This window comes from Lutra lutra, chromosome 6, assembly GCF_902655055.1.
Source record: "Lutra lutra chromosome 6, mLutLut1.2, whole genome shotgun sequence".
Taxonomy (NCBI): Eukaryota; Metazoa; Chordata; class Mammalia; order Carnivora; family Mustelidae; genus Lutra; species Lutra lutra.
In genome coordinates, this window is record NC_062283.1 from 8921612 (window position 1) to 8993700 (window position 72089).

Below are 72089 nucleotides of genomic sequence, written 5' to 3' on the forward strand. Positions count from 1 at the left end.
GAGTTCTGGTTTTTCTTTTTCTGTTTCTTTTTTTCTTTCCTCTCTTGAGAGAGAGAAAAAGAGCATTTGTGCATGAGCGGTGGGGAGGAGGAGAGGGAGAGACTATCTCAGACAGACTCCCTGCTGAACATGGGGAGCCTGCTCGGGGCGCGATCTTACAACCCTGAGATTATGAACTGAGTCAAAACCAAGAGTCAGTTGCTTAACTGACTGAGCCACCCAGGTGCCCATAGTGTTCTGGTTTTTCAAGGTGAAAAAATTCTAGAGACCTGTTGCATATCAGTGTAAATATACTTAACACTACTAACCCATGCAGTTAAAAATTTAAGAAGGTAAATTTTATGTGCCCTTTTTTTTTTAAATGTCTTTATTCTACTTCCTTTCTTAGAGTGTATTTTATCTTTTCAAATAGGCTCCATACCCAACCTGGATCCTCTGTACCCAAACTCAGGATTCCCCCTGCTCTACCAATTGAGCCAGCCAGGTGCACCATGTGCCTTTTTTTTTTTTTTTTTTTTCTTTTTAATGACAAAGCAGGTCATGGCCTAGATTTGGCCCTAGGACTATAGTTTGCTGATTCTTGCAGAAGAGCAAGCATTTCTGAAACAGAAGGGAAAATGAAAAAGGAGTGCTTTCTCTGTTCCCCAGGGACCTTGAAACAAGGCATTGTCTTGTAAAATCCCTTAAGTTGTGTTAAGGTTAAAAATGGAGGGTTTGGCTAAATGTTTTGTGTTCAGGGAGGAATATTCTGGGGAGAAAGTCCTTTGGACCAGGGGGTTGGAGGAAGTAAGGACTTGCTGTTGAGAGTGGAGTAAATAGGGAGGAAACGATTAAATGTGGTTTATGTTTGCTGAGTCCTTGTAGTGTGGAGGCACCACGTGACTTGAAAGAATGGAAACAAATCAGTTTTAAAAAACATATGCAATGGGATTTTCCCTTTTGAGATGAGGTTGGTGATAGAGTCCCACATAGTCTAATAGAAATTTCTTCCAATTTTTCCTAATTAAAGTGACTATTTTTAAAAAATGGGCTCCATAAGAAATATGTTGATGTCTATAATTTTTTAAAAGATTTTATTTATTTATTTGACAGACAGAGACCACAACTAGGCAGAAAGGCAGGCAGAGAGAGAGGAGGAAGCAGGCTCCCTGCTGAGCAGAGAGCCTGATGCGGGGCTCCATCCCAGGACCCTGAGATCATGACCTGAGCTGAAGGAAGGTGCCTTCCCACTGAGCCATCCAGGTGCCCCGATGTCTATAGTTTTTTGTGGGGGGTATGGTTCAATCCCTTGTATGATTTATTTGCCTAAATTGGACTGTAAAATCTTTGGTGTGGAGATCAGGTCGTTTACTCACTCAGGAACAGAACTGTACAGATAGGGTGTTCTGTACCTCCTAGATACCACAAACATAGCACTGAACATAGGAATCCAAGGGAGGAATTGAAAGTATTGGATAAATAGTATTTAAAAGAGGCCTTAAAAGAAGTTGCTAATTTAAAAATGGGATTAAACTGGACTGTCAGAAATGCTGCTTTTGATTCTCATGGGACCTCAAATAATGTGAAACTGGTATATTTCTTGTTTCTACCTTTTCTGCAGTTACTTTTGATTGCCTTGGGGAAGTATTACTATATATATATATATATATATATATACATATATATATATATATATATCTACCTATCATATCTATATATATAGAATAGTACTTATTTGCCCAGTGGCAAAAATATTCCTATTAATTTATAACTTCTAACTGCAGATTTTTCCTGGCTGTCAGGTAAAATTTCTCTGAAAATTTAGGGAAGAAAAAGTTGTTACTTTGGTAATTTAAAACCCCAGCTTTCTCTCATTTTCCCCAAATGCAACACTTGATACCTCCTGGTCCACAGAGAGGGCTCTGTTATCCATCAGATTTCTCCTCTACATAGAAAGGACCCCTTTAGGATAAAAAAGACACAGGCTTTACCCCCATCAAAGTTCTGTAGTTGTGGGAAGCTCAGTATTTGTGCATATTAAAATGGTCTGTATTTTCATAAATGAATACATACAAATTGCACTGCCATAAAGCTTATTTGAAGGATCTTATGTCCCCCACAAATATTCCTTGAGAGTAAATTCTTGGAAGTGGAATTTTGGGAATCAAATCGTTCTATGCATATGGCTACTTCCTCAGCATGGTTGTACCAGTAGATTTTCAACATCAGTGTAGGGATGTGGCTGCTTGCCAGAAAATGTTCCCCCTGCTTCTACCATAACAACAACTAGTCTGGATTCAGACTAGTTAGTTTGGGAATAGTGGTATAGTTGCTGGTGAAGCCACACATTCGGTGTTTAATAAACACATGGAAACTTCCATGGCAGAAGCAGGAGACAGTTTATGAAATGGTACCCCAGTGGGCTTCAAAGTCTTCTTCCGCTTAACAGATTGGTGTACTGAATCAGAGAGGCGATTTATTAAATACGCCTTTTTATGATGGAAGCATCTTGGAGAGGTAGAGAGCGTAGCTTTAACAAAAACAATTCGATGAACACTGTTGTCTTCAAAAATACCGTAGAACTTATTTCACGACTAATGTAGACACCTAGTCAATATTTTTTTCTGCATTGCATTGCCTGGAACTATGCTAGGAGTTGGGGAGTAGAGGCAAGACTAGAATACTTACTTTGACTTAGGAGCTCACCGCCTCATGGAGTAAAGCATTTGAAGAGTGGTAGCGGATGACTTGGGGACCTGCCCACATAATCCTTGCCCCATGTGTTAGGCCCTTGCCTGCACTTAGAGCTGGTGGAATTGGGCTCTGTCCTCTTGTGAGAACAGAGAAAAGGGGAACATCAGGTGCCTTATTACCGCTTACCTCTCCGCCACGGCCAGCTATTGGAGTGAATGACCATAGTCACTTATCATTTGGCATTTTTCTCTGTTTAAAACGGGTACATATGGACATCTATGTCACTTTTAGTCCAAAATGTCAACTCTTTCTACAGATCTATGAAAAAACAGCACCAAAGAGCAGAATGAGTGTGATCACAAAATCGCTCATAAAAGCAAAGAATGAGGTCTTTAGCCAAAAGACCCATTTGCCTCTTGCTACTCACATCTTCTCTTTGAAAATCAGCGCCATATTTTTTAGGGGCTTTAATCCATGATTACTGATTTTGGAATGTCAATAAAAGCTAGATTTAAAGCAAAAGGACTAATTTCCCCAATCCCATAGTGATTTAGAAAATGTGGGCTTGAACGGAACACTTTCAGGTCGCTGTGGGTCTTTCAAGGGTTTCTTTTCCTTTGCATCTTTGCCCCGAACGCGTCTTGCCGGAATGGTGCACTAATTAGAATGTTTACAACACGGTGCTAAAGGGAAAAGGCACAACTCGAAATTACCATTACGCCTTGATAACATCTGTGTTAAAATATGTATGCCTGGGAGAAAAACTGGAAGGGAACAACCCTAAGGTAAAATTATTTATTATGTTAGAGGAAGGAAATTGATGCGATTTATTTTTCACCTTTAAAACATCTTTAATACTGCATCCAGACTGCCTCCACAACGTTGGAAGTTTCGTGATAATAATGTCAACCATCAGCACCTCTGGGAGAGGATCAAAGTTATCACCACGCCCTGCCAAGGGTGTGCCGGGACTTTGAGATTCCACTAGTCAGTGACATCATAAAGAAATATGTGGGCAGCTGACCTTGGTATCTGCCACGCCTGGTCACAGTCTTTTTCAAAAAGAAAGGCCATTTCAACACCAGAAAGCTATACTTCAGGAAGCTGCAGAGGCTTCGCTGGAGTGTGTGGTGACCGCAGAAAGTCACCACCGGCCAGGGCTGCCAGGTTTTACCAGTGCCTCCTGTAACCCACAGTCAGTTGCATACAAAACACTCATTTCCTCCGTTTTCTTTCCGAACAGGTGCTCTCTTCCGTTTTAAAAGTTAATGATCCACCCTATTTCTAGCTATAGAATGGAACCCAAACGTAGTACGAATCGGTTATGCTATGCTATTCCCCCATAACTGTTTATACACCATGGATAGACCTGTGACCTCCTGGGGCCGAGGGAAAGATTCCCAGATCTTTCTGGATTTCCAGATCTTTCTAGGGTGACCAATGACCATATGTCTTGGTTTGTCTGTGATGGTCTTAGGTTATGCTCGTTTTCATGGCGTGACTCTTAATGGTGCCTCCTTCCATTGTTAAAAACATGGTGGTTTAGGAAACGAATCATAACTTCATCCTTATTGTAAACCATACTTGGGAAAACATATTTCTTTTTTTCCCCTGTCCATTAAATATAAACAAAAATTGATGTAGCCTTGTTCATAGGCATCTTGAAATCTGAGGGATACCTGTCTTAGGGTGACTCAGACCCTGAGATTTGGGAAGTGAAGAACCTAAAAGAACCAGTATTTGATGACACAGTTGAGTTGTTGATTTTGTAAAGCTTGGATCCTACTCTACCCTGGACTTGTATGAATCAAGAAACAGTATTCTTGTGTATGACGGATTAACCTGTTCCTCTGTTACCTGTACACCAGACAAGACTAGGGATATAGATCCCAATGAGTAACTTCTGTTCTCTTTCTGTAACAAATCTCCACGTGACACCTGCATGTCAGACTCTGATACATTTTCTTCTCCATTATGAAGGCCCTTGTAAGAACTTAGCCAATTCTATTGAAAGCACTATATTTTTCCAAGCGAAGCAACGATTTCCTATCATTAAGGACAAATGGAAAACTCCTAGAGCACTATTTCTCAAACTTCAGTGTGCATAGGAATCATAGGAAGATCTTGTTAAAGGGCAGATGGTGCTCAGTAGGTCTGGGTGAGGTCTGAGAGTTTGCGTTTCTAACAAGCTTCCAGATAAAGTTAACGCTTGCCTGAGCCACAGACCACGCTAGGTCTAACAAGGTCTTAGAGGACTCACAATTTTAAAATATTAATATCATTTAATAATCTCTGTGGATTTTAGCTTCCTGTATTATGAATTATTTGGCCTCCTAGTTTCCTTTCAATTCACAAAGTCTGTTTAGCTATGTTTCTGAGAGATAATTTCCCAAGACAGTCCAAAATAGACAGATGTTGGATGACAGACCTGGAAGATATATTGGAGATATTATTAGATGGAATAAATATTCCTATTTGTTTAGGATATAAAGGAATATTGACTTTTTTTTTTCCTCCCAGAAAAAAAAAATTGAAAGGCTCTCCTTCTGACTTTTTGCTTGTTGGACAGTAGAGTTTGGTATAAACTAGTGGGCAGATTGCTGACTTCCATCCAGATTCTGGCTAACAGTGCAACGTGGTCCCATGATTTCACCTCTCCAAGGGTCTTTTTCTCACCTTTAACTTTGTTGTGGTCCGACCATGTCCATACTCCTTTTCAGAACCAACGCTCTGTAAACACAATAAGCAACATTCTGCCAGTGATTTCAAAAACCATTCAAGACTATGACCTTTGTGGCAAGACCAGCCATTTTTCCATGGAATGAATGATTCCTTCAGTTCCTCTGGCTTCAACACCCGCAGCCAAAGCCGGCGTGGATACACCTGATTCCCAGCGATCGGCTCGTGAAGCCAGGTTTCTCAGGTCATCAAGACCAGTGATCCCCACATTTCTGTATGCATCAGAAATGCCATGAGGCTTGTCAAAACAGACATCCCCTGGGCCCCACCCTTGGGTTGTCTGATTCAGTAAGTCTGCAGTGGGGCCTGAGAATTGGCATCTCTATGTCTTCAAGCGATGCTGGTGCTCCTGGTCCAGCGACTACCAAGCAAGTCTGTAAACCCCAGAGGTAAACCTCTAGTTCTTCCTGCTTGGTTGGATGATGCTACCCTTCAGAATTCCTCTATGACTGGAAGATCCCCCGCTGTCTCTCTTGGAGACTGTGTCATGGGTCAGTTGCTGTGTTTGTCCCTGCCTTGAATTCAGTGGACTTTGAAGTCATTTTTAAGGACATGATTTTTTTTTTTAAGATTTTACTTATTTATTTGAGAGAGAATGAGAGAGAGCACAAGAGGGGGGAGGGTCAGTGGGAGAAGCAGACTCCCTGCTGAGCAGTGAGCCCGCTGTGGGACTCGATCACAGGACTCCAGGATCATGACCTGAGCCGAAGGCAGACGCTTAACCAGCTGAGCCATCCAGGCATTCCTAAGGACATGATTTTTAAAAGCAGAAAGAAGGGCGCCTGGGTGGCTCAGTGAGTTAAAGCCTCTGCCTTTAGCTCAGGTCATGATCCCAGGGTCCTGGGATCGAGCCCCCATTGGGCTCTCTGCTCAGCAGGGAGCCTGCTTCCCCAACCCCCCCCGCCTGCCTCTCTGCCTACTTGTGATCTTTGTCTGTCAAATAAATAAATTAGATCTTTAAAAAAAAAAAACACAGAAGTATCAAGATGAGCATGAAAATTCCTTGTAATTCTCCTACAAGGGCTGAGAAAATATTACATGTTGATGTGTTTTCTCTCAGTTTTTCTTTTTTTGGAATTATGCTGTTTATATCATTTGGATCCCTGGTTCTTTTTCTTTCTTCTTTCTTTCTTCTTCACACTATAGCACAATCTAATTTATTTGAAATCATGATATTAAATGGCTTCATAATACTTCGGCATAATTATTAGTACAGTTTAACTACATGCCCTCTGATGGACTATTCCATTTCCGATTTTTCATAATTTTAAATGCCAAATGACATACAGCTTTACCCATAACTCTGATTACTTTCTCAAGATATATTCCTGAAAGTGAAGTTACTGGCCTAAATTATGAGCATTTTAAAAATTTGTAACTCCTGCTGAATGGCTTTCCAGACGGGCTTCACCGACATATCCTTCCCTGCGCAATCCCGAAGAAATCTTTCATTTCTTACCCCAGTGAGTTTTCTCTTAAAAATCTATGCTAGTGTCATAGTGAAATTCTGCATGTCATTATGGTTTTAAATTTATATGTCCTTGGTTATCCCCAAAATGTAAACCTTTTTGTTTTGTTCTTGGGCATTTCTTTTTTTATTACTGGGATTGTCAGTTTCTATATATCTGTTTTTTAAAAAAGATTTCATTCTGTTTATCTTTTCAGGCTATATATGCCTTCTGAGGAAAAAATAGAATTAACATTAAACAAAAAGAGAAAAAACACTCCTAATCCAACAATACAAAATTATCCACTCTTACCATGCTGCCAGACATTTCTCTTTGCATATGTGTATACATTTGTCTGCATTCATTCATATATTTTGCTTACAAACATAAGCAACATTTTTAGAAAGTTGTTGCCAAAGTGGCGTTACACTGTACATACAGTTTATATTCTATCTAAATGTTAAAAATACATTATAAACATATTTTAATTTTTTAAAAGATTTTATGTATTTATCACAGAAAGAGCATGAATGCATGGGGGGGGTGCAGACTTCTCACTGAACAGGGAGCGCTTTAGGACCATGGGATCATGATTTGAGCCAAAGGCAGATGCTTAACCTACTGAACCACCCAGATACCCTAAACATATTTAATTTTTTTTTTCTTGTTGGAGTTCTTTTTTTAAAAATTAACATATAATGTATTATTTGTTTCAGGGGAACAGGTCTGTGATTCATCAGTCTTCTACAATTCACAGCCCTCACCATAGCACATGCCCCCCTATAACTAATACATCATTTCAATATAGTAGAATTTAATGTTGTATATGCATCCTATATCAAGCCCATTCTCTGTTAAATCATCGTTTGTCATGAGAACATATTATTGATGATCAGGATAAAGTTCTAGAAATAGAATTTCTACATATCCACACACACATATTTTTCTCTTGATTATAAGTAAAATTTTCTAAAAATGTTACCGAAAAGTTATGCTACTGTATATTACTAATATTAAGTTCCTAAAAACGTTATATTCAGCATACTGCTGTGTGGTTTACTTTTTATCTTTCCACTTGTCATCATATATTGGACAATTTTCCCATCGATGTACTCAGTTGTATCTCCATTTAAGAGTGCCTGCCTACTATTCCTTCTTATGGATGAACTATAGTTTAATTTAACATTTCCTTTACTGATAGTTGTTGAGACTGTCTGTCATTATATCTTCTCCCTTATGTATCTATGCACATTTGTGAGTATTTCTTGTAGAGAGACAGAGGTGGGAACCGTCAGTCATTTTAAATACTAAAATATTCCAAATTGTCCTTCAGAAAGTTTTACAAGTATATTCCCATTAATAGTGTGTTAGAATGCCCATTTTCATATGACAGATGGACACTTAACAAAAAAAGCTCTGCCTATATGTTGTTTAGTGATTTGAATCCAACTTAGGAAATTTGAACCAGCCTAGATTCCCTTTACCAACACAAAAAAGAAGAAAGGAAAATAAGGAAATAGGAAAGAACATAAAAGGAAGAAAAAGGAAAACTTCACCATTTTGTTATTTAATAATTACAACTTTAATGTTTCTGCAGTTTTGATTAGTAGTAAAAATGATTATGTTTCATTTTATATGTAACTTCTATGCAGAAAAATACTGTGCAAATGATACTGCATATTTTATTCCATTACACATTCATTAGAGTAGATATTTACTTATAAATTATTTCTGAAAGAGCTGATTGGGACAAACTCTGAGGTGAGCCTTTTGCTCCATCGTTCATGACAGCAATGCATTCACAGTAAATAGGAACCAAGAGATGGTCTGAAGCTTCCGGGAAAGACGGTAACAAGAGGAAAAAGGCAGTGATGAAAGAGCATGGGGAAAAAAAGTCTTTTAAAAACTGATGACATTGAAGTGATTCAGTGCAGGAGGAGAGGGTGTTAGATTAGATTATTTTGTTTGCTTCCTGTTGCTGATCCATTCTTTTAGCCAATCATATCCTGACATAGCAAGAACCATGAGTCAACGTATATACTGTGGAGGTGTAAAGGCATTAGATGACCCGCCCCAGAGTGGTCCAGGTCTAAACAAGGGAAAGACACCCGAGTGATAAAATGCTGCTTTGGGTTCAGATCAGCTGTGAGGAGGCATAGCTAACAAAAAGGATTCCGTCATTCAGTGCCAACTGGTCCTGTTGTTTTGTTGTCTACGTATTTCAAGGAATGAAAAAATGCATTATGTATTCATGGCTTTCAGAGTCCTTAAGGGCCATAATAGTGTCATATAATTAAGCATAAGTGCTGGTTTAAAAGAAGACTAAAATGACATCTGGCTAATAGTCACAGTTGACTTTGGCCTTCCAAGGTTTGGGGGAGAGTGTGTGATCCCTGTTGTATGAGATAAATTCATGCTGCGAACATGGACTTCAGATGGAAGTTATCTCATGTGTTCTTTTGTTCCCATCCCGTTAACATTTAGGAAGAATTGGGTCACATGTTCATTTGGAAAATAAGAAAAAACGGTAAATTTGTTAAATGAGACTAAGCCATCTGAATCGTGAGTTCTCTAGTATTTTCCCTTTGATGTTTCTGTGTTCAGGGTTTGAAGTCTAGTCTCCATTTGCAGGGGTTCTTTATTTTGGGAGGTATTTCTATTGTTTGCCATTCTTTGAAATTTCAAAAGGCCAATTGCAAATTTTAATTTATCAGATGAAATAATGTGGAAACATTTGACAAAAATCAGTGGATCTGATGACCTTTGATGAAGCCTGCAGCTATGAGATAATACAGAAAAATATATCTCTGGGAAAAAATCCGGTGGATGAGTTCAGAAATAGCGCTCAATATTCGAAGATATATTTTTTCTTTTTTAATGGATGTCAATGATTTAAAGAAGTCTTGTTTGCAAAAACAGATTCTTTTCACAGTAAAATGATAAATTAAAGACTTCAGAAATTCATCATCATCATTAAAAGACTTTCAGAAATGAAAATTCAGACCATTTTCTCTGGAACCAACAAACAGAAATAGTCTATTTTCTTTCATTAAAATTGATTTGATTTTAATTTTGACAGTCACTGGAAGTTAATCTGTCATCTTTACTTTTGACAGTGAAGCAAGAAAACAGGTTCTGTGAATAGAATTTTTCTATGATTTGGGCGGCTGTCATTACTAGAAGGATTTCTGCGAATAATAGATGCCGAACTTGGCTTGGCTCCTCATTTCCAGCCCTCTTTGCTTCTTTTGTATCAAATTGCTAATAACTAGCTTCATCTTTTGCCACCAAAACAGAATGGCTCTTTTTCGTTTGCCCACAGAGCTGTACTGCGCAATGTTGGGCAATGAGTTATCGCAAGATGATAATCCACTTCTCCGGGAACAGGTCTGTGAATCCGTAGGCACTTCCACAAATAACAGACTATAGGCTTTTGAGCAGACACTTTTATACCCCTTTTGAAAGCTGTTTATTAAATCTTGGGAGAAACTGGCTGACAGAGAGAAAGCTACACCAAATAGGCCTCGTTCCCTGACAGTGGAAATGTTTTCTCCTGCCTCAGAGGGAGTGGTCCATGAGAAACTTGATAACTCGCATGCATTTTGGACAGCCCATCCAGGCCTCTATGGTTCATTCCCCAGCCTTCTCTCATATTAAGGATTTACAGAGCAACGGTCAAAGATTTGAAAAACAGAACTGATTAATGATAGATACTTTGCATTCTAGTTTTATGTCCCCATAAGGAAATCATTTACAAAAACATGCTGGAGAATCATTTTTCAAGTTTCCTTTGTCACTTGGGATGTCTCTGCATATACTTGTATCAGTCAGGGATCCAGAACCTCTGTGAGTTACGGGATAAGGGATTCTTTACAGGAATTAGGACTTCCACAGTGTGGTGTGGGGGGGAGCTGGGGGAGGTGTCAGTAGTGGGGGTCCAGCGGGGAGTCAGAGGCAACAGTGAGTCAGAAGCCAGGCACAGTGGATGGCGAAGGGGAAGTCGCCTCTGTGGGCTTGCTGCCCCACATGTGGTCGGCCTTGGGCTCCTGTTGGCCACTGGTAGGGCCAGCCTTTAGAGAGTTGCTAGAAGCAACATGGAGGAGAACGAGGCTAGCCCAGTGCCTGCTGGCATCTCTGCATCTTCCATCCCCCCTTCTAGTCAAGGCTACCTTCATGCAGAGAGTGCTTCCAGATCTCATGAGCATCCCTCCCTGGGCTTTCTAGGAAGTAAAGTTCCAGCTTATCTAAGTTGACTCATTGCAAACTCGTGGGTATTTAACAGAGAGAATAGAGACATTCTATAGGAAAGTGATAATCTCTATCCTGTATCATCACCCCCTGCAATAAAAAAAGAAAAATCTTGTAAAGATTCATCTTAGAAAGAGATATGGTAAGCTTTTAGAATATTTTTAACAGCTTGTAAAGAATACCTGAACTGAAACGTTATAGCTTCCAATCTTTATACTGTGTTTCCTCATTGACAGATGGCACTCTGAATATCAAAACTATAATGGAATAAATACTTCAAGGTCACATTTTCATGAGGGTGATTCTGAGTAGATTGTTTTCCGTGCTCTAAGACATCTCTTCTTCTCATGGCCTCCTATATATAGAAACAGGATTTCTTTTTTTTTTTTTTAAAGATTTTATTTATTTATTTGACAGAGAGAAATCACAAGTAGGCAGAGAGGCAGGCAGAGAGAGAGAGGAGGAAGCAGGCTTCCCGCTGAGCAGAAAGCCCGATGTGGGGCTCGAACCCAGGACCTGGGATCATGACCTGAGCCGAAGGCAGCGGCTTAACCCACTGAGCCACCCAGGCGCCCCAGAAACAGGATTTCTCAAGGGTGTACATGTCTCTTTCATATACCACTGTTTTACAGAACCACCAGTTTCTAAAAGATGGGGAAAGATGTTTTCTCTGAGTTCTAGTTCATTAAGGAAAAAAAGATACACTGGTTGAATGTGTTTCCCATCAAGACTAGACTACAAAATAAATATATTTTCAATGTAATTATGCAAGCAACTGAAAATTCCCATATTAAGCGAGGTCAGTTTTTGCTCATGTATCATCATAAATATTGAGCACTATTTCTGAGCACGGTCTACTGCATTTATTTAGTATCTCTCTATATCCCCATTAGAGGAGAGTGGTGGTCCTAGGTACAGCATGGTGATTGACAAATGCATTTTTCTGGCTCAGCCATTCTGAGAGCATTTTGCACCCCAGAGACAAAATTATTGTGTATCTAAGCTCTCTGTAATGCTTTGCGGCTAGAGTAGCTTTTTCTGGGCTCCCTACTAATTATAACAGAGGAAAGGCATTCCTTATTTTACAAAAGCACTGAGACAGATTTCTCTCATTCAGCTCACTAGCGTGAAGTTGCAGTGATGTCTGAACTCACCATGCATGACCTTGAAGCTTTTGGAGTGAGGTTCATCAGCTATGGTGGTGATAACCGTTGAGCCTCTTCTTGCCTACTCAAATGTGCTGATGGTACCTTGGATAGTGAGGAAAGTATCCTGGTGCAGCCCATCCTCCTTGGGAGACTCCTGTATCCTGGGGCAGCAGAGCCCTGACTTGGTCCACCAGAGCTGGGTGCAGAAGTCTGATGCATGACTCACAGACTGCCCCCACTAAGGGGGGGGGGATTCCTAGAAACACCTTAGGAGATATCCATAAAGCATTCCTCTTCCTTAAGGAAAGAAAAGCTCAGAGGCACTGAGATTTGCTGTAGATTTACTTGTGGGTTGGTGAAGATTGAGATATTTGGTTCCATGTCTAGTCTTCTGCCTCTTGTTTCTGGAGCCACGAGTTTATCTCCCCTTCAACATGTGCCATCCCTATCCTATGTTGCCTTAGTAGAGCAGAGTGTCCTTCTACCTGTGCTTACAAGAGTGGGAAAACATGGATAGGTTGCCAAGGTGGGCAGCCTCCCTTGTGTGAAGGTATCTTTGATCAAGTTCGAAAGCATTCCCTTTTTAGGCTGTGTATGTGTGAGTTGTTCCTAATGTGATGCAAGTTGTGCCCCTCCCTGCAAGCAGAAGCTGGGCAACTCTTAGCCTTCCTTATCGATTCTGGCGAGTTACTTCTGGTCGTCTCAGAGGTAGTGAGTAGCCCCAAAGTCAGGGTCATCACTACTCCCAGGAGGCTTTGGGGGACTTCATGTGGACAAGAATATTGGCTGCCCACATTGATACTGGAGAACCCCCTGGATTTCACTGCACCCCCTCCCTTGCCCCTGAAGTTAGAAACGACACATCTAAACATCCTGAAAGTCTCATTTTCCCCATGAAATCTTTCACTATGAAAAATCCTCAATTCCAGGGCCTCTAATCACTTAATGAACCCTCTTATCTTTTTTTGCTGTTCCTCCTTCTGAATTCCTTATGGAGCAAGCCAACTTAAAGTGCCCATTGATGGAATGTTTGAATGGAAACAGATGCAGACTCGGTGTTGCACGCCAACACAGAAAAGCAGCATCCACACTTCTTAGGATTCAACTTGGAAATTTTGGTTAATTAATTTTAGCCTAAGTAACATCGACAATGTGGAAAAGTCATGATGGGGTTTATCAGAAGAGATGCATAGGCTACTCCTTAGGAAAATTCCTTAAAATTTTCTTTTTTCTCTTAAGTATTTTAATTCTCAGAGTAACCTTTCCTATCTTTACACTAGGATGCAAGTAGAAGAGAACTATGACAGATTAAAGCCAAAGTACTTATCCGAAACAGACGTTTTTGAATCTTTATAAGACTACATGTAATTCCCACGGGAGTTAATTTTTTTCATAGTTTTGTATAAAATCAGAGAAAAGCATGGTTTGAAAGTGAGGGTGCTCCAAAAGTCTGGAAAGCTGTACCTGGATTTATGACATTGGGATAGTTCTTCTAAAATTTGTTTTATTTATTTTTTTAAATTTATTTTAAAGATTATTTATTTATTTATTTATTTGACAAGAGATCACAAGCAGGCAGAAAGGCAGGCAGAGAGAGAGAGAGAGAGAGAGATGAGGAAGCAGGCTCCCTGCTGAGCAGGGAGCCCGACGCGGGGCTCGATCCCAGGACCCCGAGATCACGACCTGAGCCAAAGGCAGAGGCCTCAACCCACTGAGCCACCCAGGAGCCCCTAAAATTTGTTTTAAATGAAAGGTCATTTTAATGTTATTTTATGTTATTTAATGTTATTGTAAAGGATTTAATAGTAGGAGTTCTTGTGTTGAGTCATTAAATATTACCAAATATCTGTACAGAGTGGTTGTATTTCTGTATAATAGATCTGTGTAAAGCAGGGAACTCTGTGAGAGAGAGAGAGAGAGAGAGGGAGGGAGGGAGGGAGGGAGGATGGGTGCAGGCTGGGTAAGAGCGGCCAAGGGAAAAAACATTGGTTAAAAGGTTAGAGCAGGTCTCTGTTGTCACACAAATATCACTTCACTGCTCTTCCTTCTTCCGGACCCCACGGCTCAAGATGTAGTGCTGTTACTGGCATATTTCTTGGTGTGACCTGAATTTTAGTCAGACTGTCTGGATGTCATGTTCCCGTGCATGTGACATTCTCTTTCACCCTTATTCTGACTTTTTCCCCCTCTCTCTGTTTCTCTCTTTCTCTGTGTCTCTCTCATGTGTGTGTCTCTGTCTGTCTCTCTCTCTCTCACACCCACACACCCACACACACACATACACACACAGCCTCAGTTGTGCACGTATAATCACTCTGCCCTTGGCCTGAACAATGCAAGCAGGAGAAGCTAAAAAAGATGCTTTCCTGAGAATTATAAATTTGTAATCATGGTGGGTGTGGTTTCTATTTTCTGTCTTGGTGAGGGAAGAGGGGACGATGCTAGACAGATCTGAGAAAATTCAAGACAGGTTTTATCCAATTACAACCCATGAAAAGAAAACAAGGTGCCAGTGTGTTTACTAAGAAAATGGTGATCAGAGGTCAATCCTCATGGTGAAGTTGGAAATCAGCCTGAGTCTTGGGTAGAGGGTGAGAGGCACATAGGGCAGATGCCTGATAAGAGAGGGAAGTCCAGAGTAAGAAGGCCTCAAAGGATAATGGAAGGTAACTTTGTTGATCTTTCAGGGAAAGACTCATATATCCCACCAATTACAAATAATCGTGCTAAAAAAAAAAGTATCAAGGATGACAGTTATTCCCCAGATAACCTGCTTTTGGAGACGGAGGCTCTCAAAATATCAAAGGACTTCATTTCCATAAGAGTTACTACACTTTATTTTTAAATATTTATATCATATGATAAGGCTCAGTTTTTTTCCATGAACAAATACATGTTTTCAAAAGTGCTCAGAAGTGATTTCCAAAATCTGTGATAGATGTTTCATTTCAAATAAAAAAGGGGGGTTTCTGGAAATTTAAAAAAAAAAAAAAGAAAAGAAAAATATACTAGTGATAATAGCACACATTCACACACATTCTAATTACCAAATTATCCTCTTCATTGCCACTGAATAGAGAGACGGGAACTTATTTTTGCCATATATATTGGTTTCAAATAGAAAAAAAATGAGACAGTATTGCTCAGTATGGGCTAATGGGCTTTTAAAACCCATAATCTATGAATACCCAGAAGAGGAACTTTGACCTCTGTCGAGAAGGATTTGCAGCTGGCAACATTGTGATCGATAATATTATATTGTTTAAGTATAGTGATTATACAGGTAAATGGTGGTCCACAGCAATGCGGCTGTCTCAATGGCAATTCAGGCTCCGTTCCATTTTCTAGACACTCTTCCGGACCCTACCCGCTCCCCCAGTATTCATCTCTCCAGGCAGGATGCCCCACAGTTCCTCCTGGGACTGGACATTGGCAGATAGTGACCAAGGACCGAGGAGAGGCTGGGATTTAGGACTGGACAAGTGCGAGGTCAGGAGAAATGGTGAGTAAAGGACGAAGCTAATAAAGCAGCAGTGACAACAGGTGACAGTGACAAGCGCTCAGCTGTGCCTGTGTGGTGAACAGAAGGTATCTGGCACGGTTCTTTGAACGACCTCCCTGCTTTAATCTCCCTAATGGAATTTCCACATGCCTACTGTGCCGCTTTCTCCCTGAATTCCTGCTGTTGGACTATTCTTGTTTGCATTCCCTTCTCCTCCCGTTTCCTTACTGCCAGGTGATGATTTTCATTACCTTCTCCGATCTGCTCCTAACCCACCCCAAGGATCCCATTCCCCACCCGAGAACATCTCACGTGGTACTTGAAGCATCCCTCTGGTGCATATTTGTCTCATTTTCCTGTGCTAGGCTGGCTGAGAAGTCTGTACTTAAAAAATATTACGATCAGGCTAAGAGGTGAATCAGCTCTCAAGAAGACAATTAGATGAGTATCAAGGAGACAGAAAGGGGCCAAGTCAAGGCAATTAGAGAACACCCCTGCACAAGTCAGGAGTTAGGTAATCTACACACTCTGAGGTCAGGAGCATGATAGGACACTATAACCATTCTCCAGCATTTACTAAACATTTGCAATGTTCCAGGCACCTTGATTATCAAGTCTGATCAGTTAATGATTGTTTATGTGCTTTTTGCAAGGACAGGAATTAATTCAGGACATTAACCGAAAGCCCAAGTATGTGGACAGGTAGCATAAGCATGCCTGTGTGAAGAAGAACCGCTAATTAAACTAAGGGAACAGTCCAGAAGTAGCCTTAGGATTGCGGTTCCTCACTTCTGACCAACAAAGCAAGCTTGGCTTCATTGAACACAGCGTGGATGGACCCAGGGCTCTGTACCTTTAAGAGGTACATGCCCAGTGATTCTGACGTGCAGCCAAATTTTGAATTACCGATTCAGCAAACCATATTGATTCATGCAACAGACATTTGTTAAACATTTGCTACAAGTTTACGTGCAAGGATAAATTAGAAAGGAATCCTATTCCCAATGCAGTTTATAGTCTAATAATACACAAATGTCTTTAAAGTAAGCTGAAATTTAAACGGCATAAAACAGATATAGATAGAATTGAGGAAAAAAAGAAGAATTTACTGATGAAGTTTCTGGAAAAGCTTTAGTGGAAAAAAGGGCATTTGAGCTGGAGTTTGAAAAATGGCTCACGGTGAAGTCACTTTTTTTTTTTAATATTTATTTATTTGACAGAGAGAGATCACAAGTGGACAGAGATGCAGGCAGAGAGAGAGAGAGAGGGAAGCAGGCTCCCTGCTGAGCAGAGAGCCCGATGCGGGGCTCGATTCCAGGACCCTGAGATCATGACCTGAGCCAAAGGCAGAGGCTTAACCCACTGAGCCACCCAGGTGCCCCGAAATCACTTTTAATACAAAGACAATCCGCGTGTACTTTTGAAAGATTATATAATACACACATTCACAGAGACACACCAAACAGTTCCCTACAGATAACCCAACTCTTAATATAAATATGACTATGGATGTAAACATAGGTATAATTATAAAGCAGATACATACATAATTAGATATGTTTAGTTCTATAAAAATGGAACCAATTTGTATAGGATAGTTTGTGACTTCATTTTTTTTCTAGCAAACGTACCTGCATGTCTGTCATGATCTAGAGCATCATTTTTTGTTGCCTGAATACTATTGTCTCTATAGATGTGGTTATGATTTATTCAGCTAATCCTATAATGTTGGGAATTTGGGGTTGTCTTTTTTTTTCCTGTTCTAAACATGGTGAAAAGAAAATCCTTATAAATGAATTCATTTCTTTAATGATGAATGTCTAGAAGTGGAATTTTTAAGTCAATGCATTTGCATATTTTTAACAAACCCATAGGAGGCTGAGATGTATCCCAGTGGGGGAATAATGTAAACCATAGCCAAGGCCTAGGAAAGTCTGGGCCACTGGGGATAGAGGGTAATGGGTATTGTGTCTTGTCTGGGCCACTGGGGATAGAGGGTAATGGGTATTGTGTCTTGCCTGAAGAACAGGGTTCAAGGGGATGTCTTGGTCCATTCAGGCTGCTGTAGTAAGAATACCATAAACCAAGTGGTTGACAAAAACCAGACCTTTCTTTCTCACAGTTCTGGAGGCTGGGAGGTCCACGATCGAGGCATCCACCAGCAGATTCAGCAGCTGGTGAGATGCCCTTCCTGGGTTCAGAGCTGGCAGCTCCTGGTGTCCTCCCCAGGCAGAAAGGATGAGGACACTCTCTGGGGTCTCTTTCATGGGGCGCTAATCCCTTTCATGTTGGCTCCACCCTCGTGACCTAATCACCCCCAAAGGCCCCACCTCTAAATATCATCGCCTTGAGGGTTAGGATTTTAACACATACACTTGGAGGGGGTAGGGGTGGTGGGACGCAAACATTTAGACTGAAGCAGGGGAGTAACAAAAGGGACAGCAATGTGGCTGAAATGTTAGGATAGGACCAGAATTTGCAGTCTTCAGTGGCTGATCAAGGAACGTAGGCCTCTCGGTGTTCAGTGGCTTTTAACCTCAGACTATGGATAGTCTGTGCAAGTTTCCTTCCGTCAGAACGGCTTAGGATCTGGGATCATTCCAGAGTTTTTGACACCACTGCTTCAATGCTTGATATTGCTGAGAAGTCTCAGAAGTGCTTTGGGTAAACAATAAAACTACCCTGTTTTCAGAAACCATCGTTGCTTGACTGAGTGCCTCAACCAGTGGCTGCTCTCAGCCTGAGGGTGAGGAGCCCCGTGTCCAGGAGGTCCCCAGAAGTGGCTTTCCACATCCAGCCCAGCCCACACCGCAGCTGACAGCGATTTAAGTCCATGGAACAAAGGAACTCCCCATCATGTTTTTCTCCTCCTAGGCCTCCAAAGAGCCTTCTGAAGCAGAGCACCAGAAAGCTGCTTAAACCGTTAACAGGAGGGAGACGGAAGGTCCGTAGGGACAGTCAGAGCCGGCTGTTTTCATCTGGGAAGAAGTTTCATTATCCTTCTTTCCGTTTCCTCTTGCACTGGGAAGCCATTCTTATGCTAGCATTCCTCCTGACATTTTTACGATGTTGTTTATTTCAATACATGGTTCATTGTGTTGGAAGAGCCCTCCAAAAAAATTCCTCCAGATGCCACCTCAGCTTAGCCCACGAGATGTTTCATGACGCCCTCTCTGGTTACTTCTCACTGCTCGGCTTCGCTTTTCCGCTGGGTGAGGTTATCAGGCTCTGGGAGGGCTCCTGAGGACCCTGGCGCTGACGTCTCTTCTTTGGACGGTTAAGCAATCAATACGCATTGATTATCTCTACATAGAGATTTGTACTGTACCCACCCAACACACACTCCAGAGGGGAAGAATAGGGCGTTTCCCTCTCAACTGAAAAAAAAAAAAAGGCTGTTAAGTTCGATTAAGTAATAACTACCAGCCCCAGAAGCAGGCCAAAGGCATCTCTTCCTCTCTCAGTGCTTTTCCTTTCCGGCAGCAGATGGGCTTCTGGGCAGCTCCGAGTCCCGTGTTTGATTGACTCGCTCCCTAGCTGATGTTCACACTGCTGTAGTCATCTTGCTTCGATGACTGTGACATGCCACCCGGATGCAGCAAGGCTGACAGGGAATGTGAGGGGGACCAGACAGATGACAACGTCTGCAAGCTTCAGAGCCAATGCAGGACTATCTGTCACCTGACGACGGGCCACAGCCTGTCATTTATTTACTTACAGCTTTAATGTGGGTAAAATGAGCAGGAGAAGGGGGGGAGAGGGAGGACAAGTGACAAGAGGCAAAGAGAAAGTGAGTGGTTACAGGAAAGAAAAATCTGACAGACCCTTTTCGGCATCAAAATATCAACAAGAGCCATTTCGTACATCTCCATGGGCATGCCAGCCCCAGCAGCCAATTATTAGCGGTATTCTGGGCAAGAAATCAGATTTGCAAAGCAGGAACTTCGGCCATGTAGTCTGCAACGGTGGCGGGGTGGGGGTGGTCGAAAAGCCACATTGCCTCTTGATTATATTAAGAGCTTTGAATTTCTCGCACATTTAATTTCTGCAATATTCAGTGATTCATAAGCACGTTTTCCTCTTAGTTTTTTTTTTTTAATCTGTACACATTTTGCAAAATAACTTTTATGTGCTATGGATATCACCATCCGAGTGTCCTGTTTGCTTTAAAAGTGCTGCTAAAACAAAACCTTTGAAAGCCACTGACCTGATTGTTTCCAGCGATGTCATCCTGGTTACAGGAAAGGAATGCCTGAAAGGAGGGGGAAAACAAAAATAGATATTTTAAGTCAATTCTGCAGGAACAAAACGGTTCATATTCAAAGAAAATATTATGCACCAAAACATTGGTCTTCTCCTGTATCTAAATGAATAAAATATTCCCAAGTGAAACAAATCTGATGAACAAAGAATTTGATGAGCTAAACATACATCAATGTATGTATCTATACAAATGCGTAAATGTTTTATACACAGACAGAGCTGAGCCATCGTAACCTAGAGTTTGGACATTCCTTCTTATTTTATAATATCAGCTCTTATGTTGTCACATGGCCCTTGGTGGGGGAAGGAGGTCCCAGGATCTTCCCACACACTGATGACCTTGGTGGGAAGTGTGTGGGGAAAGTGTGACCAGAAGTGCACCTTCACGTGCCCAAAGACCATAAAGCATTCACAGATCATCGCTAACAGTGGAATTGATGAGGCCCAGGTGTGGGGTCCAGCATGATGTCAATAAAATCCACCATGCAAAAATATCAAGGAACCAACATATTTCCTAGGAAACATCGCCTCTGGGGAATTGTAACTGTAACCCGGGGTGGTCAGCGTCCAACTCTCCGAGACTGAGTGTTCTCGATGAGGCTCTGGCTCTTTGTGTGTTTTTCCAAATGCCTCTTTTGACATGTCTAGATTTGCCGTGCATTCTCTGTATACTAAAGAAACCATCCCCCTTTCTGGCTCTCAGATTTGCAAGACCCAGGCAACGACTCAGCAGGCAGCTTGGGATAAGAAAGTTCTCATCTTTGCTCCGTGAAGGCTAAAACCTCTAAGGAAGTTAGGCCTATATGTGTGAATTTTCCAGAGGGTGGAATCCTGCATTTTTATAGTATGGATCTGCTTTGGGCGAGGGACTAGTTCCAGCTGATGCTGAGAAGGTTGTTGGAGAAGATCAGACACCGTTCACCCTGTGGCTTCAGTAGCCTAAAGGTCTCCCCTACTCCTAGACAGGTATGTGCCTTGCTGCTTCAGGCTCCAAGTGGCCATCAACAAAGAGGAGGCTTTGCCACGGCTCCCTATGGGGGCCCTTAATTGAACTTAGAAATACAAGGTGCACTTGACCTGTCGGTTCTCCTAATCTGTTGCGGGAAGAAAGGAGATACGAACCCCGATGATCCAAGGGTCCTCTGAAATCCAAGGCTCTCCACCAGCAACTTTCTGCGTAGTGTCCTCGACTCCTGGTGTGAATAATTCTTGCAAATGAGCCAAATAGTGAAGTAGATGGAGTGACTTGAACTCTGAGCTACTTGGATGCCTCATTTCTTTTTTTTTTTTTTTTTTCTGAAGACTTTCAGGAGGAGGGAAGAGAATTTTGTCCCCTTCTATGTATTTGGCAGCGTGTCTCTACTGCTCAAAAGGGCCAAATTACCTGTCCTTATTTTCTTGCCTTGGCAGCAGAAACGTGATGAATCCTATAACCTTGCTCACGAGTTAGCTGGATACTGTTTGCCTTGGATTTACTCGGACCCAGGTGGTGCCCTGAGGGTCCAGGCCTTTATGGGGAACACCTGTGTCCATCTCTTTTGCCTGCATTATTGCTGGGTATGACATACGTGAGGTGGGGCCTGAAGTTATATTTGCAAGATCAGCAAGGTGAAGAGTGTTAAACGTTAGGATTTTATTACCGCTCAACTTTATTGTTCTTCTCAAGAGCCCCTCATGGTTCTTTAGGCTTTTTATATCTCCGGTTAGATGTTGTTAATAATGGTGACATGGGAGGAATCAGAACCAGAAAGGAGAGGGGCAGAGGATGCCCAGAGCTGACCCTACCTAAGAAATTTCCATCCCAACTCCTCTGTATATCAGTACATTTTTCTAATTAGCAAATATTTCAGTCCCTATGATTGTACACTATAGTATAACCTATCATCATTTTAATAAGAGTTATATAAAAAAATTATTTATTGTTCGTTCTTCCATTAAGTGCATGGACCTCTTGTGCATGGAGATCTCTCTAAACTCCTGGAACCAGAGCCCTGATCTCAGTCCCTTTAATTTGTAGATTTTTTTTTTTCTTAATTCACATCCTCTCTCCTTTTATAAACCGAAACAGCTCTTTCCCATTTCCTGTGTTTCATACTCTTTTTGCAGCAAAGGTGAAAAGTAAAAGCAATTATCCTCCATTGGGACCTCTTCCGCTGAGACCATGAACTATATCCAAACCTTCACTGTATAATTTTTGTCATTACCATTTTTATTCTTGACCCAGATGGGATGTTAGTTCCTCCCAGCATCAGTCTATTTTCATGAAAGGCTCTTAACACAAAATTATTTCAAATGTAATAATAGATGGGATGCTAGACTGCGTCATATACTTGTAAGTGAAGACTGCTTTCCCATAAAACCTGGGAGCAGGGCTGATGTTTTAGATACTTATCCTAGGGGCACCTGGGTGGCTCAGTTGGTTAAGCCACTGCCTTTAGCTCATGATCTCGTGGGTCCTGGTATCAAACCCCACATTGGGCTCTCTGCTCAGCGGGGAGCCTGCTCCCCCCGCTCTCTCTGCCTACTTGTGATCTCTGTCTGTCAAATAAATAAATAAAATCTTTAAAAAAAAAAAAGATATTTATCCTAGTTAACAGCCAAGCTCTGATCAGGGAGCAGAGGTTGGCTGTAAACAGCTGCTAAACCCTGAACAAGGCCGTCCCCTGAAGTTCCCCCTTGTAGGGGAGCATCTCAAGGTGGGAAGGCAGGAGAGCTGGTCTCCCTGGGACAGAAGAACAGAGCCCGGGAAGGCACATTGCCCTCTGTATTAGTTTCCCAGGGTTGCTATAGCAAATAAGCACAGATGAAATGGTTTAAAACAACAGAAATGTATTCTCTCACTGTAATGGAGGTTAGAAGTCCAAAATCAAGGTGTCATGGGGCCATGCTCCCTCAGAAGCCTCTAGGGAAGAATCCCTCCTTGGTGTCTTCCAGGTTCTAGTGGCTCCTGCCATCCCTGACTTGTGGCCACACCACTCTCACCACCATCTTCACCCTCTCATGGGTCTGTCTCCTGTGTGTCCCTGCATCTTCTCCTCTTCTTAGAAAGACACCAGTCATTGGTTTGGTGGCCCACCCAACAGCCGAGATGGTGATTTCATCTCAAGATCCTTAATCTGCAGGGGTCCAAACAAGGTCACATTCTGAGCTCCTGAGTGGGTCTGACTCAACCCACCACACTGTCCCTCACGTTCACTGTTTCTCCGAGCGGTGTCAATGGCAGGAGATTCTCCAATGACTGGTGCAAATCTTTGCCCTGATTTTCCCCCTGAGCAAAGTGGGGGGAAGAAGTGTTCGTGTTTTAGTTTCGTATTGAGTCATCTACCAACTTAGTTATTTTTCCATCTAATAAAGGTGAATGCAGAGTTTTAAAACACCTTCCATGCTGCTCAGAATTTGAAATGATAATTCTCTGATAAACGCTCAGAACTGTTTTCCTTTTTATCTTTCTCACTGGATCCTCTTAGTGGCCGGGTGAGGGAGCTGGAGTGGACCTGAGTCCCGGCCTCAGTCAGCCGAGGCCCAGAGGGGCTGATTTTTGCCCATTTTGCCTCCGCTAGCGACTGACCGAGTGGGACTGGAGCGTCTCTCTCTAGCTGAGATTTTTCTCAAGAAACTACCTGATTTTCACTTTCTCTTGTCACAGTCCTCAGGGAAACCCCTTACTCCGTTTCCATTCCGTAGACAGATTTTCACTTGACTTTGAGATTTAGGGATGCGGTAGATTCGCCGCGATGGCTTTGCCGTCAGCCTGAACTGCGTAGTCATCCAGATGTTGCCAGTGTGGTCATGTTGGATGTGTTCTGTAACTTCTCTGGGCCTCATCTCTCTCATCTCAATGGGTGGCATAATAATGACCTTGTAGGGAGATTACAAGGAAAATTAATTTAACACATTTAAAGCATCCACCAACGTACATCCAAAACAGATATCTATTTTCTGTAGCCTAGAAGAAAGAGAAGATGGTATGAGGAACCCATGTGTGTTGGGTCCACAGAACCAGCTGGATGATCTTGGGCAAACATCAGGCATTAGTTCTCCGTTTCATCATGTATGAAATGATGGGAATCTCTACGTACGTTCAGTTCTATGATTTATGGCAGAAGACTGGGAGAAAAATCGCAAACTAAGGAGTCTCCAGTTTCCCAAGTTAACTGAGAATGACTCCCACTTCCCGTGAGGAACATTTATGAAATTTCTGAAGGCAGCAGGAGGAACAGTGAATCTCTATACGAGGTCTAGAGAATGCTTGGTTTACTTCCACGTGTCAGATAAATAAGTGACAGATGAAGCGTGTCTTGGACAATTGACCCTTGACCAGCTTTGGGGTTAGAAGCACTGACCTCCCCCGCCCCCATGCAGTTGAAGATCCACTTGTAATTTTTGACTCCTGCAAAACTTAACTGAATAGTCTACTGTTGCCTGGAAGGCTTACCAAGAACATAAAGAGTCAATGACCCACGTTATCTGATATGTTATAGGTATTACATGCTGTATCCTTACAATAAAGCAAGCTAGAAATAAGGAAATGTTATTCAGAAATTCATAAGGACAAGAAAATACATTGACAGTGCTGTACCATAAAAAATCCACTTATAAATGGACCCTCACAGTTCATTCAAGGGCTGACTGTATATTTAAGATTGAATGGGGGCTATCCTTTTTTTAAAAAATCTACATTGACTGGGACGCCTGGGTGGCTCAGTTGGTTGGACGACTGCTTTCGACTCGGGTCATGATCCCAGAGTCCCGGGATTGAGTCCCGCATCGGGCTCCCAGCTCCACGGGGAGTCTGCTTCTCCCTCTGACCTTCTCCTTGCTCATGCTCTCTCTCACTGCTTCTCTCTAAAAAACAAAACAAAACAAAACAAAAACTTTAAAAATCTACATTGACTTTCCATTCTCTCGAAAGATATTTGCACAAGACTGCCATTCCTCAGGGCACTTTGAAGGCAACACAGGAATTAAAAATTTCAGTGTTTCCAAAGGAACTTAGAGTCACAGGATCAAGACAGGGTCAGAATAAATAAAAATAGCTTTCTGGGTTTTCATTTACTAAAAATGTATGTCTCGGTTTGAAGTATTTTCTTCCATTGCCGTTCCACACAGGCAGAACACAGTTTGAAACTTTTTAACTGGCAGTTTCCACAACTTCAAAGTGTTGCTCCTTCCTTAAGCCTCCAGAGGAAGCAAAGAAGGCAGAGGCAGATAGAGACAATAGGCCCTCCTTGTTCAGATGAACACGTTACGTTCTTTTGTCCGAAAATGTAGACACTTGTGAGAAAAACAAAATCTACGTGGGCTAGCCCTGTCTGCCACTGCAGTCTTTCATGTAGATGGTGGATGACAATCTTCTAGCACTTTTGGGGAAAAAAACCTGAACCCTTAAAGCAACATTTACAAGGAGCGATTCCAAGTGCCAATCCCACTGTCATCTCTTTATGTTCTCTTCTGAGTCTCAATGATTCTGGGCCAGTTTCTAGGCTTCTTTCTTTCTTGGACACACTTTGTCTTATGTTTGGCATCTTTTCCTCTAAAATTTCAAACCAGAGAGATCTTGAGACTTTCCTGAAATTTGTTCGATCAAAAATTAGAGCAAAGTATATCATCCTTTTATCAGGAAAGCACTGTTGCTCTTTACCCAACCTAGAATAGACAGGAAGCAAAGCATGTGCATGCCTTAGTAGCTTACTTCAGTGTAAGCATTCTTACTGTCTTGTTAATTCCATCCAGTTAAACCAGCATCTGCTAATGGTGTTCCATGTCCCTGCTCTGGGCTAGTGGAAGAGCAAGGAATAGACACAGTCTCTACCTTCAGCCAGGTTACTGTCTATGGGCAGTGTCTGAGACAAAGTATCTACTGAGAGGCCAGAGGCTTTTTTTTTTTTTTAAGATTTTATTTATTTATTAGTCAGAGAGAGAGAGGGAGAGAGAGCACACAGACAGACAGAGTGGCAGGCAGAGGCAGAGAGAGAAGCAGGCTCCCTGCTGAGCAAGGAGCCCGATTCGGGACTCAATCCCAGGGCGTTGGGATCATGACCTCAGGCGAAGGCAGCCGCTTAATCAACTGAGCCATCCAGGCATCCCTAGACCAGAGGCTTTTGTTCCAACTCGGAGTTTTATCCCAGATTGATAAAAGACAGGATGATAAAACTCCATTCTCTTTCTTTTCCTTGTTCACAAAATAAGTCAACATTATTAGGCTAGGAAATGATTTCTGCTTGATTCTCCTATATTGGTTGAGTGATAAAGTCTAATGTTGGTGTCTTCACGGTCTAGTTTGATTTTTCTGGGATGGTGACATTCAGTATCCCTTAGGGGAAATGGGAATAGGAAAAGGCTGATGAAAACAAGGCCAAAGAATGAGAATGAAAATCTGAGCACCATGCTCTACTTTTCTGTACTTTTCTAGTACAGGGAGTAGAAATAATGAACCAAGGCAGCAGGTGCCCCCAGTGTGTCCAGGCAGGCTCCTTGAAAACTGCGTTTGCAGGGTCAATCAAGAAAACCTCTTCTCAGCCTCCCCATCTTCACTGTGATTAGAATCAGTAAGTGGGCGAAATGTTGCTAACCAGGCTTCGACCTAGAAACAAATGTCCTTTTACAAACTCCTCCACCATTAAATTATATGTTCACCAAGTGGAAATGGCATTTTAGAGGCAGGCAGTGAGGAGAGAGACATCGTACAAAGATGGCATCTCCGGGACTGTATTCCTGCAAGACATACTGTAACTTCACAGTTGTTCACAGGGTGTTTCAAAAATCCTTGGTTTACTTTTAGGGTTTTGTTACTTTGGAAGTTTAAATGTACCACCTCACAGTAATCTTTTGAAATATTAATTATTTACATTCCTTTTATAATTATTCAATATTGTGAATCTTGAATCATTTTTAACTTTTTTTTTAAAGATTTTATTTATTTATTTGAGAGAGAGGCAGTGAGAGAGAGCATGAGCGAGGAGAAGGTCAGAGGGAGAAGCAGAGTCCCCGTGGAGCTGGGAGCCCGATGCGGGTCCGGGATCAAGACCTGAGCCGAAAGCAGTCGTCCAACCAACTGAGCCACCCAGGAGTCCCCATTTTTAACTTTTTAATCAGTGTGTACCATCTTCCACAAAAGAGACTGGAAAAATTAAAATTAAAAAAAAATCTCAAAATTCACAGTAAAATTCAAAAAATTCAAAATTCAGGGTGCCTGGGTGGCTCAGTGGGTTAAGCCACTGCCTTCGGCTCAGGTCATGATCTCAGGGTCCTGAGATCGAGTCCCGCATCGGGTTCTCTGCTCAGCAGGGATCCTGCTTCCCTCTCTCTCTCTCTCTGCCTGCCTCTCCATCTACTTGTGATCTCTCTTTGTCAAATAAATAAATAAAATCTTTAAAAAAAAAATTCAAAATTCACATAAAACAAAGGTAACCATAACAATTATGAACAGTGTACTCTGTAAGTTTGTAGCACTTTTGCTTCTACAGTTGTTAAAGCCTAAAAGTGCACCAAGAGGGGCACCTGGGTTAGGCCTCTGCCTTCGGCTCGGGTCATGGTCTCTGGGTCCTGGGATCGGGCCCCCGCATCGGGCTCTCTGCTCAGCGGGAGCCTGCTTCCCCCTCTCTCTCTGCCTGCCTCTCTGCCTGCTTGTGATCTCTGTCAAATAAATAAATAAAATCTTTAAAAAATAAATAAATAAAAGTGCATCAAGAATTCTGGGATAGCCTGTGATAGGTGGTGGATTATTTTTTAATTCAAATAGTTTCACCAGTTTTTTAAAAATTGGAATAAAAATTAAAAGAAGAAAACATACCATCTCAACACAATGATTACAACTTTTGAGTTTAAAAACTGAATAAAACTGGCATCAAAAGACTTCTAGGGGCACCTGGGTGGCTTAGTTGGTTGGGCTTCTGTCTTCCGCTCAGATCATGATCCCAGGGTCGTGGGGTCAAGTCCTATGTTGGGCTCTCTGCTCTATGAGGGGTCTGCTTCTCCCTCTCGCATTGTGCTCTCTCTCTCTCTCTCTCAGATAATTAAAATCTTTTAAAAAAAGACTTCTATGTCTGCTCATAAAAATCAGTCGACTCGTTCACATAAAGAAGTCTGCATAGCCAGCGATACATTTTAAAACTCAGAGCGAGACCACAGAACTTTGCCAGTTTGGGAGGTCAGCAGGAGCTCCTCTTGGAGACGGGGGGTGAGGGATGTGGGGGTACGCATGTGGGGGGACCAGCAGGGATGCATTGCTTTGTGAAGCCGCCCTAAGCAGCCACACTCCAGAGTTGTCCTGATGTAGCTTCTACCCAGAATACAATGAAGACTTGGTCACTGCTAAGTTTTCATTTTGGACAAAACAGATGCAAAATATTAGATGATACGAGCAAGTCTTCTCTTTCGCTCTAGAAATGAAAGAGTTACATTCTCCTGTTCTGTCTGACATTCGGTTCAGAGTGCAGTGAACGGTTCAGGAAAGAAGCATTTGGTTAAGAAGCGGCACTGTGTATCTCGTTAGAATAGACTAAAGCGTGTTCCTCCTCTGTTTGCTTGGAGAACACATATTTTCCCTGAAGGTAAGTCTGTGTGGCCAGATGTGCAGGGCGGGCACGTGAAGCGGGACTTCGTGCCTGGCTCTGTCCGTCAGAAGCCCTGCTCTCTGCGGAAGCCTGGCGGTATGGCGGGTCGGTCACTCCTCAGCCAGTCCTTGTGTCCTGTCCTCCCTTCATCCTACATGGGACTTATTATTCATTTCCTCCCATGCTCCTTACCCACCTAGTGGTAATTCACAGACTCACTGCAAACACCCTGCTGCCTTGCCCCACTCTGAATCTTGGTTCAATCAGGTGTCAGATGTACTTTGCCAACACAACCCTGATTAGGCCGTGCAATGATTTTGTAACATGTAGTGCCCTTGGTTCATTTAGGGTTGTGCGCTGTGATCAAGCTGGCCGTCAGAGTGTAACTGTCCTTGACACAACTGATGGAAACTGATCCAAACCATGAGACACCACTTACAGAACTAATTATGCTGCCCTTTGAATTGGACTTCACCCCCATGGTTTACAGTGGAATGGTGGTCCCTTTTGATGATCAATGGATAGAAGGCTTAGTATGACTTGTTATGAAAGTAATTACTTGAGGTGACAGCAACTCTGATTTTGGCTCCATGGAAGGGTGTCTTTTCCAAAAATTCAAGTCATTCAACTTTGGAAGGAGCTGCCTGGTTGGTGGTGAGCACCCCGTCGCTGGGAGGGTTCAAGCAGAGATGAGATGGCCATGTGCCAAGAACTCTCTGGAGTGTCTTCCCAATCTGAAGTTCTATGTCCGTACCAAGTTTCAGACTTGTAAGGTTGTAGTGATTCCCATTATGGAAGCTCCCCGTTCATTTCCAGCTTTTCTCATTTTAGTCAACTCTCTGGCTTTCCACAATTTACTTGGGCATTTGCCCAAGCAACAGCATTCTTGGTGTTGTTTTGCCCTTTTCCTTTGATAGCAATAGTGACTGAGAAATAGGGGGCGGCTCGACGTAGGGGAAGTGGTGAGGTGCGAAGGCACAGCCCTCACCCACATGGCCCCCAGTCGGCACGGCGGGTGGTCTCACACCAGCTAGATCCCTAAATCCGAAATCTCGGGCCGCTTATCTACCAAATGCAAAGCATACTCAGTACCTACCTCATAGGGCTGCTGAAAAGGCTAACTGAGAAAACAACTAGAAAGGGTTTAGTGCAAAGGCATGGGCCTTCTTGGGAAAACAATTATGAATATTCAGTATTTGTCAACTGGTGGTTTTGAATACTCACCTGGGTTGTCTGTTCTCGGTTAGTCAGCAAATCCATCGCTCGCCTGCCATGGATGGATGGTGGATTTGATTTTGAGAGTTTTGTTAATTATTAGCATTTTTTTAGAAAAAGATGAATAGGTATAATCATCATTGTGATTTACATCTTTTATCTATCTATTTCTATAATTCTATTAATGAAGTTATTTTTAAGAATGGCTTTAAAGAGGGGCACGTGGGTGACTCATGTGGTTAAGCATCTACTTTGAGGTCACGTCATGTTCCTGGGGTCCTGAGACTGGGCTCCGGGAATCAGACCCACCCCGCATCGGACTCCCTGCTCAACAGGGAACCTGCTTCTCCTTCTCCCTCTCCGCCTTCTTGTGCTCTCTCCCTCTCTCTCTCTGTCAAATAAATAAACAAAATCTTTAAAAAAAAAAAAAAAGAAAGGCTTTAAATAAAGTTTTAATTTACCACCTTTTTTTTAAGAGGAGCATAGTTTAAAGTTCCTTAAAAAGCTCGTCATTTCAGTGTGCCTCCCCTAAATTCCAATTCCGATTTGAAAGGCCTGTGTTTACCTCCACTACCCCCATTGCCATTGTCATCAGGAAGCTTGTTCTATACTTATCTGTCCGAGAATGTTTGGGCTTCAACATTTTTCAGATTTTTGTTTTGTTTACAGAGCGCTGATTCACACAAAAGGGGTAGCTCCCGTCTACCCTATGAATTATGCTTGCATGTGCGGCTTTCCTTTCCCATTGAGACAGAAACGATCCCAGGGCGCGAAAAGCAAAGATAAGCTGAGAATAGAGTTGCGATCTTAGTTTGTGCAGGTGCTGTTTTGTTAATGTCCTGGTGCCTGGGCATTGTATTTTCTGCACACACAGTAATAGTCATTTTTTTTTTTTTTTTAAGAACATGCATTACAATGTTCAGCTCATTACAAGTCATGACAAAGCCTTCCTGGAACCAGAGAGGACTCATGCTCTTTATAGACTCAGAAGCCGTTCCTGCTGTAACTCAAAAGAATTTCAGCTCGGGAAATATCAACTGGCAATTCGCTTTGCGGGCTGTCTGCGGACCAGCTACTTTTTGCCTTACGTTTCTTCCATGCTGTCCTGAGCCAGTCTCACGCTTTGAGGGCAGTCTTGTCAAGTGTGTTTTAAGATGAAAAAAATCACACCAGGCCCCAACTGGATCTTTATGTCACGCAACTACCCCCTTTTCCTCTCACCCTCTTTTCCTCCATTCAGAGCTAAAACAAACCACTTCATAAGAACCTCATAAATTTTTCCCTCTGTGCACTTTAGTTAAAAGACCCTCCTGCGCTGTGCCTTCCGCTCTGTGGGGACACCATGTCACAATCCGCTTGCTGGAAGATCAGAGCAGAGCATTCTCGGCTCACAGATGGCCTGATGTGTCCCAGTAATGCATTGAGCGGGCCTTCTGAATGCACTCCCTTTCAAAAGGCTGAGGGGAAAGGGGCATTTTATCACAATACATAATACATTCAAATTTTGATACCATTTGTAGAATCAAAAATAATTATACCTTCCACAGATAAATGGCTTGGGAGCTGTCTCGGGGACCACTGCCGTATTAGAAACTGTTAAGCTCTTTTCGGCAGGGAGTAATTCATTCTCTTCTCTTCCAATCAGAAAATTTCTAACTTGGTTTATAAATGGCAAATGTGAGTTCTTGGTTTTTTAAAATATAAGCTGTGGAGCAGGTTGTGTTGTCATAGCCTCCAACAGAAGAGGCAAGATAGTGTTTGCATTGTGTGAAATCAGAAAACGTATTAAATTTCGTATGCGCGGTTCTATTCTTGGCTGTTCTGTCTGCTTCCTTTTGGGGAGCCCAGTCTTGTCCTCAGCTAAGCTGTTTGGTACCTGTTAACTTTGAGCAACAGCTTAGTTTCTTCTCAGGATCATACATCAATAACAATTCACATCCTTATCCTTTACCAAATAATCTTTGCTGAGAATCCACTAAATGGTGTAGTAGGTATCCAAAGGCGGGAGAAATTGCAAGAAATCACCTGAGTTTAGCGGCGGCCCCAATTGGTGTAGAGTAGGAATCTGACGTTCATCCAAGAATACATATTCACAGAAGTGCTATATTTTCTCTCCTTTAACACCGACAATTTATGCAATGCCCCATTACTTCATGGAACCAGAAGACAGAAAAAGAAACATTGCTGATTTAAATTATGAATTCCTTTTGCCAGAAAGAAACATCCGGATTTCAGAGAGATCCTAAGTGTCAGACTACCCTATTAATACAAACATGTCTCTCATTCACAGAATATATAATTTGCACACTTGTTTTTCATAAATAGAACAAATATTGTGGAGAAGGGGCACATATCCTCTCCTAAGGGGAAATCGAGAAGCAGCCACCAGAAAGGGAAATGGAAGATAAGAGTGCACCAAGGATAAAGACATTCTTTGGCTAGAGACTGTCCTAGAATTAGAGACCTATTACTTATGCCCATGCAAGGCACAAGTTTCCAATACCCTTGTCCGGTTACAGACCTTTCTTTCTCCGCAGCTTGTGATTTGGTGGGGTGGGGGACACCACCTAAATGATAGCAATTGTGCACAGCTCCTAAGCATTGTAGGTTGACATCAGGGCTGCGCTGTTGGTGGCACTCCCCTCCCCCACTCCTGCCCCGACCATGCTCCCCAGGGCTGATAGGTGTCCCCTTAAACACCTAGGAGAGGAGTGCCCCTGGGAGCTGCCTCTTCTGCCCGCTCAGGTCTTGACTTGATTGTCTCTAGCAAACCAGAGCCCACCCCTAGGGCTGCAGGAAGCCATGCTAGCTTCTTCTCAGAGAACGGCTAGGATCCTTGGCCTAAGAACGACAGAAAGTTGTTAGAAATAAACAGATCATGAAATAAACGGGAGAATCTCAGATCCAGTGTTATGGCTTTCGTTTCAAAGTGTATACCAGCGTAGGGCAAAGTCTGTCACCGTACAAGAAGGACATTGTCCTCTCTTGCCCCTGGTACTTCCCCTGCAGACCATGTGTTGTCTGTAGGTATGATCTTTGCAGAGCTCTGGTACTTGTCTTTCAGGTTCTATTGGACTGCTAACTCGCTTTAACATTTTTCTCTCCTTATATACCTGATGACTTTCTCCAGCCTTGAGATCCCGTCTCCGATGAAAAGGGAAGGACGTGGTACGTGTGTGTCAACACAAGCCTCAGAAATCACTAGCATTCAGTGAACACCTTGCTTTTGTTACTCAATATTTTTCATTCTATTCAAAATACCACAAAATTAAGATAATAGATTCACAAAACGGATTCAGAGATATTAATTACTTCTTAGCTTGTTTCCAGACTTATTACAATTCATTACTTTCTCCTGATGTGGTTAATGTTGTCATACTTCGGAGCTGGTATGCTGTGCCATTATCAATTTTTATAAAGCTCCACTTACATGATTGTATCACTTTGATTTTTAAAATGTCTTCATTTATTTCCTGGAAGTTATTGAGCTGACATAAAAAAAAAAAAAAGCCATCCTCTAATGGGAGTGAACTTTCATAAGCTATTTCCATCAAATCCCATCCTGAGATGCTGCATTTGGCCCCGTGTCAGGCACTAGATTTCTTTGTTGGCGTCGTCTTTCTTACTCAGAGTGTTTACAGGTAATCCCCGTGCCAGGTAACAGTCTGGTAAATTATAGTGAGTGTATTATGGATCCTAATCTATGATGTATATTGTGGATTGCTTTTACAAATGGTGTCCAACCGAAATTCAGGTACAAAGAAGCAAGTATTTGAAAGCGAAGTCTATCAATCACAAGGCAAAAAGAAGACACGGACGGTGTTCCTGTTACACTCTGAGGCCATTGCTGCATCACTGCTACCAAAAGACCCCTTTGGCAGAGGACTTTAATCTATCGGGTGGGACTTCCACACCATTGTCGGCTCCCTCCTTCTTCCGCGAGCTGCTCGTCTCTTTGCCTCTCAGATTCGCAGGCATCTGCGTTCTTTTACAAGCAGAGTGGAAGTCTGCAAACTTTCTTTAACAGACTCCCTTACCAAGCAGCTTCCTTCTGTTCTAGCAGGAGGCCCTAGCAGGAGATTGGAAGGTGGGAATAAGAGAGAACACATTTTCTTTCCTTTTTTCTTTTTCTTCCTTCCTTCCTTCTTCCTCCCTCTCCCCCTCCTCTCTTTCTTTTCTTTCTTTTTTTATTTTTTTAAAGATTTTATTTGTTTATTGGACAGGCAGAGAGACAGGAGGAAGGAGGCTCCGTGCTGATGCGGGGCTCGATCCCAGGATACAGCAGCCTGAGAATGAGCTCACGCGCTTTGCAGAGCAGTGGCAGCGGGAGACTACCCGGCATGCTCCCTAACAGAATCTGTGGGCTCCCGAGATCGGTACTGTTTCTTTTACTCCTCCCGCCAATGTGATGTTGTCTTGCAGCTACTGATGAGCTGCTCCTGCATTACTCCTGTAGCCTTTCCAAGACTGAGTAACCAATTCCCCATCCTCTTAGCTCCATTGGAGATTCTTATAGGTGTTTCTGGTTTCCTGACTGAGCCCTGACCAGTGCATTTTGTTAAACCATACAGAATCTTAGAAGACAGAAGGGAAATACCTGAATGGGGACCCGTGAGACCGTGATTGCTCATACGGATCTCAGTGAGCAAGGATTAGTAAACTTCCATTGGCAAAACATTGTACTAAGTTCTAACGAAGAACAGAGAGCGTAAAGATTGTATATTCAAGCTACAGAGGCTGCTGACTTACAATGCAGGAATTTTGTTCAGACTCTAATTATTTATCTTTACTCTGTCTTTACCAATTTGATGGTAAAAATAAACACCGCTGGCACCGTCAACACCTCTCCCTGATTTATCCCACACTCTGGGTTCCTGCTGGACCCTCCCCATTCCCCACCATCTTACTCCATCAAACACATTAGAAGTTGGACTGCGGTGATGACATGAAGCCCCTTCCTCCCTCCCCTCTTAAACACCATAGCTGCAAATTCTGGAAATCTATCTCTTTTGCTCATCTCTACTTTGTTAGAAACCCAAATAGATAAAGCCTCCATCACACCAATATGTTGCAGAAATTTAGTAGCTTATCTATTTCAAGTATGACTTTTTATTGCCACTCTTCCCTTGGGTTGAAGGTGGTGGTTATATGAGTCACAGGCCCACAATGTACTCAAAGCACCCTCCTTGTAGACTGGCTCTCTGCTCAAAGGTCTCAAGGTGTTCTCCCTCAAGATGCCTTCTTACCAAAGGGTCTTCTCAGATCTTCGCCTCCCCCTCCCACATCCTCACTGAACCGGATGTGCCAATATCCTATGGTGAGTTCAACCTACACCCAAGCTGGAGCCTTAGCTACATACAGTATTGTCAGTTCAACAAAGAGTTCAAGTTTCCATGGCATTCTCTGCCTATGTTGGACGCCATTGTTTGAGGTTTGCACCAATTGTTTTCTCTGTGCCTGAATTTCCTTCCCATGTTTAAAGAGAACAAAGACAGGGGAACGAGAAGGCATGTATGTGGAATGGTGCCAGTCCACTCCTGATAGCAGTTCATTTCAAAGTGCTTTCTGTAAATACGTGCTATATAAATGCTTAATTAATGATAATAAAATTCCTTTTGTGGTTTTGCTTCAATAACATGGAGTCTCAAAGCCCTGTGGTCCCATTTTCTAGTCTGTTTCTTCGAAGTCACCTAATATCATAGTTGCATGGGATTTAAGCCCCTTTAGTGTTAATTTAGGGAAACAATTACTTCAACTAACCTTGCAAGCTTCTAGCTCTTTTAATTTGCAAACCAAGGTTAAAGACATTCTTATTGAAAGTCACCTCGAGTAATGCTTGAAAGTAAAACACCCTGAGCTTTTTTTTTTTGCTAAGGTTGCACAGTACTAAGTAAAGTTTAACTATGGAAAGATTAATATTAAGTAACAAACAGGTACTGTCTATGGGTTACTAACTATTCTCTCCTGTGCTGATTATTCAGGAATCATCCTTTATTGTTAACTAAAGTGTGCCTGTGTGTGTGTGGGGGGGTGTTCATGTACTTTGGCACACACACACACACACACACGAGTTGTGGGTTAAAGTTGCATTTTTTATGCCATTCACTTTTGTGCATGCCGGTAGAGACTTCTAAGAGATCGCATTGCCGGGATCTGAGAAAGTGGAAAAGAAGCTCATTTTTCAACCATTTTATTGTTGCTCTTGATTCTGCAAAGGCAGACAAATAGTAGCAGAGTGCTCTAGGGCAAGACTCACTGCAATACCTTTCCCTTCTATTAGAAGTCCATCTCAGAGTTAATCATTTCCTCCAAGGAGGCGATGCTGTGATAAAGATAATTAAATTGAAATTTAATATAGTGGGGCATTGCACTATAGCTTTGTATCAGTTGAGGGCTCTGAGAGAAACCAGCACTGTGAGGGTGGATTGTATGGTATGTAATTAACAATTATGTTTGTCAGGTTTATGAAACAGAAAATTAATAACACGGAGACACTGTGAAACAGTGAACAAAGCTGATATTCTGAATTAAGGGGACTGGGCTGTCATTTGCCCCTAGAGCAGTGGGTGTCTTTCTCTTTGGGAAATAGAACATTGGATTGTGTTGATTTATTCACATTTGTAACTCCTCTCTCTCTCAGCCTTGGGGGTTTTTTGGTTTTTGTTTTTGTTTTTTTTTCTCCAAAGAGCAGTGATTTTCAGTCTTGGCTGTGTATCACTTGGGGAGGGGAAGGGTGAGAATCCTCGTGCCCAGGTACACCCCAGACAAATCAAAGCAAAACCTCTGGGGGTTGGACCCAGACACCCTTATTTTGAAAAGTTCTTCAGGGGATCCCCAAGTGTTTGAAGACCACATTAGTCAATGTTTAATATGACTGGCTTCCCTAGAGGAAAGTGTTGGGTTTAAAAAAAAAAAGGGGGTGGGGGTTAGAGAAGAACAGGAATTAATAACTGCTTAATAATGAAGTATTTGCAGACTATCTTCACCTTGACAAAAACTTACAGAATCTGTCCACCAATAACAGGCATTATTATGGCCCTTGCTAATGTTTGGGCACCTGTGATTCCCGGGAAAGCAGCTCTGAGAAATCTGGGCCCCTCCCTATCATTCTCCCCCTGGCCTTTCAGAAGCCATGAATGTTTTAAGGTTTCTGAATGAAGCCACAGAATCCCCCCAATTCCTGTGGCCAAATGCTGGCTCCATCCTTGTCTTTCAAGTCTCTAGTAAGCTCCGTGGCAGAAAGAGAGGAAAAGAAGTTCAGAGGAAGTGTTGATACCCTAACCGGGAAACTGAAACAAGGAGGCTTGGCAAATCTCCATTCTAACCATGCCTTAGGGCATAGAGGCAGGACCCGAAGATCTCTGTGGAAAGTGAGTGCTTCTGACGCCAAATTAGGCAGTTCTTATCCTGAGAAATAGGGTGAGAAGCTCATCACACACACACACACACACACACACACAACACACATGTAACACACAACACACATGTAACACACAAGCACAGAATACCCCTGATAAGTAGTTTTTCTTCATTGTTCTCCCTCTCTGTTTTAGAGGTTGCCATCTAGACTGGATTAGGAGTGAGTTTATTATTCATTTATGTGCCTAAATTCTCTGTGGGAAGATACGTATATTGATGCCGCTCTTCATGATTCTGGTATGCTTTTATTGAGAATGTCTGAACTGGACAACAGTAAACCATCTAAATATGCTTTCAGAGAGTAATTACTGAGTAATTGAATTTTGCCTGTTTTCTGGGACTGGAGCGATAGCCTGTACTTAAGAAGATGGAAGAAATTGTTGTGGAGAGAGCCTGCATCCCGGGATTTGTATCCTGAAAACTATTTTCTTCTTCTTCTTTTCCTGTTTCAATTTCAATTATGACATTAAGTATTGGAGTTGAAGACTAACTACATAACTACATAAAACTACATAAACTATATAAAACTTGTCTTGCTCCAGCATAATGAGACGTGGAGAAAACAATGTATTTACTTCTCACCATAGTCAGCATGATTCTAAATATTTCTTTTTTACCTTGTAACGCAGAACTTTGATAACAATTGTACTCACTCAGATCAGTTTTTCCGACTGTGTATTTTTCTACGTAGATTATTGAGATTTTTCTGTTGTTAACTCAAAGGAATGAAAAGAAGTAATTATGCATGTGACTGAGAACAAAAGACTTAAGCCTATTAAAATGTTAAAGTCTTGAAATTGAAAGTGGGTTAATCACATTTATCAATCCAACTCATTTTTTAAAAATTTATTTATTTTTTTAATCCAACTCATTTTTAATTTGTTTTCTCTTTTATTAAATACTACTGCTTATGCTGCTGGACTATGGGTGTATCCAAGTAACCAAATAACTAACAACTTTCAGTTTTAGTTCTTTCAGCTCTTCTTGGTGGCCCCTAGGATAACTCCTCAGACATGACGAGTAGCTGTCTAGAGATTTCAGCTTTATCAGGCTGGATTTGATGTCCCCGAGCTGTCCTAGTCTCATAGATCCTACACCTAAAACCTCACACTGGCAAACTGACCCTAACTTTCCTACCATCAGAATATTTTCTAAGCTTCTAAGGAATGGAGACTATTTTTAGCAAGTAGCTTACATATATTAATGATGATTTTAAGAACACTAAAAAACACATTTCTGAAATTAGAATTATAAATGCTCCTATTTTTACCCAATGCAAAGCATGTTTTGTAATGTGTAATTCTCAACTGACCATGTTGACCAAGGTCAAAGTGAAACTTCTATGGACAATCCCTGGGTGAAGTGAAATTCATGCAAGAGATGTAATTTATAGATGGTCCCTGACTTAGGATGGTTCAACTAATGGTTCTATGATGGTATGAAAATGATAAACACTCAGTAGAAACTGGACTTTGAATTTTAAATATTGATCTTTTCTGGGGCTAGAGATACACAGTGTGATCCTCTCCCTTGGTTCAGGGCAGCAGCCGCCACAGCAGCCTCAGCCAGGCAATCAGGAGGCTCGACACCGATGCCCTTAGAACCCATTCTGTACCCACACAGCCATTCTGTTTTTTTACTTTCAGTACAATAGTCCATGAATTACATTAAGATATTCAACATTTTGTTATCACATAAGCTTTGTGTTCAATGATTTTGCCCAACTGTAGGGTAATATAAGTGTTCTGAGCATGTTAAGGTAAATGAAGCTAAACTATGATGTTTGGTAGATTAGATTGATAAGTGCATCAACTTACTATATTTTCAACTTACAATGGGTTGTCAGGATGAAACCCCATCATAAGTCAAGGAAGATCTATATTTAGGGGATACGTTTTTGGGAGTTCTTCCTAATATAATGATAAGCTTGCACTTTTTGTAATGTTAGTAAATCAAAACAAGATCTCTTTATATACAGAAAAGCATTTTCCAACCATCAGCACTGTGTAAAAACAAACAAACCTAACTTGGGGCTTTCGCTTGTGCATGTGATGTTGGTCGAGCTGGTTTTTGTTTAGTTTTATTTTGTTTTCATAATTGCCCCATGCTCAGGATAAGCAGGTGGCAAAGTCCAGGACTAAGCAACCATAGCTTTCTTGGTTGGGAGGATGATCAACAGGGATAAATGGTTGGCAAGGAATTTTCTCCCTCTTGCATGAAAAGTGCTCTTAGCTCCAGGACTGCACAGAAAGCCCTTGCTTTACCATTAATGTTGATTGCTTGGTGGGTAGCACATCTCTTTTATAGAAAATTTCAGTTGACTTGTAAACCCTCAGAATCCAAGAATATCTGGGGATGGAAAGGGATATTCCAAGACTGGTGATTGGTTCTTTTGCTTGGGAAGTTGAGGGTCATAAGTGGAGCATTGGTGAGGGCTGGGTAAGCAGATGCTATCTATCTCTTTCCTGTTTCCCTGGGCCCACTAGTAGAGCTGCTTTAAGGTCCACCCAAAGAGTCCCCAGTAAAAAAGACCATGAGCAACCCTTGACCACCACGATAGCTGAGCACAGCCAAGGAGATGTTTCAGCACCCAGACATATGTATCTGTACCACCCTCATAGTCTGCAGTTACTCATTACTGACCAGGGGACCATGGTGTCCTAAAGTTAATATACCAAGTGCCCAGAGCATATGGCAATCATCACAAAATATGTGCTTCTGGTAGGAAATGGGGATTGGGGGCTGAGAGGAGGGGAGCTACTGGTAGGTGTACTCCTACAGAGGCCCTGAAAACTTTTTGAAAATGTGTATTTTATACTCATGTCTATTTGCTGGATATGCCTCTTGTTGACATACAATCTGTCATAGAATGACAACTCCAGCTAATGTAGGCATGGTTTGCAAATTGGAGCTTCATTTTTACTAAAATGATTGATACAGAAGAAGTTCACTTGGGTTTGAAATCCAAAAACATTATCTCAAGAAATTTCAATATAATTGATAATTTAAGAAAAGCAGATCCTATCAAAGGATCCTTAGGATGTGCGGGTGATCTGGCTGCGACATCCGTCATGCCATTGACCCCATTGATAGCCGGGATTGATTTGGCTGATCTGGCTGGCTAAGCAGGTGTCCCCTTCCTCCCTTCCTTATCGCTCTGTGTGCATCCCTCCTGAAGTTGCACGCTTGGTCGAAGAGCTCGACCTTCCCAGATAGAGGAGGACACTTCTCAGGTCAAGCGTGTATATAGAGCAGCTGTGCTCCCTTGCTAGAACCTCCAGGCAAGCTCTCAAGGTCCATTCGTAGGAGCGTGTAGGGTAGTGAAGCTTCCAAGACTCCAGATGCATCCAAATGATGTGCTGCATGTGGCAGTCTGCCTTTCTTTACAAAATAAAAATTTTTTTAGAATGAGTAAAAGGATCCTTAGATCCTTGAAGAAAGTCAACTGCAGTAATTGACTGAAAGATTTTAAAGACATTTAAGGGGCACCTGGGTGGCATGGTCAGTTAAAGTGTCGAACTCTTGGGTTTGGCTCAGGTTGTGATCTCAGGGTCTTAATCTTAGGTCATGATCTCCAGTAGCGAGATCAGCAGCGTTGGGATCCGTGCTCTGCAGTGGGGAGTCTGCTTAAGACTTTCAATCCTTCTCCCTCTGTCCCTTCCCCTCTGCACTCTCTTTCTCTAGAAAAATAAATAAATCATTTAAATAAATGAAAATCATTGATTTAATCATTAATCATTTATTTAAATGATTTTCATTTATTTAAATGATTCATTTAAATCATCTATTTTCTCTAGAAAAATAAATAAATCATTTAAATAAATCATTTTAAAAACTCATTATGTACTCATATACATGTATATCATAGATCAAATACCAAGAATTTGAAGAAACATTACTGCAAAGCTTTGGCTAGGGAGCCCGTGTGGCTCTCTCAAGTTTACAGCCTGGTATGAAGAAAAGACATATTCACAGAAGCAAGCTCCAATTTCTCTTTAAATATTTTGATATAACTGTCTTGGAAGTTTGATTTAGAAGGGATATCTTTCCTAATACTTTCCATTTTATTTCTCCTACCATAATTTTATCATGTAAGTAAAATAAAAGAATATTGGTGACCCATCCCCAAATAGATATTCTCAAACTCTTTCTGGTTTACCATGGTGCATTTAAAAAATATTCTCATTTTCAGTGTAATTCATGAAAAAAAAAAGGTTGGGAAAATCTTGTTATGTTGAATACCTGTTTCTGTGCTTAAAGGATGAATTGAAATTCCATCTATCTATCTATTATTATCATCTCTCTATCTAGATGATAGGAGTAAAATATCTCTCCCCTGCAAACCGTGTTTCTTTTTCCTCTCCTGCCTTAGCCACTCACTTATTGCATGAATATGCATTTTCCCTTCAAAGGGTCGTACAGAGTAGAATATTCATTATGAGACAAGAGATATTAATGCCATTCTGATGAAAGAGAGTCCCACAAGCCCCCAGGTGTGCATATACAAACCCCCAGAGCCGAGGAAGTTCTCCAACTATAGATTGTAGGCAAATATAAAACTCTGAGCAGTGTAGAGGCAAACCCAGCATTTCATGTTTTTAGGTTAATTCCATGATGTCATAAAACCAACCTGCATGAAAAGAAAATGGGGAGGATAAAAGATGGTGGACCTCCTGTATCCAAAATCCAAAGAATGAAAAATATCCCTAGAAGTACACGTGTGTACATGTATGTGGTTGGTCCCATAGCCCCTTCCTTCCATGTCTTCACTAATTTCTTTGCTCAAGTACATTTTCCTGAGGTCATCTATCACTTGGGCAATTAGCTCCTATTCTTGTAGATCTGAGAGACTTGAATACACGCTAGTCCTCACGGCTCTCAGCTATGATTTGGGGGTGGTGAAAATTGTATGCCTCACAATTAACAAAGCCTTTTTATTATTTTGAACTCTTCACGTCCCTGCCTTCATTCTCAATAGAAGACGAAATGACAAGGTTTTGAAAACGCATTTTCTTATTTTCTACAATACGTATTTTTAAATCACACTGACAGTTTTATTCCACGGCACAGCAGCAACTGCTCGACTTTCACGAACATCTCCATCCCAACAAAATCACTCAGGGAAGGGAGGTTTAAGGAGACCGATTTCAGCTTCATGCTTCAGAGGGGTGGCTGTAAATCACGGCCTGGGAGGAGGAAGGCAAATATAAAAATGATGAAATTTACCTTGACAGGAGTGTGTTTTTAATCTCTATTTTTATAGGCAGGTGCAATTCTCAAAACTTGGTCTCGGTGGGGCCATACAAGGTGAGATTCACCAGCCGGCCTGTCGGTGGAGTCAACGGTTCCTCTCCTTGCTGCTCATGACCGTGCCTTTTTCACTTGGTGGGAGGCAGAATTCCAAAAGCTGGGCTGTTTCAGGGGATGCCTGACCTTTCCAAGATGGGGCTTCTCCCAATCTTTCTACCCTGTGAAGGATTTGCTTGTAAATAGACGTCAGCCTGGAAGCAATGGGACTGCTTCCTGAATTGCTTCGAGCTCGCTACAATTTACCAGCCTCTGAAGTGGCATTAAAGCAATGTTCATTTTTTAATGAGTATTAAATTTACTTTTAGCCAAACCCTCTAGCTGACAATGAAGTGTTAGTTGGGCTTGCTATTGGCTCTCTCTTTGCTAATTGCTCTGCTGCCTGTGATTATTCTATCTCTCTCTTTTGGATGCTGAAGCTTAACGTTGGAGTCTTTGTACTTAATTTCAAGTAGGAACAGCAGTACGACTCTCTAGATTTCCAGTCTCAGAGTAGGGTCTCTCCTCAATTATGAAACAAAGGCACAGAGTGAGGCAGAAAGAACATGAGTTGTGGCAGGAGATCTAGGTTGGAGTCCTGATCCTACCTGTCTATCTGGGATTGGTTAATGACCATCCGTGCACCAAATCCAGCTGCCCGCCCGCCCCGCAATTTGGTTCCTAACTGCACACTAAGAATGGGTTTTACATGCTGTTGTTGTTGTTGTTTTTTAATGATTGGAGGGAAATCAAAAGAATGATATTTCATGACAAAGAGTATATGAAATTCAAATTTCAGTCTCCATAAATTACATTTCCTGGAAGATAGCCATACTCATTCATTTACCCATGCTCTATGGCTGTTTTTCTGCAACCGCAGCAGAGTTGAGTTATTGCAACAGTAACCAGCCTCAAAAATTCACTCTCTGGCTTCTTACAGAAGCTCTCTGCCGATCCCTGACCCAAACGGTTGATGGATCGCAGGCTGACTAATCTAGTCTCAGGGCCTCAGTGGCTTCGTCTGTAGACAGGGATCAATAACCATGGCGACATCACCGAGCTATTGTGAAGAACAAATGAGGTCATTCATCTCTCAGCATCTCGAAATCTCATTGTTTAAAAAAAATCAAAACAGAATTACTGGCTGTGAATTGTTGCCAAAAGTAGAAACAGAATTATTGATTCTAAATTGTTTCATTCTGATCATTATACTTGACCTTCTACTAATTTGACTCAATTTGACTCTATTTTTGAGTAGATGGTGTACAATCTAGGTAGTACGTTTGTTTATATTAGATATGACTTAGAACTAGGCACTGAAAAGAATTTAAATGCATACTTACTGAATGCTTATAATAAACCCCACAGATTATATAAAAACAAAGCTGCTTTATTCTCTCAAAATGCCTTTGGGAAAATGTTCTCAAAAACCTATGTACTGTAAACTTTTTGCTGAACGATCGGTATTTGTGATGCATCTGTCTGTTCCTTTTCTTTGTGCCTAGATCACCAAAAGAAGACAATGTAAATCCACACTTGTCAAACATAGTTGGGCTCTAGTTACAATTGCATAAAAAAATAAAGGGAATAATAAAAGCATGTATTCTACTTCTCAAACATAAATTGTTTACCCTTATTACAAACTCCAATAAGTTAGAAGGTTGCTTATATTTTTCACCTCGAATTCTACCTCCCAAACAGGTTTTTGAATGAAAATCCTATACAGATTTCTCCTCTGATGTGATGAAGGCATTTGCCATGTTGCTAATGAAGGAAGAAATAGAGGAAATCCATTTGGTTCTTTCCTGATTCTTGTCCAAAAGCAATTGCCTCCCGCTGTGGACTGTTCTTAGTGTTCAAACAGTGCTGGTCTAGGTCCAAACCTTCTGTCTAGTTTGATCTAGGAGAGCGAACTTCTTTGATGTGTATCAGTGGCTTCTAAAGTGCTCTGCCAGGTTTAATCAAAGGTACATAACTTCAGCACAAATAAATGGCTAGAAATGATCACAGAGCCCCACGCAGGGGCTGTAAGCAGCCTCCAGACTTTGCCCGGGCTGGGCATCCTCCACAGAGGACAAATGCAGGAAGCGGGAGAGGGTCTCTCTCAGATAAAATAATTGCAGAAAAACACAACAAAGGGAAGCAGGCCAACATTCTCGGGCCCTCTGATTTCACTATTTCACTGTGCAACTGATACTCTTCTCGCTGTGGCGACTGAGGCCCACCACGGCTCTGCAGGATCCCACCCGTCCCCCCACCCCCTAACCCCCACTCCCTCACCCCCTCATCCCTGTGAGTGTGTGAATGTGGCGTGGAATCTGAGTCCACGCCAGGATCTCCAGGGCCTGTGCTGCAAGGTGGGGAAGTACTAGATGAGAACATCAGGGCTGATGGTGCTTACTTTCCAATCCTAAGTGTGTATTATTAGAGACACCTGCCAGAGGTCTCTACACCATATCTGGAGACCAGGGCTATATCATCTAGACAACTTAGAGTTACTTTCTGAAAAGTCCACCAAAATATTAAAAATCCAAAAATCCATACAGTCCGGCCTGTAACTGAATAAAATCCTACTGGACCACTCTACGCAATCTATTGTTGTTAATCACTCCTGTACCTTTATCTTTTCTCTCTTTGCCCAAAAGAAACTGCCCCTCAACCCCCCTCTTATCTCATCCTATTACATGTCCTTATATACTGAAAATACTCTGATAATTATCAAAGGTTTATCTCCAGTTGGACCCCCTCCTCTCAACTGTAGATTTGCACACTCCTTTTAATTTAGCATGTCTAAAACTGAATTAGATGCCCCCACACACACACCTGTCCTGCCCCAGGACCTTTTCATCTCAGAAAATGCAACAACATTCTACCTTCATCAACACATCCTGTTGTTTGGGCTTTCAAAAGGTATGCAAACACTTTATACCACCTTTACCACTAATTTTCTAGTCCTGCCCTTCATCTCTCACACACATGATCACAGCAGCCTCCTTCTTGTCTTCTGGGCTTGGAGATTCCAGAAAGAATGCTTTCTTAAAAATTATTATTTTATTATTTTATTTTTTTTAGAATGAGAGAGAGAGCATGTGTGGGAGTCGGGGGCAGAGGGAGAAAGAGAGAGAATCTTAAGCAGGTTCCATGCCCAGTGCAGAGCCTGATGTAGGGCTCAATCCCATGAACCTGGGATCTTGCCCTGAGCTGAAATCCGGAGTCAGGTGCTTCACCAACTGAGCCACCCAGACTCCCCCAGAAGGGACTGTTTAAAACATAAGCTAGGTCAGGACGATTCTTTACTCAACATTCTCCATTGGTTTCCCATCTCATTTAGAGGAAAAGAAAGTGAATCTCACTGCCCTTGTCTTTTGGATTTCAACTTATATACTCCCATTTTTTTCTTCTCTGGCCTCTTGCTAGTCCTAGAATTCACTGGCTAACCTTTTACCTCAGGACCTTTGCACTTGCTCTTCTGCCAAATAATCATCTTCCTTTTCCCCTTCTTTCCTGTCTTTTTCAAATGTCCTAGTCTCAGTGAATTCTCTCCCAACCAACCTATTTTAAATTGCAAGCCATCCTACTCATCCCGTGTCTTCTTCCTGCTTTCTTTTCCTCTCACCACTAAACAAGTGGCACACTTAATTAATTAATTTATTTTCTGTTTAACTTGCCTGGACTGTAAAGCAACAGTTCATTCACTGCTGTAGTCGTAGTGCAAACAACAGAGCCTGGAACATAAGAGTTTCTCCAAAAATGTATCTGAGTGAAAAATGTATCTGAGATGGATGGAAATGGACTATGGGTGAAAAAGATCTACACCAGATGTGGTTATATCCATTGTCATAGAATTAATGGTGATTTTTTTCATCTTCCTTATATAGCTTCCCCTAGTTTTTAAACAAAATAATTAACATGTTATCTTTATCACCAGAAAAAAAGAAAAATGTCTTATTAAACATATTTTAATCTTTAAACAAAAAGGATATGAAACAAAAGGAAGAAAAAATTATGTGTGCACACAGATGACTATATTATAAATATGTACAAATCTGTGCACATAAAGAAAACGAAAACAGGCCAAACTGCTTACAGTGTCTTCAAATGCCAAAACTATGAGTCATATTTTTCTTGTTCTCCTTTATTTTCTTTTATTAATGAGCATAAATTCTTTTACAAGAAAACAAACTAACCTTTAAAATTGCAGTTAAATGAATTGCTATATATACACACATATAAATAAATGGAATAAGTCAGTATATAATCTTAACTCTGTTACTCATGAGTGGTCCTAATTAAGTTGCTAAGAATTTTTGTTATTTACATTTTTAAAATTTTTATTAAATCCTTCCGCTTTTTTTCTATTCAGACATAAAATTTGACTAAAAGAAGTCAAATTCATCTTTTTGCCTCAAGCTTGTTTCTTACTTTTCTTGAGAATATTTCACAAATGTGTATTCCTGGATTGTTAAGTTAAAATCTTCAGTGAAATATGGTGGGATCACTTTACGTTCTCAGTTCTTTAGTTCTTTAAGATGTAACAGTGATCCGATCACCCCATCATTAAAAACTATTTTGATTAATACTATATTTTCAAATATTCTAGGACATATTAATCAAAATGCACTTAAATAATAGTCCTTTAAAAGATTCTTCTCTTGCTATGAGGACATTTGCTAAAATGAAGGGCTCTTTCACCGTTGGCATTGATAATAATTAATCAGGACGACAATGATCAAAGCCTTTTCTGGTTGGCCTCTTGCTGGGCTTTTTTTTGCATTCATTGTTGAATATTGGATTTTGGAAAATAAGTTTGGATGTTCATTTTGCAGAACCCATTTACTGTTGCAAAGGAGAATGATTTACATTTCCTTCCCTATGTGAAATCAAACAAACAACATGCCTCCCAGATCTGGGGGAAATGGCTCACCCTCCCTCCCTCCTTTCTAGGTGTTGGATTTGTTTTCCAAGCCCAAACCCAAGAACATCCAAGGGAATAATCAAAATGGACTTTCCTCGGAGTTGGTCGAGATCACAGCTCATGAATGAGAAGGTAGTAGTGTCCAGGGACCCTAATTACCTGACATTGTGATGGGTGCCTTTGTGAGAGCAAGTAAGCCATACTTCCGGGGCCTCCGTCCCTCCATCTCTAAGGTCCTCAACGTCTGTTGCTTTCAAAATATTCATGACACCAAAGCCTATTATTAGGTACCATGAAATTTTTTTTTAAAGATTTTATTTATTTATTTGACAGAGAGAAAGATCACAAGTAGGCAGAGAGGCAGGCAGAGAGAGAGGGGGAAGCAGGCTCCCCACTGAGCAGAGAGCCCAATGAGGGGCTCGATCCCAGGATCCTGAGATCATGACCTGAGCTGAAGGCAGAGGCTTAACCCACTGAGCCACCCAGGTGCCCCTGTACTATGAAATATTAAATCCTGTGTACAATCCCTCCCATGGTCATAATAAAGTGTCAAGTTTTCTTAAACAGAAGCTAGGAAGGAGCTAATATATTAATGGTAGATGTTCATCCCCTTCTTTTTTTTTTTTTTAAAGATTTTATTTATTTATTTGACAGAGAGAGATCACAAGTAGACGGAGAGGCAGGCAGAGAGAGAGAGAGAGAGAGGGAAGCAGGCTCCCTGCTGAGCAGAGAGCCCGGTGCGGGACTCGATCCCAGGACCCTGAGATCATGACCTGAGCCGAAGGCAGCGGCTTAACCCACTGAGCCACCCAGGCGCCCTCATCCCCTTCTTAATAAAACAATTTCAGTTTAAATACAATTCAATATTAAATAATTTTTACTCTTACTAAAGCCACCTAACAGAACTCAATAGTTGCTATATGTTTCCCATGTGCTCCTCAGGAAAAAATAGCCTTCTCATAGCAAAGTCCATCTTTGGAATACCCACATAATCCCCCGTTACCTTTCTGCCTCTAGTATGATGTTTGGGTTTGGTTTCTTTCATAGGACAGAAGAGATAAATGTAAATTACATTTAGGGTGGTGGGGAGGAGAAGATATGGGTTATAAGAGACAGTCTTCTCCCAGCTTATTTTTTAAAAAATGTCTCAAATGGTTTATTTTTTTCTATATATATGTGATATATAAAGAATATACATATATATAGAATATATATATACACACATATGGAGAGAATATATAGAGAGAATATACATATATATGGGATATACATAAATATATAGAATATATGTCTATATATTTCATGTTCTAAGATGTGACCTCTGCATTGCAATACAGTTGGTCACAGCCTATAATAAGTTGCCTATAATAAGAGGAGAATAAAAAAAGCCTGGACTACAGCTCTTCCCACTGTACCCTTCAGAACAGAAAAGACAAACTGCTTGCACAGTGGCACCCAGCCAATCTCTAACTAGAATCGATTGCTTTGCCAACAAGGAACACAAAAGATGTTCATTGTTTGCAAACCGAGTTTCCTGCAAAGGCACCTTTTCTCCAGGCTAGCAAAACGGAGAGCAAGACAATTCCTTCTGCTGCGTCTTTCTAGTTCACTTCTCCCTGCGACGGGAACCCCTTCTGAAGAAGGCAAATCTGAATCTAATCCCAGAGGATAAGGAGGCTTTTCACTTCACAGCGTGATCTCTTCATTACAGTGGGGTGACCACCACAGGCGACTGTGCTGAGAGACAGTGGCCAATATTATAATTATCTACATAAAAGAATTCACTGGGTAGCCTTTGTCTCTTGAAGGGTGTTTTTTTTTTGTTTTTTGTTTTTTTGTTTTAAATTTGTATACAGTCTTTTCTCTTCCCAGGATAAGGACCAGTTGGGGGAGGGGGTAGCTCGAAGAGCCAGTTCTGGGAGGGGTGGATGGGAGGAGAAAGGAGAAAGCAGGCTCTCCCAACTTCTCTCCTGCTCTTTATTTCCTTCTTCCTTCTATTTAATCCCTTAACCACTAGGGGATTAAAATGAATGTGAATTTAGAAAGAGCCATGGATGGGGCGCCTGGGTGGTTCAGTCGGTTAAGCATCTGCCTTCAGCTCAGGTCCTGATCTCAGGGTCCAGGGATTGATTCCTGCATTGGGCTCTCTGCTCAGCGAAGAGTCGGCTTCACCCTCTCAATCTCCCTCTGCTCTCTCTTTCTCTCTCTCTCTCTCTCTCTCTCGAAAATAAAGAAATAAAATCTAAGAAAGAAAGAAGGAATGAACGAAAGAGCAATGGACCATGATGTAGTTCTGTCTGTCTCTGTCTCTCTCTCCCTACCTTGCCCTTCCCACGTGCTCTCTCCACCTGTCTTTCTATCTCTAGCCCTTGTATTTACCCTTCACACCCTTTGGATTTCCCTTCTTTGTCGTAATTCACAGCTCTCCGCTAGTGGGCTCATCGCTCCTGCATGCCAGGTTTCAAGCTCCCAGACAGCCTGTCCTCTGGTTTTGCCACCCAGGGCCTCCAACTACATGGCGAGTCCCCAGTTGTGCTTCGGGTGGGGGCAGGGGAGCTCTCAAACATCTGCGACTTTGTTTCTATGTCTTCATCACTGAGTCCTCTTTACCTTTGGGCTAAAATCCAAACAACTTAACATGACTTAGAAAAATCTTCAATACCTCCCCCTTTCCCTCCACCCCCTGTTTCAGCATTCGGAATCTATAGTTATGCTGTCTGGTAGGACAGTCACTAGCCACAAGAGGCTGCTCGAATGTTTTTTTTTAAATGAGCTAAAATTGAATAAAATTTAAAATTCCAACCTTCATTCACACTTGCCACATTTCAAGGGATTAATAGTCACATGTGGCCAGTGGCCCCATATTGGTGAGAGGGGAAGGAGCACGTTCGCATCGATGTGGACAGTCCTGTTGGGTGGCACTGGCCAGAAGTTGGTCACACAGCCTGCCTGTGCTTGGTCTGCCTGTGAGTTGCCCAACCACACCCACTCCCCTCTCTTCCTTATTGTTGCCCATCCTCTCCCCTCCATCCAGCGTCCTAGTTATCTTTGTCTTGCAACATCCTACTCACCTTTTCCTCATCCCCAACCCAACCTGGGGCAGGTGTTCTTCTTGTGAATTCCGTTGCCGCTAAATGAACCCTTCTTGCAGAAGGGTTATGTAGTTATGTTATTGTAGTTATGCTTTCTTGCCTGTCTTCCCACTCATGTGAACTCCCTGCTATCAAAATCAGTCTTTTCACCTCTAGTACTCTGCCTAGACTCATAGCAGGTAATCGAAACCATATCTAAGTGTAAATCAAACATTAAATATGAACTTAAATTGTTTCCTTTGTGGTTAGGTCTGATGCATATAGTAAATATTCCGTGTTTACAGTTAGAGACAGCTGAACCATAAATGGCAAATTTTTCTTTCAATTTCTTTGTGCCTTGCTGACTGATTGACCCTGAAGTACTTATTTATCTTACTCCATAACTTTAAACCCAATATAAAATGAAAAGGTTAAATTATTGAGAAATAAATGACAGAAGGTTCCAAGTTGCAGCAACACATAATGTTTTGGAAGTTCTCTTGGCGTTGGTGGAATCAGGTAGAAAATGTATGATATAGTTGTTTCAATGATACTAATTATGTAAATTTCGACGTGCTCTGTTGTAAATGTCCTCTACTTAAAATAGAACTTTTTAAAAAGATTTACTTATTTTAGTGCGAGAGGGAGAGAGAGCACACAGGCAAGCAGGGGGAGGGGCAGTGGGAGAAGGAAGAATTCTTAAGCAGACTCCCCACTGAGCTTGAAAACTGATGCGGAGCTTGATCTCACGACCCTGAGATCATGACCTGAGCTGAAATCTAGAGTCAGATGCTTAACCGACTAAGCCACCTAGGTCCCCCCCAAGTAGGAGAACTTTTAGTTAGTAAAAATTTTCTCATTCTGAACAGTTGAGTAACTTATATTTCTAAGCCAGTATGTAGACCACCAAATCATTCTAATTTATTTAATAAGGGGACTGTGTGAGCAGACAAAAATAAAAACTGATTTGCTTTCTTTTTCTACCTTCAGCATATTTTTAAGTTTATGATTTACAATTAGTGACAACACAAAGCATTGCTTTAGTAGTTAAATTTTTATCTTTTAGCTTACTGAAAGAACTCGTGAGTCATCTCAAATGTCACTCAAGAAATTGGCTGTTCTGAGCTTTCACTTATTCATAGCAGTTATATGTAATATTTTGAGCTTTAGAGCTGAAGAAAAATGCATACTGATGTGCCTGTGTCTTCTTTATTCCCATTTCTCATGTCTTCGTCTCCACATAGTTGCCTTTCCCTGCAACAGGCCCTCACTAACATAACTGGAAAATAAAATAGCCATGATTCTTGTAATTTCATAATGTGTGTATTGAAGTCACTGGTGATGTGTGTGTGATTGTGGAGGTCGCAGAGAAGCAAATGGGGATGAATGTAAATTGGGAAAATGGGGGATAAATAACTCAACTCCACATTAAAGGCCTTTATTTAGGCAAATCAGGTGAATTTATTGGAGTTCATTTTTCTAATTAGTAAGAGCTAGCCCAATATTGAGACAACCGCAGACCATCCCTATTCCTACATAAGAGATATCTGATCTTTCTCTGAATGGTACCATCTATAGAAAATTTAATATTCATATATATAGTGATATGGTGTCTTTTCTAATCTACATGTAAGAGATTTATAAACAATCCCAGGAGTAATTCTGCTTAACAGCTTGTAAAGAGTTAGATTTGTAGTTCTGGTTTTCTTTTTTGCTCATGCTGTATCCCAACGTAGTCGTGTGGGTGGAGAGAGGTGGTATGAGGTTCTTCTACTCATGGAAACTTAGGGACACAGCTAACATGCCTCCACCTGATGGAAAAAGTGCAGATGAAGAATTCACACCTCTTCTGTGCTTTGACTTAAAAGTGACCCATGTTAATTCTACTCACAACCCAATGGCCAGAGCCAGTCACATACCCTGCCATATTCAGAGAGGGCTGGAAAATGAAGGATGGCAAATGAACATTTAATGAGGACTACAATTCTGTCATCACCAACTAGAGAAAGAGTCAAACCCAAAACTCTTCAATTCTCAATCATGTCAATTAAAATAACTTGGAAATAAATATTAATCTGAGACAACTCTATTTTTAAATGAAATGAAAGGTGAATTAATTTTTAGTCAGGCCAGTTTCCATCCTTTTAAATACTGGCTTACTCCGACTAGCTTTTGATTCTATATATCAGTTCAGGTGATGGGTCAGTTTGAGTGAAGAGTATTATTCTCCCTATAAAAAAATTCAACTACTGGAGGCCATAGTTCACTCAAGGGTCACAATGGAAAATGGTATCAAAACATGAATTAACTCTTCTTCCATAGATCAGTTGCCCAAAGTAAAATGCACCCTATCTGTGTTATAGGGCAGGCATCTCCAAAATGGGTGCATGTTTATTTAATATGCAAATGGTATACCAGCTCATTCACGAGGTCTGTACATCAATGTCCCTCATCACATATGGTTTGAGAGGAGATCTTGGAAAAAGAGTGGGACCTCCAAATCGTGGAGAGGTTGAGGATGGTGATGTTGTTTATTTATTGCCATCTTTATGTATCCTAAATGAGAACAGGTCCAAGTTTATATGGATTTGTACAAATTTGTTTTTTCCTAGACTTTCTATTTTTCTGCTTACTTAACGCATCTTTTCTTGCATGTTGTCTACCTTTTCCATTAGAACCTTTAACATATGCTATTTTAAAATTCTCTGTCTGACAATTCCAAACCCTATGTCATAGTGGAGTCTGATTCTGATGATTATTTTGTCTCTCTCGAATCAGTGTTGTATTTTTTAAAAATGTTCATTGTCTTTTAGTGGGCCTGAATTTTTTTTTTTTTTAAAAAGTAAACATTAGTGTGAAGATTTATGGTAATGGCTACAGTTGTGCTATGTTTAATGTTTGCTGTAGCTGTAGGCAGTAAGGACCTTAAGTTCCTACAGTATCTATGTTTTTGAACCCCTTTGGGATTCCCTAAGAGCTTCTCCTTACATAGAGTCTATGCCTCACTGCTCTTTTAGCTGTAACCAACTGTTAACTGTACTTGAATCCTGTGGGTGTAGGGTTACAGTGGGAAAGGGGAAGTGTTCTATCATCTTAGGATTAAACCTGAGCCTTGCAGTGAAAAGGACTTTCTAAACTGTCAAGTGCTGAGCAAATGCAGCTATCTATGCTTATTGTTTCTAAGTCTCCATCCAGTGACTTCTTATTGCTATAAAATGAAGTTTTTTTTTTTTTTTATTCAGCTAAATAATCACAAACTGGGAGTGGATTAAAAACTACAAAAAATGTATCCATAGAGTACCACTATGGAACTACCCTGAGTATATGAAAAAATTCACTTTCCGATCAGGGGCACAGCAGTGCCACACAGTATCTGACACTTGTGCTGGTTTTAGTGTAAAAAAAATTAAAAAGCAGAACTTCAGGAAGGCAGAAGACAGACAGCTTAGATCCCTTTTGGGTTGGTCAGGGCCAAAGAAACATGACTGTTAACTCCCTAGTTCTCAGATAACAACTTTCTTTCCTTTCCCAGAAACCACCAGGGACATTAAAAAGACCATGGGACTTATAGCAGATTCTGATGCAGAGGGAAGGACACTAGATTAAGAGCCTAGAAGACTTGCATTCTATTCCTACTTCTGCATCAAACCAGTGGCCACCTTGGGAAACTCACTTAACTCTCCTAAACCTGAATTTCCTAATCTACAAAACGAGTCTCTTATATCTCAGACCTAGAGGTTCTCTTAACCCACAAAGGGGACTCTTGGAAAAAGTGAAGTCCACTGACATGGGTTCATAGTTTGGATTCTTCATGGACTTCAACTGAAAATATACACACCTGGTACAATATTTTTATCAGTAAACAATTTTTGTGCATGACTACAGCTTGTTTAGTAAGAGCTAAAATTCTCTTGCCTCTGTAGATAGCTTAATGCAATGTTTTAGAGTCAGAGGATCCCCTAGTCCTGTTCTTGGACTGATTCATTGAGATCAAAAGTGTTAGGGATCGGGACGCCTGGGTGGCTCAGTTAGTTAGGCAACTGCCTTCAGCTCAGGTCATGATCCCAGCGTCTGGGATCTAGTCCCACATCGGGCTCCTTGCTCGGCAGGGAGCCTGCTTCTCCCTCTGTCTCTGCCTGCCTGTGCTAGCTGTCTCGCTCTCCCTCTCTCTGACAAATAAATAAAATCTTAAAAAAAAAAAAGAGTTAGGGATCATGCAAAGCTCAAAATGCAGTAAAATCATACTGTTAGCAGACAGAGACAAGGTGGTTAAGTTTGAAAGGGAATTAATTTTTTTTAAGATTTTAATTTTTTTTAAGATTTTTAAATTTATTTTAGAGAGAGAGTGAGTGGGAGAGGGAGAGGAACAAGTAGACTTCCTGCTGAGCACGGACCTTCATGCAGGGCTCGAACTCATGACCCTGAGATCATGACCTGAGCTGAAATAAAGTGTCGGATGTACAACAGCCTGAGCCACCCAGGTGCCCTGGGAATTAATTACCTTTAATAACATTTTTATTTGTTACATACCATACTAACATTAATAAAATCAATGTGATCATCTAACCAAATAACTGGTTAATGAAGATGTCATGTACAAGAAAACACATAAAGCTTCTGAGAAAGACTAGGAAAAGAATGCGTTTGGGGCATACAGGCAAGAAAGTGATGTTCAAGACAAAAATGATGAACTACAGGGAAGGACGAGAAATGCAGGCTGAGTTGTGAAAATTTCACTCATCTGTTCCTCACGCAAATTTTCATATCTCTCTGGAGATGAAATTTATTTCAGGACTGTAGCTACCAAATATAAAATAAAAAATGAACTCTCAGAAAACGACGCAAAGCTTCATAATTTTAAAAAGAAATCATATGATCGAGCATATCACTAATTAAGAGGGATGCCTTTTTCAAAAGCAAAATCTGTTATTTTTTTCAGAGGTGCAAGCAAAAGAAAAGCAAGGAGAGAATGGGAGGAGCTGAGTGGGAAATTCTCCGAGGAGAACATAAAGTGTCTCTTGAGTAAACCCCATCCAGCCCAGCTGGGCGAGCCCTTTTCTTAGTATCACAATAGCACACCACTTTGGGAAGTCAAGACATCTCTAGATATATCATTATTTTCTTAACAATCTCCTCAGGGCCTCCTGTTTGGGAGGCTCAGCCACCATCAGAGATGCACAGAGGGAAGCTGATATTCACATGACCAAAACAATTGTGTGCAGAAGTTATTATCTGTCGACTGATTCCAAACATTCTTACCCACAAATACATGCTTAGAAATACCTCAACAACAGTGCCAACTATATATGCAAGAAAAGAAAACCAATATTTAAAAAAAAAAAAAGTGTGCCAGGCATTATGTTAGGCAATTTTGAGGGAATAAAATATTTGTTACTCATAATGTTTTGTTTGCCATTATTATCCCCATGTTATAGAGTACTAAGCCAAAGCTTAAGACATTTAAGATAGCTTGTCAAGTCCCCAACCAGTGTCTGGTTGAGGCCGTGTTTGAATCCAAGCTCATCTCTGCAGGGACTATTCAACGACCCTTGTGAGTCCTGATACTCTAACTTTTGGGGGTCTCCAGCCCATATTCTTTCAAATATGTTAAAATAAGCAAAATATTACCTAGGCATTACCAGATCTGTTGAGTCGCATTTGAAAAATTATAACTTTGTCACAACTATAATTTTTTCTTTTGCCGTTTTCTCCTTTTTTTTTTTTCTTTTGCTTTTTGTCCCTTTCAGGGTGCACGTTTTCTGTAAGCTCTTCAAAATGTCATGGTTCTCACGTTGTAGGTGGGGTACCCACCGGACACAGCAGCCTGAGAAGGCATCTGAAGATTCTACTCTTTCCACTTGGGGCCAGCTAAGCAGACCTTCACAGCTTACCCAGAACTTTGTCTTCAACGGCTTATTTGCGTCATAACTGAGGTGCTCGGCTTGAGCAAGCTCTGCGGTATTTCCTCTGATGGCGAGGAATGTGGTGCAAGAATGTGATTCCCTCTTTGCTACCACCATACCAGCTGCCTGGTGCTACCCTAAAACTAAAGACACACCACAAACACCTGTTATCTAGGTGAGCAGCTATCTGAGGTCCCCGGGCATTGTGAAGTCATTCAGGCAATCCAGAACTTACTATTTTTGGCGCACACATGATAATTAGCATTTTTTTTAAAGAGTTTATTTATTTATTTGACAGAGATAGGCAGAGAGGCAGGCAAAGAGAGAGAGAGGAGGAAGCAGAGAGCCCGATGCGGGAATCGATCCCAGGACCCTGAGATCATGACCTGAGCTGAAGGCAGAGGCTTAACCCTCTGAGCCATCCAGGCGCCATGATAATTAGCATTTTGAGAAAACCCTATTGAGGGAGCACTAAGAAGAATGGATATAGGACTGAGTGGCTGAGAGACCTGGTCTCCTCATGAGTTCGTGGCAGCCCTCACCTTCCAGCCTACTTCCCAGGTACCAGCCCAGTTGTTTCCACACTGGGTCGTGTTGTTTAGAGCACAGCCATAAGTGAGAGTCTGCTTTGCTGAATGTGGGTAGATAGACTTCAGAATAGTCTTGTCGTTATTCATCTGGCTGCCAAAACATGTAAGTTACGTACACTTAGGTAATGTCCCCTCCACTCTTGAATGTGTTTCTTTTCTGGTTTGAGAGCTTAACAGCTTCATGTGAGTAACTCATTCAAAATGATCTATTTGGCTATTTTTGGACTATATGGTTTTTTCTCTGATTTCTCATCCTAATAATTCATAGAATCCCTTCCATTCACCATGCTGGTGATTTCTACCCTTTAGTTTCACATTCCTCTTGCTTTGTCTTGCATACAATACAACATTATGTGTACATCTTTGGAGAGTTATGTCAGCGAGTGAAAGGAAACAGATTAGTCACTTAATTTACAGAGAGGGGAATAGATTTCAGAGAATAATAATTAACTGGTCCACAATCTTTTGCAAGTAATCCCCTTACATTATCAGAATAACACGATGGCATTTTTTGTTTTTTGTTTGATGGCTAGGGACCTTAAAATATTGTATTGAAACATTAGCAAGCATCCATTTACACCAATTTAAAAGACATTGCTTAAAAATTTTCCTCTTCCTTCAAAACAGACGATTAGTAAAAGCTAACCCAGGCCAGCCTCATATAGAAACTCAAATTGCTTTTTGCATTCATTTTTAAACTATCAGTTCCCACATATGGAGCTATGGTTCCTTTTAAAATAAATAATCAACATTAGCTAATAAGCCCTCATAGAACCTACACATCTAAAATGAATGAACTTTGCTTCACACAATGGTTTGTTTAACCGAATGTGAGATACTTCTTTTTTTATGTCCTCTTCATTTTCGAGTCTTGAGGGAGGGCCATGGAATTCCTTCTTCAGATGGAAAAGAGAGGAGAATATCTTGCAATTCCTAGTAGAATCCACTGCAAGGGGTTATTCCAACCAGCAGTCCCAGCATCTACACGTAGGACCCGGTGAATAGACCACATTTGTTGCGCTCAAACTGTATGCCCAGGCTTTGGACTGATTAGAGTCAGATGAACTGTTCCTCTCTGGGAAGCCACAGAGAAGAATGGCCCGCTGTCTTCAAGGAGGAGAATCCAGCTCATAATGCATTAGGTGAGGAGAATGAAAAGATAGTGTAAGAAAGGAGGTTTGGGTGATGGTTCTTTTGTCTGGAATGAAAGGGAAAATGCCTATCGTCACCATAGCTGCCTTCTAGGAAGGGAAGAACCATATGAAGTTCCTTTAGTTCTGCTGATGCCATAGAAGGTTTTAGGGCTAGATTGGGAAGAGGGTTTAGAGAAGTCTACATCGCTAATAGGAAAGAGAAGAATCTGGAAGTTTGAGGAAGAAGGAAGACAGTAGAGGAAAAAGAGAGTTGTTTTTCTAACAAGAGAGGAGATAGTAGGAGTATGAGCATGATGTGGTGTGAGGTTGGGGTATTACAGGTGTGAAGTGATCAAGGCAGAGGGACTAAAATGATTTTTAGGAGTTGGGTGCCTAATATTCAACTTGAAGTTGTTTGGGTTGTGATACACCCCACTTTCCAGCCCTGGAAATCCTCAGTTAACTCTCCAGATACACATGTCCATGAGGCATTTTAACACATTTCATGTTTGTGAAATTGGGGAGAGTCTAGGTAGATAAAATGCAGAGGGGAATAGCTTTCTTGGAAGTGTATAAAAAATTTTTTAAGATGGGAATAATTTAATGGAATTAGGAACTAAGAACCAGAGGCAAACTCCACTACGAGGAATTAGTACAAATCTTGGAAAGAAGCTTCAAATTCTACCAGATTTGGAATAGGAACTCAAGCAATCTTTCAAAAATCTTAGGAGGCAGAGAGACACCCGATAACACTTGGACTAGATATTTGTACTAAATCAGTGCTTTTCTTGTTATACATATAATACATTTTATAAACTTTAGGAGTAAAATAACAAAACTGTAAACATTTCTGTACATTAAAAAAAACACTTTTTTCACACCAATCACAAAAATAAACTCAAAATGGATTAAAAACCAAGATGTGAGACCTGAAACCATAAAAGCTTAGAAGAGAGCACAGGCAGAAACTTCTCTGACATCAGCCATAGCAAATATCTTCTAGGATATCTCCTGAGGCAAGGGAAATAAAAGGAAAAATAAACTATTGGGACTACATCAAAATAAAAGCTTTTGCACAGCAAAAGAAACAATCAACAAAACAAAAAGATAATTTATGGAATGGGACAAGATATTTGCAAATGACATACCCAATAAGGGATTAATGTCCAAAACATAAAAAGAACTTATACAACTTAACACCAAACCAACAGCAACAACAATAAAACAATATGATTTTAAAAATGAGCAGAGGACCTGAATAGACATTTATCTGAAGACACACAGATGGCCAACAGACACATGAAAAGATGCTCAACATCACTCATCATCAGGGAAATGCAGATTAAAACCACAATGAGATGTCATCTTATACCTGTGAGAATGGCTAAAATAAAAAAGTCAAGAAACAACAAGTGCTGGTGAGGGTGTGGGGAAAAAAGAACCTGTGTGCACTGTTGGTGGAAATGCAAACTGGTGCAGCCACTGGATATAGCAGTTTGGAGGCTCCTCAAAAAAATGAAAAAGAGAAATACCACATGATCCAATAATTCCTTGGGTATTTACTCAAGGAAAACAAAAACATTAATTCAAAAAGATATGGTCACCCCCATGTTTCTTGCAGCATTGCTTATAATTGCCAGGAGGTAGACACAGCCCAAGTGTCCATTGATCGAAGAATGAATGAGGAAGATGTGAGTTACACACACACACACATACACACACACACACACACACACACACACACAGAGGAATATTACACAGGCATAAAAAGAGGCAATCTTGCCATTTTGAGAACATAGGTGGACCTAGGTAGAGGGTATTATACCGCATGGGATGAGTCACATAAAGACAAATACCATATGATTTCACTCATATGTGGAATCTGAAAAACAAATGAATAAACTAAGTAAAAGCAGAGTCTGACCTACAAATACAGAGAACAAGTGATGGGTACCAGACAGATGAGGGTGGAGGAATGGAAAATGGACGAAGGGGAGTGGGAGATACAGGCTTCCAGGGAGGGACTGAGTAAGTCACAGGAATAAAAGGCACAGCATAGGGAAGGTAATCAGCGGTACTCTACAGGGTCATGTGGGGACACTAGTGAGCAGAGTGTAATGTACAGAGGTGTTGAATCACTATGCTGTGCACCTGAAACTGATGTAACATTGTACATCAAGGAGTCTCACGTAGAGTATTTAAAAAATAAAAAAATGAAATGCATACAGAAAACACACTAGGCTAAGCTGAAGGGTCCTATTTAGGAGTGACATGGAGTAATGGAGACATAAAGACTAAAAGATCCATAGAGACGTTACTGAGAAGGAAAGAAGAACTATAGAGAGGGTTTTTTTTAAATTCAGAGTCTAGGATGGACTTTAGGGAGCATGCAATGGCTCTAAAATGTAGACACATTTAATGTGTTTGTGGATGGATAATATATGACATTTTAACTAGTGTAGTTCCCTCTTTGTAGTTCTGCACCATTCATTTGTTCAAGCTTCTCAATAATAGAAAATAGATATTGGTCTCTGCCCCCTAGTTCCTGGCACAGAGCTAAAGCCCTTGTAATTTCCTGGGTGATAGGTGTTTTGTTTTGTTTTTCTAATGGGGTAACTCTGGGTAGGCTTCTGGGTGGCTAATGGATTGGGGGGGTGCTGGTCACTGGGAAGACCAAATCATGATTAGAAGCTTAGAACTTTCAATCCCCACCCCTTTTCTGCCATTCTCTTAGGAAGGGAGAGTAGCTGGAAATGGAATTAATGATGGATCATGCCTACCTGATGAAGTATCCAAAAAAATCCCAAGAGTATGGGGCTCAAAGAGCTTCCAGATAGGTGAACACACCCGTGTACCCAAAGGTGATGTATTTCAACTCCATGGGGACAGAAGCTCCTGTGCTTAGGACCCTTCTAGACCTGTCCTACTTATCTCTTCACCTGGTTATTCATCTGTATCCCTTATTAAATCCTTTAATAAACTGATAAATGTTTAAAAAACTGTGGTAAAATATGCATAACACAAAATTTTCTATGTTGACTATTCTTAAGTGAGCTAAAGTTCAGTAGCATTAAGGGGATTCACATTGTGTTGCAATTATCACCACCACGCATCTCCAGAACATTTTTCATCTTCCCAAACTGAAGCTCTATACACACACCAAACAATAACTCTGCATTCTGCCCTCTCTAGCCCTTGGCAACCACCATTTTCTTTTCTATATCTATAAATTTAATTACTCTAGGTACCTCCTATAAGTGGAATCATACAGTGTTTGTTTTTCTATAATTGGTTTATTTCACTTGTCATAATGTCCTCAGGGTTCATTCATGTTGTAGCGTGTATCAAAATTTTCTTCCTTTTTGAGGAATAAAAATATTCCATTGTATGTATCTCCCATGTCTTCTTTATCCATTTGTCTACTGATGGACATTTGGGTTGCTTTTACTGTTGAGCAGTTGCTGTAATGCTGCTATGAACATAAGTGTACAAATACCTCTTTGAGACGCTGCTTTCAATTGTTTTGGGTATACACGTAGCAGTAGAATTGCTAGATTTATGGTCAGTCAGTTTTTAATTTTTTGAGGAATCATAATACTGTTTTCCATAACAGTTGCACCATTTTACATTCCTACTAATGGTGCACAGGTGTTACAGTTTCTCCTCATTCTTACACTTTCTATTGTCTGTATTTTGTTTTCCCACCTCTTAACGGAAGTGAGGTGGTTTCTCATTGGGTTTTGATTTTCATTTCCCTAATGATTAGTGATGTTGAGCATCTTTTCATGTGCTTATTGGCCACTTGGAGAAATGTCTATTCAAGTTCTTTGCATGTTTTAAAATCAGGTTGTTTGTTTTTTTTGTTATTGGCTTGTAGGTGTTCTTCATATATCCTATATATTAATCCTTTATCAGATATACCATTTTTAAAGATTTCCATTCTATGGGTTGCCTTTTCATTCTGTTGGTTTTGTCTTTTGCTGACCACAAATTTGTTTTATATATATATATAAAATATATATATATGTATATATATATATATATTCCAACTTCTTTCTTTCTTTCTTTCTTTCTTTCTTTTTTCTTTCTTTCACCTGTGGTTTTGGTGTCATAATCATGAAATTGTTGCCAAATTCAATGTCATGAAGCTTTTTTCCTTTAGCTCTTACATGTAGATACTTGTTGATTTTGAGCTGATTGTTGTCTATAGTGCAGGGTAAAATTACAGTTCCATTTTTTTGTTTGCATGTTGTTTTTTAAACCTGATTTTCTTAGCTTAAAGTATTATAAAAAGCTTTCTGTTTAAAGTTCTTCTTTCAATGTCATGTTTTATACTTTGGGCCATTCCTGCTTGTATCATAGTTTCCATAATTGATAAAAATTTCATGATCTATAATGTCATAACTTTTAAAATCCACCTTCAGAAATCTGCCTTAAGCAAGTAAATTGACTTGTAGTCACCAAGTGAGCCAGATTTTCCCCATCAAATCAATTTTGGAGAATTTCTAGGGGAAAATGAACCAGTGCCTTTGAATGAAATACAATTAAAAAACACTTTCTAGTATATTTGTAAAAAATGTGCTATTTTTAAGTGATTTCCCACTGCTGATCGCCTACTCAGTTCTTATTCCTTCCCCATATTTCCTCTTCAAAGAACCACGGCTTTGTACATGTGTCTTCATGCCCCTCACCTAAACCTTGCAACTCATGAGTATCTCCTCCTCTTTTAGCTTCCTGAAGAGATCCTGATGAATCAAAGCTGGATCTTTTTAGGAATCCAGTTATAAATCAATCATAGCATTATTTGCTGACCATTGTTACTGGTCTGGAAATGGGTATAAGGCCTGGAATGAAATATTTCAATTTTCTCTCTGGATATAAATAAAAGAGGCAAGGATTTCCTTAGAACAGCGAGTAGGAGAATAAGCCCATGGGTTAAGCCAAATCTGTGAACAATAGAAGAGAGTCTTGCAAAGAACATGTATTGCTAATGACGGCTCAAGGTTGTTGAAACAGTTGACTTTCAAGTTAGCCATTCCTTTGAAAGTCATATGACAAGAAATTATTTAACCCTTTGAGCTAGTTTGGTTTCCTCAAAGCATCTTAAAGCATCCCATTTGACATACAGGCATATTTTACTGGATTTTATGATAATACAGCCCTGTGAGCCAGGTAGGATCGGTATGATTATTATCATTCATTTATTTTTAAAGATTCTATTTATTTGAGATAGAGAGGGTGGGGGGAGAGAGAGAGTAAGAATAGGGGGCAGAGGAAGAAGGAGAAGCAGGTTCCCCATTCAGTGGGAGCCCGACATAGGTCTCAATCCCAGGACCCCGGGATCATGACTTGAGCTGAAGGCAGATACTTAATCAACTGAGCCCCCCAGGTGCCCCTGATGATTATCATTTAAAAATGAGGATGCAAGCTCAGAAATGTGGAGATGATTTACTCAGATTACTAATTGGGATACATTTTAGAAACTGCTCTGGAACCCAGCTAAGTCTTTTGTGATTCTGTATATTTATTACTTTTTGCCTTGCAGCCTGAAAAAACACATTTATAGTCATTCCAGCCTGGCTAAAAAGTGCAACTCTATGTTCTTGCCAAACAAAAGAACAAAATCCACATCTACTTTAATATCCTAATTGTTCCTTTATATAATATTCTACCAACCTGCCTCAGATTTCCAGATGTCCACTTTAATTTTTTCCTTTGGATTCCAAAGAGAAAGAGAGAGTTGGTCTTTGTGTGTTTCTAGAATGTATTTTTATATATCTGATAGGCCTATTCGCATGCTGAAGAAATTGAGAAATATAGAGACTTTATCCGAAGTAAAGTAAGACTTTGGTCATTCTGCATGTAGACAAGCTTTGGACAATGCCTTGGTAACTACAACCTGCTCATTCCTGTGCCATTTGTATATTGACATAGGTCTTCTTTTTTTCCTGGACACTTTAACAAAATGGTCATTAGTTACTCAGAGTCAATTTGACTTTTTATATTATATTATAAGACCTAACCTGGAAGACAGAAGGAAGATAATATAGGTAGGCACAGAGTTCTTAGAAGCACTAGGTCAGAGCCTGCAGCCACAGAAATAAAAATAGATTTATAAATGTCTCCTCAAGGATCAGAATGAGATTTTCCCTTTCAGCTCTAATCAAGTCTTTTTGGAGTTTCTTAATTCTGAGGGAGTTGTTTCCTTTAAGAAAAAATTATTTATTGGGTGCCTGGGTGGCTCAGATGGTTAAGCGTCTGCCTTTGGCTCAGGTCATGATCCCAGCGTCCTGGGATCAAGTCCCTCATCAGCCTCCCTGTTTGGTGGGGAGCCTACTTCTCCCTCTACCTCTACAGCAACCCCTGCTTGTGCTTTTTCACTCTCTCACTCAAATAAATAAATAAAATCTTTAAAAAAAAAGATTTTATTTATTTATTTGACACACACAGAGAGAAAGAGATCACAAGTCAGCAGAGAGGGAGGCAGAGAGAGAGGAGGAAGCAGGCTCCCTGCCAAGCAGAGAGCCCGATTCGGGGCTTGATCCCAGGACCCTGAGACTGTGACTTGAGTGAAGGCAGAGGCTTAACCCACTGAGCCATGCAGATATCCCTGAGAGAATTGTTTCTGTACGTGATTTGAATCATCTTCCCAAGGTCAGCCATCGGCCACCTGTTGCTCACAAAGAAGGAAATGTATTCCGAGGTGATTCATCTGGGCATGTGCTAAGTACAAGCTAATAGAGGAATGTGCCCAACTCCCATTAGAACTGGTTTTTATTTCTTCCTTAGTACATGAACTTAAGTAGCTATTGCATTCGGTTCCAGATTTTTCTTTATAAGATGTTATCTTCTTGCTTTTCAAAGTTCTTTAGAATTTTAACATAGAAGAAAACTAGAAGTAAATATTTTTTTCAAGTTTTTATTTATTTATTTGACAGAGAGAAAGAAAGTGCACAAGCAGGGGGGGAGCAGCAGAAGGAAAGGGGGAAGCAGACTCCCCACTGAGCGGGGAGCCCAACACGGGGCTTGTAATCAGGACCCTGGGATCATGACCTGAGCCGAAGGCAGACATTTAACCAACTGACGCACCCAGGCTCCCCTAGAAGTAAATATTTCAATAAACAACCTTACCTAAGGTTGCTGCTTTTTGTGATGGCAGATTGTGGTAAATTACAGATAGGCACAAGTTCTTAGACTTTCTTCTCATTAAGAGGTAGAGTTTATAGTTCATCCTCTACATTTGGGTCAGCTTTGTGACTGCTTGACCTATAGGATATAATGGAAATGATGTTCTGTTAGTATGTTCTGTAAGTCCAGACCTTAAACACTGGCAGGTGCCTGTGTCCCAAGAGGTCCTCCAAAATTTTTAAACCCCTACATCGTATGCCCTGTACTACACCCTCCTCTTGATTAGAGGCGGGACCTGTGTCTGTGATGGATGTCACACCAGTGAATGTGTTTTCTTAGTGGCAAGCGTGAATGGATTTGTAGATGTAATTATGGTCCCTACTAAGTTGACTTTGAGCTAATCAAAAGGAGATTATCCTGGTTAGGTCAGTGTAACTGGTGCCAGTCTTGTGAGATCCTGAGCAGAAAATCCATCTAAGTAAGTGGTGCCCAGACCTCCAAACCCACAAAGACTGCGAGACGATGAATGGGTATTGTTTTATCCCACCAAGTTTGTGCTAATCTGTTACATAGCAGTAGACAACGAATATAATTCTACTTTTGGTCTCTCAGAATACTTGCTTCTGGAACCCAATTGCCATGATGTGAGAAGTCACATGGGGAAGCCCTATCTGTGCTCCCAGCATCAGCAGCCAGTCAAGTGTGGCATGTTGGCCATCCAACCCAACTGGGTTTGACTGTAACTGGCTAAGAGACCCCACACCAGAACCGTCCCACTGTGCTCAGTCCACTCACAGAAATGTGAGACACAATAATAAATCTATAAATTTTAGGGTTGTTTGTTATATAGGTATAGATGACAGAGATTTTTGAAATGCCCATTTTATTCATTCAAACAGGTCTTTTATCTGTTCTCTTGGTCTTCTAAGGGAGACACTGCTTTCAGTTTTCTCCATGTTGCTCCTGGCATTCTGACTGAATTGAAGGTTGACAGGTGACTTCTCTTAGGAAGAACAGAAAGGCATTGTGAGCTATATCTTCGATTCAAAATGAAACATTTATTTTAGTGGAATGGAGATGTGATTCCTGCTATACTTCAAAGGAATCTGTAATGAGGGCCACAGTAGTGGTGCCATTAATTAACTGAAGAATGCATGCTCATCCTAGATATAGGGAGGTATAGACATAGAATCAAATATAAACATGAATATGGTTATAGATATATAGGTTTAGAAAGATATTCATATTCAGAAAGAAAAAAATACAGACACACTGAATCTAAACTAAAAGTGTATAATAAATACCATAAAACATAAATACCATAAAAAATAAATACCATTATTACCACGATGTTATTAATATAAAGAAATGGCAGTCACAAATGAATTCCTCATGTTTTTATAGTTCTGGCTGCTTAGTATGTCTATACGAAATACAAAGTACCATGTAGTAGCATTTTAGTCTCTTGTACCCATATGTATTATTCATTGTGGCTAAAGCCAATTTGTTCACAAGTATGATAATTATCTAATTCTGCTTGGGAAACACTTTTCTCATTACTGGAATAAAGTTTCTAATTCCAGTAAAAAGAACTTTCAAATCTTCTTGGGCAAAAGTCAATGCATTAGCTTCAAATCTGCTTTGTTTTGTTAAAATCAGAATCAACAGTTTGAGACGTATAGCTTCATAAGGAAGTAATCGCATTAGTCACCCTCCTGGCACTACACGGGCATTAATCTTTTCCTTTCATCAGTCTCTCTGACTCTTGCACAATGTTATAAGGTCCCCCACAAAGCCAAATTAATAATGTTTCTTTCATCAAAACTCATGAATGTGAAATTAATAATCAATGAGCTTGGGAGAATACAAGAAACAACTTTACAGTTTCTAGATCATTTTGATGGGCAGTTGGGTTCCATGCCCTATGTGAAGGAGTTGCCTCCTACTTGTTGTACCTTTATTACAGAGAGATTGGCTTGAATATGTCATCCAGATTAATGATTATCTTATTACTAAGCTTTGTGAATATACTTGGGATTTTCTGATTTTTTTTTAAAACATTCATTTGGAATGTGTAATGATCTGTCCATTTGACTCATGCCTTTAGTATAAGTCGATTGCAAGGCAAGATGCAGGTCATTTGCAAGAAGGCAAAGAGATTTTTCAGCCCTTTATAAGCAATGTTCTCAAACTTTGAAGTGTAAGTAAATTACCTGAGAGGCTTGTTTTCCTTGGGACTCATTCTGGTTAGAGATAATGAGGTAGCAGGAAATTGCCTCCTGGAATAATCAACTAAATGCATCAGAATCACCCGAAAAGGTAATAGCACAGATTATAATGTCCTTTCCCCTGATCTTGTCATGGCTGAATTTTTCTCTCATAGAGACCTCTGCTGGAAAAGAGTCTTACCAGAGATGTGGTCTTTGATCACACAGCTGAAATTATCCACCTCCTCACACCCCTTCCCAGCACCCCATTCTAACTCTTGGATATTTTCCCTGTTAGTTGCTTCTTTTATAATGAGTCACTCTTTCCTCTTTTGCACAATTTCTGCCAAAGCTGTATCTTATGTGTCCTGATTGCTGTTGAATCCCGAGCCCCTACAATCCTACTTGGCCAACAAGTAATTGTGCTTGAGCTCAGTAATTGTGCCTTGAGTGAGTAAATGTCTAGGTTGCTCTTCATTAATAATAATGTGTAACGATGATGATGATGGTGGTGTGGTGGTGGTGTCCCATTGGTCTTCATTAGTGACAATCTAATGTGATTGATAATATTAAATACAAAATTGAACTGAACAATTTCTCTAGCCGAAGCAAGGTGCTTGATCTACTTCTCTAAGCCATATTTGATTCACAGTTAGGATCACTGATTTCCTCTGCTGGGCTCAACTGGCCAGGGGTGTTGCAGCAGATCACAAACCAAATGTCCAATTTGATCTATCCACTCCATTCAGAATGCCCCATTATGACCACGAGCTGGTGGGAGAATATTCTTGGGTATCAAAATCCAGCTATGCAACATTTACACTCTCATCTTCAAGACCAAACTCAGTTGTCTTGAGCTTAGTTTTGCCACAATTATCATTACATTTTATTATGATTTAAGGTGAGAATTGGGGTAGGAGAGGCCACATATAAGAATTTTTTATGTGGCAAGCACAGCATAAACATGCATTGTGTTTGTTAAGTGTATGGGAATTTGGAAGCAGACAGACCCGAGTTTCAATCCCAGTAGTACCACTTAAACTCATGACCTTGGGCAAGTTAATTAACATCGATAACCTTTGTTTGTGAAATGAGTTTAATACTACTTGCCTCCCAGGATCCTTTTAAACATTAAATCAGGTAACCCTATGAAAAATGGTTAGCACAGCATCTCAATTATTATTGTCATCACTATTATTTTTATTCACTTTGATTAGTTGTGAGAAAATGGTTTAAATAGCTGAAAGTTTGTTTTAATTCCTTTAAGTCTTCCTTCATTGCACTTCAAGTTGGAAATTCTCCTTTCCCTTTTTAGGTTTATTCCTTCATGCTGTCACTTTCTCTGATGATGTTATTCATCCAAGCAGGGGGATGGGGGAGGATCTTTCTGGAAAGATCTAATTGTGTTTAGAAATTTCTACTTATTATAATGTTAAATCAATATGCTATCATCACTCTCTTCTCTGTTTGGTTTTATGTATTTCTCCAATTGTGAGAAAACTTCTGTCCCAAACTGAAGGACTTAATATCCCCAAGCCAACAGTGGGGAGAGATTGTCTTTGGCCGAGAGCCATATCTATGAACACTGAGAGGGTTGCTTCTGATGAAAATCTAAGAGACTCCTTCCCCCCCTTCCAACCCCAGTATTGCCAGAGAGCTAGTGTTCAGCAGTGGGCCCTACGTCCTCAATGAAAGTTGCTAGCCCTCATTATAGTACTCATTCATTCAAATGCAGAAATGTACTAGGTAACTATTGAGTGCAATGCTCCTTCTCAGACCAATTTCGGATCAAACAATAGAGATCTTCCCTAGGTACGTCTGAAGAAAACATTCAAACATCTGATATTGAGATAAATGCAAGGTACTGGCTGTGTTAGATATAGGATGTCATGAGGGGCAAGTAGAAGGGATAATGTAACTGAGTTAAAATTGCAAAAGTACAGCTATGACCCTTTGTTTTTTTTCTACATAGGCTGAATTTAAAGATCTTCAGATGACCCAGTCTTATTTCAAGCAAATGCACTCCTTTCAGTTTTTGAACATCATTTAGTTTTAATTCTCTTGGACATGGAACCTTATTTATCCTGTTAATTTTACTGATGGGATAAATGAAATACAGCTACGTGTGTATCGTGATACATTCCATATGTGTATACCTAACTACTATCACCTATGCCAAGGATGGTGGTATACTATACATAGAGAGAAGATAAATAATTTTCAGAGAGAAAAATAGCATAAAGGTTGCCCGTACCCCAGCCTCAGTGCTCCATTATGCTGACATAGCTTGAAGTCTGTGCCAAATCATTTTTCATTTAACAGTAGGGTTAGAACTGTACCAGTTGTTACTTGCTCCTGCTTAAACAACTGTAGCCAGCACTCAAGTGTGCCTCATGCTGATCTCATCAGGGAACTGTGTGTAGGTGGACTTCTTGGAAGCTTTTAGTTCAAGGTCAGAAAGGTAAAAATTGTCCAAGCCAATTCTCCCAGACATAAAAACAAACTCTTAACTTTTCTCTACCTGTCCCTTCTCTCAGCCCCTTGTCTTGTTTCATTGCTAACTGAGGTTTTCATAATCACAGTGCTTTGATCATGAGTTTTTTCCATGGTATCTTAACATCTTACAGAAATTTGGTGAACACATACTTCCACTTCCTATTCCATTCAGACATAGAATTTCTATTTTCAATATTCTAGACAAAGAGTTGCTTTGAAATTTTTACTGAATGGCCAGTCCTGTACCACTGTGTGCTACAATCTTGCTGGACAGCAGGGACAGTAAAAACAAATTTTACATGATTCTTCCTTTAAGCAACTCACCATGCAGCCAGCAAAATGGAATTCCAATTAAAGTGATATGATAATTCTTTGAGAGGGTGCTGAGCAAATTTCAAGGGGCACACAAGATGGGAAGAATCCAGGGAAACTTCATAAAAGAGGTGACACCGAGTTGCCTGTGGTGAGACAAGGATAGTGGAAGGACATTCCAGGCAAGGAGAAGGGTGTGAGTAAATCAATAGGGAATGGGAGAATGAGCATGATGTTTAAGAACAGAAGCAAATCCAGTTGGGGAGAGCATAAAGTTTGTAATGGGGAAGTGGCAGATAGTGAGAAGCTAGACTCTCAGGCTGAAGACCATGTTAGAGTATAGAGGCCAACCAGAGTTCCCCCATGGGTCAGTGGTATGATCAGACTTTCATTTGGGGAAGATAACTCGTATGGCACTGAGGAAGAAGAACTGCCAAGACATGAGGAAGAGAAGCAAAAAGTCTATGGGCAGAGATGCCACAAATCTCCAGAAACGAGGATGAGTTCCAACATAGCTCCAGGAATAAAGCTATGGCATTTGGTAATGAATTGGATAATAAAAGTAGGAGGAAAAATTTGGGGGTTAAGATTTATTAATCTGTTGATTAAATATGAATTAAGCACCTGTCATGGGCTAGGGACTTTACTACACAATTGTATATAAGGGTTCCCAAAACAGAGTCCTTACAACCATGTACCTCATAGTCTAGTGGAAGGGACAGAAAGATCCCAAGTTTTTAGCCCAGTTTATGGGCGAGATACAGATACTGTTATATGCTTGGAAATATGGGACGAGATAAAGGCTTAAGGACAATGGGATTTTTGAGTTTGGTTTGAGAGTGGTAAGATTAACTATCTGAAGGCTGTAAGGGTACAGATGAGTGGGAGGTCTGGCCTCAAAAAGAGAATGGGATTGATACTGTGCATGTGAGAATCATGAATTTCAATATTAGTCAATATTAGAATTTCAATTTGGATAATTTGGAATCAAATTATCCAAAGGGAGCAAATAGAAGAGAATCAATGATGGAATGCTGGGGAATGAGATCGTATCTGAATAGAGGAAAGGAGCCTAACATATGACACTCAAAAACATGGCAAGATAAGTAAGAAGAGAGCTCTGAAGAAGAAAGGGAAGAAAACATTGGAAAAAACAACAACAACAACAAAACAGGAGTCAGGTGTGTCAGGTTTTCTTAAAGCTTCTCTTATCCTTGTTTCTGGGAAAGAAAGATCTCATTGGCCACAAATCATGCCCAGGCTCAGAGATATTTCTTCTGCCCTGGATTCCATTTTGCACATCTTCTTCCTTTATTATAAATAATCCTCAACTAGGAAGGGAGTACACATAACTTAAAAATAAGACAAAACCAACCAAAGCAACCTCTCTAGGGTTTTCCCCTATCCTTTCTAGGAACTTACCCTCAATGGGTGGATAGTTCTTGCTTCGTAGGCAGTGGTACAGTTTAGTGACACACATTCAGACATGACAAACTACCAGGATTGGCTCACGTTTTTGCTCTGAAAAGACAGAAAGGAACAGCTTTGGAAAACTGGTGTTAATTCCTCTGCTCCAGGATTATCAGTCATTCTCCACCCAGGGTTCATTCAGACAAAAGTACTATATGCTGGATGTAAAAAGTTCAAGAATAAGTGTGTTTCCTTCCAGTCGTTAACAGCTATTATCTTTTAGGAAGATCACAGGTGTCACTAAGTGTCATTATTTGGGTGTTGCATGGAACACCGTTACGACTTTTCTTTTTTTTTTTTTTTTTAAAGATTTTATTTATTTATTTATTTGACAGAGAGATCACAAGCAGGCAGAGAGGCAGGCAGAG